Source organism: Monodelphis domestica, chromosome X, assembly GCF_027887165.1.
Source record: "Monodelphis domestica isolate mMonDom1 chromosome X, mMonDom1.pri, whole genome shotgun sequence".
NCBI lineage: Eukaryota > Metazoa > Chordata > Mammalia > Didelphimorphia > Didelphidae > Monodelphis > Monodelphis domestica.
Window position 1 is genome coordinate 9,488,558 of NC_077235.1, and position 71,380 is coordinate 9,559,937.

The window sequence follows — 71,380 nt, forward strand, 5'->3', positions numbered from 1 at the left end:
TTAGCATAGAAAGGAGGGATATGAGAGGTGGGTGGAATAAGGACAAAGGAAGGTTGAACATATACCCATGCAAACATACATGAAGTAGTAAATAAATATATAAAATCCAACAGGGAAGTAAATTATTTCAGAAATGTAGAGGTTAAGAGGGGGATGATACAAAAGAGGAAATAGTCACAAGAAAAATAAACTTCCTGATCTGAAAGTGGGATTAAAATGGGGTGGAAGATAAAGAAAAGCAGGAGACTAGAATCTGAGGGAACACCTCAGACTGTCTCTTAGACAACTGGGGAATGGCTGAACAAACTGGTGTATTTGGATGTAATGGCATAGTATTGTGCTGTTAAGAAATGAAAGATTTCAGAGAATGCTAGGTAGTTTGGACTGATACAGAGTGAAATAAGCAGAGCAAGGGGAACATTTTATATAGGGAGAATATTGTAAAGAAAAATAATTTTAAGACTTAAGAACTCTGATCAATGTAGAGACATCAATGACAAAACGTGGTGCCCACCTCTTGACAGAGAGATGATAGATACAAGGTACAGAAGACATGACAATGCTTGATGATTCCACGAGATTTCCCCCCCTATCTTTCTCTTAGTTTTTAATGAAAATTAGGGATTGTCAGTGATTGGAGGGTTTATGATACCCTCAAAAAATAGTGAAAACAGGAGGGAGCACAGATAAGCAGGAGAGTTTCAGAAGAAACATGGAGATCTTAAACCCTCTCTTCACTTCTTATAGAATCATAGTATTCTATTGCATACATATGTCATAAATTATTCATCCATCCCTCAATTAATGGACTCTCCTTTTGTCTACTATTGTTCGCTACTACAAAAAGAGCTCCTATAAATATTTTTTGTACATATAGGACCTTTTCATATTTTTAAATTTTCTTCTGCATACTTGGCTACTAATGGGATCATTAGGTCAAAATTTAGTAGCTTTGGGAGCAGAGTTCCAAGTTACTTTGCAGAATGACTGAACCAATTCACAATGCACCAACAGCGCATCAAACATGTCTATTTTTCCACATCTCTTCCAGCATTTGTCATTATCTTTTTCTGTTGCCTTTGTCAATCTGATAGAAGTGAGGTAGAAACTCAGAGTTCCTTTCATTTGCATTTCTTGAATTACTAGTGACTTGGAGTATTTTTTCTTATGGCTATAGATTCTTATAGCTTGGGTTTCTTCCCTTGAGAATTAGCCACTTATATTCTTTGATCCTTCAGCAGTTGGAGAACACTTCATAGTTTAGGAACTCTGAGACTGGTAAGAAGTTGGGGAAAGATTAATCTCTTGTGTGAGGATTTCCTCTTTAGGTAAGTAGCACAGCATAGTAGAAAGAGTAAAGGATCTGGAATCAAAAGACCTGGGTCCAAATCTCCACAATCTCCCAGAGGTTTGATTTTCCTCATGCATAACAAAGAGAGAATAACAACTATCTCCCAGGGGTGACATGTGGCTCCAAATATATAGGAGCAGTAAAGGACTTTGTGAACCTTCTGTTCTTTTGCCCACCCAGATGTAAGGGAACCACTGACTATGCTGCTCTCTAGCTGGCCATGGGAAACAGTGCTACCTTGTGCTTGGCAGAGTGATTCACCCATCTCCATTGGGTAGTCAGGAGATGAATTATGATCTTCATCTTACGTGTGAGGAAACTGAGCTTCTGGGAGACTGATTTTCCCAAGCTCACACAGCTTCTAGTGTGTGGTAAAGGAAGTTGGAACTAGAATCCAGGCATTTATGCTGTCCCCCATTGCTTCCTCACCTTGTATGTGACAGGAGAAAGCCTCCCCAAACCCAAAGGAAATTGAGTGAGACAACTGAGAGCTGACGGGGGCAAGTTCTCTGAACTCCTCCCAGTCAGTCTCAGGCTGTGTTAGAGGGCTGGCCGCCAGACTTCTATATCCTTGAGAGAGTCTGCATGCTGGTAGCAGGACATAGTACTTGTCAACATAACAATAATCCCTCATCATAGGCACAATCATCCAGTTTCCATCTGGAGAGAATAAACTCCTCCTAAGACAATGCTCCCCCAATAGCCCAAGACACTGTCTATGCACCTCATTTTCCTCTCTATGTGAAGCAAGTGTCTGCCCTTATGGGGTAGCTCAGTGGATAGAGATCTGGACCTAAAGACAGGAAGACTTGCATTCAAATGTGGTCTCAATCACTTATTAGCTATGTGACTCTGGGCAAGTCAGCTAACCTTGTTTTCCTCAATTTCCTTATCTGTAAGAACTGAACTGGAGAAGGAAATGGTAAACCACTCCAGTATATTTGCCAAGAAAACCCCAAATGGGGTGACAAAGAGTAGGACAGAAATGAATAACAAGGTGCGGTCTGGTGCAGTAGATAGAGAACCAGCCTTAAAGTTGAGAAGACCTGAGGTCAGGTCCTGTCCATTGGAGAGTTTCCATGCCTGGAGCACGGATACAATCACAGATTTGAACAATGACAACAAAACAACTAGAAGGCAAATAGAACATTTAGTAAAGGTGAGTCAGCAAGAAAAATAATGGGTTGGAAAATAATACACATGAAAAAATTTACAGGATTATTTAGTCCGAAGAAGAGACTTGAGTGAAGTTTAATAACGGTTGGGTTTTTCCCCGAAAAAAAAGAATTATTACTCATAGTACCACCCCTCTGTTCTCTACCCGGACGGAGGACAGAAGTGGGAAAATGAAAAGAAATCAACTACAGTACCAGGGATTCCATTTGAATGAGTAAGAACTTCCTGGCAGAGAAGATGGGAACATCTTTAGCCATCATTTGGAGATGCTCCCAATAGGGTTTGATCAGGTGGGAAGATGGAGTGGAAAAGCAGATCATTTACTGCTGACTCTCCTCTGCTTGATTCCAGGAAAATGTCAGTTTTAAGGTGGTTGAGGCTAAGGAATGGGAGACTGGAAGTAGTTGGAAAGGGCAACAGGAAAAGGAGGTCGGAGACACCAGAGACACTGTGGAGAAGTGAAATTCTGAGCAGTGATGTGCCCCAGGGAATCTGGATGGCCGCTGGAATGGCAGCAGGGCTGGAGCCTCAGCCATATGTGAGTCCTAGCTCGGAAATTGTCAGTCGAGGACTGTGGAGGGAGGGCCAGTCATTGACCTTACTCTTTCTCCTTGGAATGCATGAGGGGCTGATTGTTTGGGTCATGTTCTCTCCAGGTAGAAGTGGACATAGCGAGGATACAGGTGGGGTGCAGGCTCTGCAGAGAAGGCTGGAGGCCAGGATCCTGCTGCTGGCCACATTCTAGACTGGGAGTGATACATGACCTAGGTATATAATCATCAGTACAAAACGATTTTCACTTTGTTTCTCTGTAAAGTGGGCTGGCTGCCATTCTCCCATCCTTCCCGGCTCTGGTATCCAACGTTCCTAAGTCCCTGCCCTTAAGTAGGCCTCAGTTTCCCCATCTGTAGGAGGAGAGGGATGGAGGAGACAGTCTCCACTGGTTTTGGTGTGTGGTTCTCAAATCGACCCAGGGATGCTCAGGCAGGGTGTGGGGGCCTCCAGAGCTCTAGCTGCTTTTAGAAGGTTTAGGGCCTGACAGTAGGAGGGGGGTGGGGTGGGGGAGCAAGAAGCCGAGGGGCACGCATGCGCATTCGGGGGTCCCTGGGGAGCCCGGGCTCAAGGAAGGGCGGCACAGCCCCGCCTCTGTCCCCGGCACCCCCTTTCCTCCCCCCTCCCCCTCCCCATCTCTCGGGCGCAAGCGCGGGCTCGAGACCGCGAGCGGCAGCTGTCAAGCAAACGAGGTGCGGAGAAGGAGGCGGAGGTGACGGCAGCGGTGAGGCAGCGGTGAGGCAGCAGCGGTGAAGTGACTGCGGTGACTGAGCAGACAGCACCAAGCCTGCGGGGCCATCAGCCTCCTAGGCGCCTCGGGCCCCTGCCCCCACCTCGGTAAGGTGTCTACTTGGGTGTGGGAAGGGCGAGCCTCCTAGGAGCCAGCGGTGAAGTAGGGGCTAAGGGGAAAGGGAGATGGGGGGGGGGGGGGAGGAGAAGGGGGGGGGTGGAATGCGTTGTGGGGGCAGGCAGCAAGAGGGACGCATGCGCGTTGCCAGGGATGGCAGGGGAGGGGGGTCGGGGGAACGTCTACCCCCACTGTCCCTCCCTCCCAGGGGCCTCTGGGCTGGTTGCCTGTACCCCATGCCCGGCCAGCAGCTCCCAGCTCTGCCCATTTTTCCTTGCGCTGCTGCTGCTCCTGCAGCCAGCATAATGCCACCTAGCCTTGCCCACGCACCGGAGGCCTTGGGGGCAGTGCCCAGTCACAGGCCGCTGTGCCTTTAGTCTCCGAGGCCTTAGCTGGCGAACAAGGGGGCCAGAGACTGTAGAAGCTAAAAGAGATGGATGCTGGGCATTGTGGGAGGCGCAGCCTGCTCTCTCAATCCAGGTGATGACTTCTGTTGGGCCACAACCGCGGGGCCATGTCATCCCTCAGCATGGGCACGGCAGACAACCTGGCAAGCCTGCAAGATGAGTTTGGGGGAACAGAGAGGGCTGTTTTCCTCCGAGCATCAGTTGATGCTGGACGCTGTTGCGGCTGCTGGCGCTGCCTAAGTGGGGGTGGGGGCTGGGGGCTGGACTTCTAGAACAAGTGGCTCTGCTTTTTGCCTAAGGGATCTCTACATTGTGGCTAGAGATAAAAGAAGCGCAGGGATAGATAGGAACCGAGAGCTAAGTGCTGTGTCACAGCCAGCTGGGCTTTTCCTACCTCGGGCTCCTCCTTGGCGCATACTGCCTGCCACCGGAGCCACTCTCTTCCACATATTCCGAGGCCAGCCTGGCTTTCTTTGCCCTTCATTCCCTCCTTGTAGCTAGATGGGAGAACCCCCGCGGATTCCGAGTTGGAAAGGCATTCTCCTGGGTCTGTATGCTTCTCTGCTCCCTCTCCAGGATGAGAATAACACTTTTCCAAGGGCTAATTCTTTTCTCCCTCTTAGCCCCCCCCCCCAATTTAAATCAAGGAATATATAAATGTGCTGCAGTGTAGAAATTGCTGAGAAACACCACTCTAGTGAATACTTCATTCTGGGTACGGCATGAGTCAGAGCAGCACACTGAATGAAACGGCTAAATGATTCCTAGATGATGTTTCTAAGTCTGCATCTCAAAAGAAATTAAGGGGGGAATCAAATTTTAGGGCTTTTAATTTGAATCTGTTGAATCCGATTTTCCCTAGGACAGGCTATTCTCAGAATTATCATTCTGATTACCGGGCCTGGACAGAAGAGGTTGGACTTAATGTTGACATTCTCATAGACTACCTTGGACAACCTGTTGATAAACTTGGGCTGTTACATTTACATTTTTGCAGCAAATGCATTTTGGGAGAGAAAAATAGCTTTATTTGCCCCTGTACTTTGCTACTTCTTCTCATGGTATTCCTAAAAGACGCCCTCTCTCCTCTCCCAACAATGAGAATTACATGAGAATAGAGATACTGCTATTTCTGGAAGAATTATGATGTCTTTTGTTTTCATTTGGGGAAAGGAACAATGTTCTTATCAGCTCAACATTTTTCTTTGTTTCAGAATTAGAGAAAGAACATTGGAGTAGGAGTCAGAAGACCTGAATTCTTGGTCAGAATCTGCCACTAACATCTTGGGCAAGTCACTTCTGCTTTCTGGACCTCAGTTTCCTTTTATGAAAAATGAGGGAGTTGAATTAGACAATCTAAGGTTCCCTCTAGCTCTGATTGTCTATGATTCTATGACTTCCACAAATGGAACTACTTATTTTTATCTGAAAAGTGCCACAAATGATAATGTTTTTGTTATACTTTTAAAGTAATGACAATACAAGAAAGAGTCAAGAACTAAGGCGATATGTTAACCTGACTAGAATTCAAGCTCAAATCACATGATTGCAGGAGACTGACTTGTACATAGTTAGGTGAGATTTTATTGCAAGTATACATAGGGACAGAACCTCAGTTAGGTGAGTACAGTCACTACAGTCAGATACAGACAACCATACTAGACACATAGATCATCTCAGTTCTGGGGTACATAGCAGACTATGGTGGGCCATAAAGTTGAGGCACCAGTTGGGATAGGCACCAGCCTAAGCCTATGATCCTGTCAGGATCTTATCACTATTTTAAGATGAAATTTTCCTTAGCTTTGCCTTATACAATTCATGTGCAAAAACAGTGGAGGCAGAAGCTAGGGAATCTGATTTCTGAGAAGCAGAAAAAGCAACAATGAAGACATAGTATACCAGTACATTTTTACAATATAAGATCTGGACCATTTGAGCTGATTCACAGGCCAATAACACAACTGCTTTCCTTTATATCCTATCCCTTTGAAGGAATATATTCACGTCTTGATGACATACTGGCTAATTGGTTGAGGGTAGGGATGGATAAACTTGTGGATTTTGTTGGCATGATGACTGCCACTGATGTTTACCAGGCAATACAAGTCATTACAACTTCATTTATTGGGGCAAGGAGGCTTGTCATCACATTTCTGGCTTTGGGGACTAATCCTGATGGTGCAAAAAATGAGATTCCACAGGCAAAACCAAGAAATTTTCAAACTAAGTGCAGGCCACCCCCCCCCCAAGAAAAAATGACCTACCCCCCGGGGTTATGAAAACAACTTCTATAAGCAAATAAGATACAAAGGTAAGAAGAAAATATATAAAACTATGGAAATTTAAAAATTACTATTGCAGTTTACTTTTTTCCCACATGCCATCTGTTTCCACTGTGGATTCCCATAGTAGGGATATCTTAAAATTGTCCTTTTGTTACAATATGTCTCTTCTCATTTCAGTCAATTCTTATGAACATTTGTTTCTTCTACATATACACAAGTAGATAGCTATACAAAAGAGTTGGGTGTATTTTTAAGGACTAGAGGAACTTACTGTAAGAGAGGGAGAAAGACATTTTTGTAGTGATATTGATGGCATTTTATAGTTTTGGTCTAGGAGTTACAGACTGATATTGCTTAGTTTTGTTGGGTTTAGTTTCTTTCATTCTGTCTTTATGATGAGCAAAGTCTGGTTCCTGAATCACCAGTTCATAGTATATGATGTCATACTATCCAAAAGGTATATACTAGTCAGGCCTGTGGTCCACCAGGTTGGGGGCTGCCCCTTTCAAGGGAAGAAAACAGTGGGGTCATCAGAAAAGTCCTGCCTTCACCTTCGTGAGGCTGCTTCTCCAATCCTTACTGCTTCTATGTAACCACCTGGGGCTCATTCAATATTCAGTTGTGTTCTTCCGAACCATGATTATGGCTTCAGTGCTTCTTCATGAGCACTTTAGGAAGTGGCCTATCGACAGTCTCCCTTTGGTAGCTGGTTACAGATTCATCAGCAAGCTCATCACTTTCAATAATCATTTCTAGCACAAATTTGGCCTTCTAATTTAGTAAGTCCATTTCTCAGATTTCTAAGTGTCATGTAACGATAAGGTCAAAATAGAATCACAATCAAATAGTAAGAAGTGATTGTGTTCTCTGTTGTTTCTACCCCACACAGTAAGTTCCACTATTATGGTCATCACAACAAACAGAGAGCACAACCAACAACTGGTCAACTATCATGCCTCTATATCAAAATTGGCAAGAAACTATATGTGATTAGTTTGCAGCAATAACATTGCATGGAAAAGTCAGGGGATAATACATTCTTCATACCAAATGAGTTCCTGCTAAGTCTTTCCAAAGCTTCCAAATATGGCATATTGGTCATCGTAATGCAATCAAAACCAAACTTGATATCAATACAGGAGAACATAATTACATCAAAGATAAGAATATGGAATATACCAATACTGAATAAACAGAAGAGCTTAAAATTAATTGAAACTATTAAAACAATAAGTAAGATCTTCCAACCACACACCCCCATGATTCCATGTTGTAGAAGTTACAAAATGGTCTGTGCATTATCCACTCAACATTCAAGTTTCTAGGAAACAAAGTACAGAGATGATCATTGTTCGCATTTGAGTACACGGTGTAGGCAGCTTCTTCTTGATAAGAAAATGATTCCAGATGACAGTTCGTATTGCAGTTCAGTTTTAGTGTTGGTGCTGATACTTTCTTAAACACACATAACTGCCCCAATTGTATATTCTCATTGTAGTCAAGATAGATCCAGTAACTGGAGTCATTTAGAAGAGGTCCTTTGTGTTCTTTGCTTTTTATCAAGATATCTTCAAAGGTGGCTGAGCATACTTTATCTCTGGTTATGATCTTTCATACAGGGCAACAGACCTCCTTGACTTAAGAATGCTTGTTATGTTTGCGATAATAATTACAGAACTATTGTTCTTCAATCAGTGGAAAGAAAAAACAGCAGCAGTAGTTGATGTTGATCATCTAGGGCTACGAAGTTTATAAACAATCCCATATTCAGTACTGTGAGATTAATGATGAGTAAATACTCAAATTATTTATTATATAGGATTTAATGATAATAGTAAAGTGAGTAAGAAAGGGGTTAATTCAGCCAAGTGAGCAGAGCTCAGAGCCAGAGAGACCCACACCTGCCACGCTTTACCAAAAACACCCAAGCTCCAGAAAAGAGCTCCACAGCATGGGTCTCAGCCAAATTTATCTTCCAAGCCTCCGTACTCAAAATGAATACATAACTTAAAAGTTACTGGGTAAATGTAGTTCAGGTGTAGCAAATTTCTATTTTCAGGGGCAGCTGGGTGGCTCAGTGGATTGAGAGCCAGGCCTAGAGATGGGAGGTCCTAGGTTCACATCTGACCTCAGACACTTCCCAGCTGTGTGACCCTGGGCAAGTCACTTCACCCCCATTGCCTAGCCCTTACTGCTCTTCTGCCTTGGAGCCAATACACAGTATTGACTCCAAGATGAAAGGTAAGGGTTTAAATTTTTTTTCTATTTGCACAATACAAAAACACTCTAGCTACTATATCATCACATGAGAATTGGATTTTCAAGAGTCTTTTTTTTCTTTTCTTTTTTTAATTTCACTTTTCTCAGTATCAGAGTGCACTTGCTTAGCATGGTCTTAACCTTTTCTCAGCTAAATGCTATTCTAACTAGATGCTGTTTCAATGCCATTTTTAATACCAATTTTTGTTCAGCATTCCAATAGCCTTTACTGGCCAAATGTGTATTTCAAAACTAAACATAGATACACAGAAATCAAGGGAAAAATTACTTCTGTAAGACTTAGGCTCTCTCTTGTAATTAGTTATTTCTAAGCTATCTAGGCTTAAACTGCTATTTAAAGACTAAAGTTGTTGCAGCTTGTAGCTTCAAAGGTTTTTGTCTTCTTCTTTTGAACTTCTTTCTATATTCCAAAAAAAATCATATTAAAAAAGGTCTCTTGCAGCTACCCCATAAGAGAGAAAAAAGGGGGGCTACTGTTTAAGAGCTGACAAAGTTATGGAAAGGTCATAAAAGCTTGTGGATTAGAAGACTAGGAGTTAAGGAAGGACTAGAGAGAACAAAGAAAGTGAGAGAATAATTTGTTTTATTACACCTTTTTCAAAAGGGAAAATTATCCCCCTTCAGAATTCCTAGGGTCTTACATACAGGTTTCTCTCAGAACATTCCAGGATTGAGGGGAATAGTAGCTCCTTGAAGTGTGCTCTGGACTACTGGACCATATGGGAAGGAGGAAAGAGTTTTATTTTGGTGGATGCTAGGTGAAACTGTTTCATGTTTAGGAAGACAGGTGTGAGCTATAGATTACTGTCAGGGAAGTCAGCATGGTGGGGCAGAAGTGTTGAAGCTTGGAGCCAGTGAAGGAGATAGAGTAAAAGGAACACTGAATTTATGTTCAAAGGAGCTAGATTTGAACCCTGACTTGGCCAACTACCACCTAAAGATCTTCGGCAAGTCACTTAACATCATATGTAAGATGAAATGTAACACCAACTATTATTGTATGCTCCCAAGGCCCCATCACAGAGATAACTTCTGAGGTCCCTTCTAGCCCTTAACTATGATCTTAGGAACTTTGGGGATCAGCAACTGCCACAAAAGAGAGACAAGCTGTAATGGCCAATGAGGAAAAAGGGGTCTTCTGCTGTTTGGAGGCAAGACCCAAGTCTACAATTATAAAATCAATGGCTACCTTGGATTGCTTCCCAAGGGAAGGTAGTGGAGATATAAAATGGTTTAAGATAAACCTTGCTACAACTAGAGGGAAGGGTAGACATGATAACATAAAAGCCAAAACTTTAAATTCTCCTGGTCCACTATTCACAGGGACTAGATATAAAAATTTTCCATTTTAGGACTGCTGGTTTAAATTTACATTTAACCAGGAGGTACTTGCTTGCTTTCCAGATTATAACTTAAATATCCCAAACCCAGCATTCATAATTCTTTCCCACTTTACACAAATAAATAATGCGTTAGTGCACATTCAGAAAAAATCTATTTAAAACTATAATCATGCTATGGCCATAGATATTCAAAGATCACATGATTTGTGTCTATATTCTCTTTTATTGTCTACACTGCTTATAGAAATGCATAGACATACTTCTATACATAGTCCAAGTCTTATAAACTTGGAGTCTCTTAGCTTTAGCCATAAGTATGTCTTAACAGATTATACCTGACCACTCACATTCTCATAGATCTTTCTTTGAAAACAGGAACGTACATTTATTACACTGAAAGAATTAAAATAGATATTGATCATTTGGGGGGGGGGAATTTAAGCCTGAAGACAAGTATGCAAGTCATTGTTGATCAGAATAGGCATTAGCCTCATCAGGTAAGTTTTTTGTTTGGGGAACTTGGTTTTAATAACTTCCAATAGTAAATCACACATACTTGAGGAAAGAGAAAATAATGGCCTAGAAGGGAGCTGCATAGGCATAAAGTTCATGAAAGGGAATAGGCAGCTTTGGATAGGATATTGGGAACAGAAACAGAGGCAGTAAAAGTTCATCAAAGAACTAGAAAGAGCAGTAAAAACATACCTTTCCCAGGACTGTTCTTGTTGAGGTACTTTGGAAGTCTTGAATGGAAAGAAAAAGCCAGAGACTGAGTCTTCCAGCCCTCAGAAAGAAAGAAAGATCTCAGAGAAGAAAAGGGGGTAGGGTAGATAGCAAATGACGGCTTAAGTACCCCCTTCAAACCAGGGTAAGAGAGCACAAAACAGCACAAAAAATGCCCTCTCAGAGAGAGGGGGAAAAAGAGAAGTGTCCATCCTCAGTCATCCTCAGCCATCCCTGGTTTCAGGAATCAGCAGGAAAGGGGTGGGATAGCTCAGGAATGAACTAGGGTGCAAAAGTCCAAATTATTCAACGTCTGCACCCCCACAATTTAATATTCCATGAGGTAGGTCATCTCAGCCCACTACTACACAGAAAAAAAACATGAAATTTAGTGGACATGCAATGTTATTGATATCAATTTATATTCTAAAAGTTGATGAAATGCCCCCAATTAGAATCATTAAAAAGCCTGATTTCCTCCCCATTATAATTTGCATCAGATTCATAATTAACAAAATCGTAAATGTAATGATTTCTTACAAATTATTCTTTTCTTTTACCTTCTGTCTTAGAATTGATTCTTTGAGGGGAGGCAGCTCGGTGGCTCAGAGAATTGACAACCAGGCCTAGATATGGGAGGTCCTAGGTTCAAATCTAGCTTCAGACACTTCCCAGCTGTGTGACCCTGGGCAAGTCACTTAGCCCCCATTGCCTAGCCCTTACCACTCTTCTGCCTTGGACCCAATACACAGTATTGACTCCAAGATGAAAGGTAGGGGTTAAAAAAAAAGAATTGTTTCTGGGAATCAGTTCCAAGGCAGAGGAATGCTAAGGTCTAGGCAATGGGGGTTAAGTGACTTGCACAGGGTCACACAGTTAGGAAGTATCTGAGGCCACATTTGAACCCAAGACCTCATGTCTCAGACTTGACACTTTATCCACTGAGTTACCTAGCTGCCCCAAATTACTTTTATTAGCAGAATTCAAATTCTTTACCCAAATTCACAAGCATCTGCATAATCCTTCACAATTAATCTTACAATGAATTTATCCCCCAATGCTGGTCAGATATGATGAGATAAGGCAGCTATTAATTTAGAATCCAAAATTTTATAAACTTTAAATGACTAATTCAAAGGACCTGACTCCAAACTCCAGTTGTTTGAATTTTCTTTTCACTGATAATTGTTGTCCTCTCTATCATTAGACACACACACAGAGTCGGGTAGATGCCCAATTATTTTTCCAAAGTCTTTTTCATTGGGTAGCTTATTAAAGAACAGAACAGTAAATTGTAAACTAAATTAACTCCTACCACACTGGTGAACGTAATTAAACAACGTACTCATTCATGTATCTAGGTACACACCTACACATCACATCAGATTTAACACAGGACCATAAATCCAGACTTCAAAGTCATAAATGCTTAAAGGAAATTAGACTTTGACTAATACTTCCAAATATGTTATTTCAAGTGTACTAAATTTGATTTTTCAAATTCCTGTGTCTTCCCCAACTCACAAGCCCTTCTCTGGGCTGGGGAGGAGAGAGGAGAGGGATGACTACTACTATTTTTTTTTTTACTTCACCTACTCTTCTTGGAAATAATTTTACTTTAGTTGCCTCCTCCGTTCTCCAGATCTTCACAACAGACTGTATACTCAGCCAGGACCTTTTCCTTCTCAGCCATTGCCCTTTTCATTAGGAGGGAAATAAGGCTGTCTACTTGGCCATTTTTATTTTCCTTCAGTTTAGTCATCCAGTCTAGGACTGGAAATTCCATCTCCTTCCCCTTCACTTTCTTCCTCTGACCAGGCTGCCCTGCCATCTCCCTAGCTCAAAAATTCAATTGCTACACCCAACTCTTGTCAGCCTGATCAAACAAGTTGATCAGAGGTAGAGTTCAAATCCCAGGGTATAGGAAATGCTGAAACAAGACTGACTTATACTTACAGAGCGAACTGAATATTTTTGCAAGGATACACAGGAACAGGTGGCAATCAGCTTCCCGAATCTGGCAGAAATGGGAGGACTCTTGGTCTGGGAACGTGAAGTGGCAGCCAAGACACCAACTCTTCCCTGAATGAACCCGAAGCTCTCTCCCTAGGGTAGAGGTTTTATAGCTCCTCAGGGGTGGGGGTGGCAAAGAACTGCTAGAGAATTTGTTACTGATGTTTGCTCCCACAGCGGAGAGGAAGCCAGCCCCAGCCTGTGATCTGTTAGCTTTATCACTGTTCCAGGATATAATCCTCCCTCACTTGGCCTCGGATAGTTGTTACTCAATCATATCTGACTCTTCATTACCCTGTGGACCATACTGTCCGTGGGATTCTCTTGGCAAAGATACTGGAGTGATTTACCATTTCCTTCTCCAGTAGATTAAGACAAACCAAAGTTAAGTGACTTGCTGGGTCACACAGCTAGTAAGGGGCTGAGGCTGCATTTGGACTTGGGCCTTCCTGACTCTAGATCCAGATCCACTGAGTCACCTACCTGCCTCTGACATTGTGTAAGGCATCTTCAAAAACTGAACTAGTGAATCTGATTATTGAAAAATAGAAACTTAATCAGAAAAGCAAAACTTAAGATGTGTATAGTGGCATATACCTAGTGCCTAAAGGATACATAGAATTGATCAGGTCGAACGAAGGGTTTTTGAGCTGTTTTATATGCAAATAATACAACTGTTAATCCTCCAGAGTTGAATTTAAATATATCTTCAAAAAACCCTTCCCCACAGAAAGATGAATAAAAACAATTTCAACTTCATGTAGCAGAAGCCATACATTGCATATATTCAGATATAGTCCTGAGGGACTATAGTAATACATACATATATTGTAAATGATCTCTGAAAAAGAAAAAAAGATCACCTATTTTATAGATGTCTCCTAACAGTAATAATAATCATTACCCCCTCAAAGTCAAATCTCTGATTATATTAATATTTGTCAAATAAACTATTATCTAGCTGCACCTCCCAGCTACACCATTTTGTACTTGTGAAATGAATTTATTTGATCCCAAATTAAAACTTTTCAATTATCTTTCAAGTAATTAGATTTGGCCTAGTGTTGCTTATTGTCAAAATCTTTTTGTAGTCTATGTTAATGAGTGTTTTTGCTAGAGAAAATTTCACAAGCATGTCACTGATACCAATGACAAAAAAATTTTAAATAGCACAGGGTCAAACACTCCATCTAATATCAAACCATTAAGAACTTCTCTTTAGGTTCAGTCATTAAACCAGTTCTGAATGGTTCTAGTTGCAGTATCCTTTAGTCCACATCTCTCCATCTTATGAAATAGCCTGAGAGACTTTATCAAATACTGTGAGCTAAGATTGATAGAAACTTTATCTCGTTTCTCTGATTGACCTTTTGGGAAACTTGTCATAAAAGGAAATAAGGTTAGCCTGGCATGACCTGTCCTTTTTTAAAAAATATTTTATTTATGCTTTTTGTATATAGCTATCACTGAAGATCAGAGCTGCAGAGTCATCTAGGCCAACATTATCATTTTAAAGAGGAACCAGGGAGGCCATGGATGCGATTTTCCCAAGCTCACACAGGCAGTTAGCTTCAGAGGCAGAATTTGAACCTACATCCTCTGATTCCAGAGCTATTGCTTTCTCTGCTCTGCCTCCCCAATGTCAACTTCATTCACATCCCCCTAAAACAAATCCTCCTCTTATAAAAGTGAAGTATAGTTGAATACAACAAACCACTACATTGGCCATGGCAAGACTAACTGCTCTCAGTGAAGTCATGTTGATTCTTTGTGCTCATCACTTCATTTTCTAAATGTTCACTTACCATCCCTTTGATAAGGTGCTCTAGTTAGGGGCCCCTCACTCTGAGGAGGTGCCCCGGATCCTGCATTTTACTAGTAGGATTTGTGGGCCAAGGAACAGAAGTTTTTGGTGCAAGGGAGCTATGAGGCATAAGTTTTAATTGTCTCAGACGATCGGTGAAACTTAGTAAATTTACTGTTGGTGGAAAGGTACAGCTTCAAAATCATTTGTGCGTTTCCCAAAGCAGTCACATGTGGTCTTTCATATTCTTCTACTATACTCCTAGCTAGCTGGTAGTTTGGTTTCCATAGCCACTCCATTGGCCCTTCCTTCTATTGAGCTTATCCACAGCTAGGAAATTGTCACTAATGAGTTGGATAATATGATCACTCAGCTAAGAGTTCATTTCACACATGCCATTGACAGCTAGCATAGCATGTCAAGAGTCTTATTTCCTAAAATCATCTTTCAGATCCACACAATGAAAAAGAAAGTATGCTAACAGCCATTCCATCTCCACTTAAAGAAAAGTTTGTCCAATTGAGCTGGTTTCAAAAGCTTCAAATGGAGAATAGAACAAGGCATGAAGCAGGACTTTTGTAATTATGAGGAAACTTGAGAAATCTAGAGAGTCATTATGAATTTAAGTCCCAGCTCTCATACATATGAACTATGTGACTGTGGGCATGTCACTGAAATTCTCAGTACCGTAGACGCTGACTTCTAGAAAAATTAGTGGAAGGAGTTTCCACTCCAGGGAATTCCTCACCTCAATGACATTATACCTCCCCTATCCCAAAAGGGGCTGTGCTTAGTGACTTAGCAATTAATATCTCTAATGATGAACTGGTCTGTTATTTTAGCTTGTATTCCCTGACATTTATAACATTAGACTTAAACGGCAGGATAAAAAAGTTGCTTGATATTCTAACAGCATGAACTATAAAACCTAAAATTTACTAAATAATTTTCTGCTTATACTTCTATTACCCAAAGCGAATTATTTTTGAGTTTTGGCTTAAGAGTATATTTTGTGAGGTGAAGGTGTCTTAAAATTTCACCAAGTCTTATATTTATTTAATCAATCAATAAAATCAATTTATTATGTACAAAGTAAAAATAAGCTCTTTGTTCAAGATCGACTACCTTAAATAAATGACCAGTCCTGAGAAGAGAAAGATAAGCCATAGTGTGGCTTACAGTTGTTTTATTTTCTTTGTATTACTGTGGACATCATGAGGAGTAGAATGGCATAATGGTTAGAGAGAAGGCTTTGAAACCAGGAAGACCTTGGGTTCTAGTATTACCTCTGACACATGCTGACCGTGTCATCCTGGGTAAGTCACTCAATGTCTGAGGACTGTTAAGACCATAAATTTCATGGAAGGCACTGACCTACACATTAGAGGTGTAGAACTCTCTTCTAGGAGTTACCTATATCAATAAAGTCATAGGTCTAATCCCTTGCCCAATGTGAATATTAGCTGGGGTGACAATTTAGGACACATCCTTTTTACTGAGGCAACTGTCCTATTAACACTCATGAAAATGGGGTTTTTAGTAAAAAGTAACAGAAGAAAGCCTAGTTCTAGTATAGATGCCCTTTTGTGCATTCCCTCTGCTAATTGCCTTCTACTAGCTTTGCTTTGTTCTATTACCAAAGGCTATACTAAGATATGGTTCTTTTAGCTTGATTCTTTCTTAGTGTTAACTGTAAATAGTAAATAGAAGCTATAGATTTTAAGATGATGTTGCTACTTTTTTTCTTTTCCCTGTGTGTTTTGCTATAGGTTTTTTGAAATTCCATTTCCCCAGGTTTTTTTTAGAAAGGGGAGTAGGGAGAAGATTAAAGTCATGAAAAAAGAACCAGGTAGAATACCTTTGTAGAAGCATTTCTATGACTCTCTGTCTCTGTCTCTGTCTCTGTCTCTCTCTCTCTCTCACACACACACACACACACACACACACGACTTGGCCTTTCTACTGTTTAATTACTATACATATATATCAGAGATTTCTGGAGGGAGGGAGAAAACTTCTTAGTGTGTCTTACTAAGTTTGCAATGTATATGCTTCTACAGGCATTGTAGCATGGGTGCTCATTGGTGACTCCATTACCATCCCTCTTTTTGTCTCTCAAAATCCCAACATTCCCTTTAACGTCATCATTCTTGCAGATTTGTTTGGCTCCCACAGTGACCTAATCACTGTGTGTAATTTGTCTGAGATACCTTCTAGATGTTCCATTGGGAGATAAGCTGCCATGAACCTTTGTGAAAATTCATGAGAAATTCCATTTTTTCCCCTGAATGATACTCATCACCTCTGTAATGTCATCAGTTTCAGTAAAGTCAAGATCATAGTAGATCCCTCACTGATAGGCAAGCCTCTCAAGACTAGAAACTCTTTAGCAAGCTTTGTATTTCTAGAACCTAGACCAGGTTTTGCAGGATTAGAGGTTGACTTCAGTACAGGCCCCTTCTCCTCAGCTACCTGGGAACCACTCAACAGCAGATCTCCAACCCCAAACCAGTCACAGTTACCCTGTGAAATTCTTGTCCATATCCTCTGTTTAATCTGTCAGTTAAATTATAGAGCCTTCTACTACAACACAGAAGAATTCGATATTGAATTGTTTATCGTTTTCTTGGGTTAAACAATTTTCCTTCTTATTTTTCTCTTATTTTTAGATTGTCTTGGTCACAAGCCCAGCCCTACCTGCTGCAGCTACAATGAGTGGGAAGTCCCTGCTCTTAAAGGTCATTCTCCTGGGGGATGGTGGAGTTGGGAAAAGCTCCCTCATGAACCGTTATGTAACCAACAAATTCGACTCTCAGGCTTTCCACACCATAGGTGTGGAATTCCTAAACCGAGATTTAGAAGTGGATGGTCGCTTTGTGACGCTCCAGATCTGGGACACTGCAGGTCAGGAGCGTTTCAAGAGCCTACGAACACCATTCTACAGAGGAGCAGACTGCTGCCTCTTGACCTTTAGTGTAGATGACCGGCAGAGCTTTGAAAATCTTAGCAATTGGCAGAAAGAGTTCATCTATTATGCAGACGTGAAAGACCCTGACCACTTCCCCTTTGTAGTCCTAGGAAACAAGGTAGACAAAGTTGAAAGGCAAGTGACCACCGAAGAGGCCCAAGCCTGGTGTGTAGAGCATGGGGATTACCCATACCTGGAAACAAGTGCCAAAGATGACACCAATGTCACCGTGGCTTTTGAAGAAGCAGTGAGGCAGGTTCTGGCCGTGGAAGAGCAGCTAGAGCACTGCTTGCTGGGCCACACTGTTGACCTAAACAGCAGCTCTAAAGCTGGATCTTCATGTTGTTAAGGCAAGAGCTTCTTGAAAAGTATACTCAACATTGATTTGTCAATAGTACAAGGAGAGATGATTTCCAGGTGCATCCAAGAGTGTCCAGAAAAAGGGTTGTTAGATGTTATTGGTGACTATCAATCAGAACCTTTCAAATTGAAGTTGGGAGATGAGAAGAAAAAGCTTTATGGGGAGCAAGCCAAATGTATTTGTGTGTGATTTCTGCTATTTCCCCTTCCTGCATATATCAACCAGGGCCTTCAAGGAAGATTTAGGTCTTGAGTGAATTAAATAGTTTCACATTTGCAGTATTAATCCAGAACTCGCTGTGAAAATGAGGCTTTCAGCAACATGGAGTTGGAGAGCTACAGGTATCACTGAACGTGTTTCCACTAATGAACCAAAAAGGGTTTCCATCAGACTTTTTGAAAAACAGTTCCTTACATTTCGGCCAAAGGAAAGACATGAATCTTGACCTGTATTTTGACAAAAGCAGTCGTGCATCATGAGGCTGGAATAACTAGGAATGCAGATTTGTAACAATGTATGTTGCCTTGTTGAAACCCTTCTATATATTTTTCTCCTGCTCTGAACCTTTCAAAGAATACCACCTCAATGCAAGACAGACTCATGCCACTGAGAACAATAGTCTCCTTCTGTTTGAAATGAAAAGACTCTTCAAGTATTCCAGCCTTCTTTGGAGAGAAATGGTTGATCTGCCTTCACTTTGGACCCTTGCCACATAGAGATGCCGCTTCTGTGTCACCTTTTCATCAACAGAAGACTTCTGCCTGATCTTCCTAATGATAATGACAACATCGAGTGTCTTTGGTCATGATTCAGTGCATTTGGCCACCAGAACGAGCTCATAAGGAAGACCATTAGAAAGATGCTGGGGGATAATGAAGCTCCCTCACAAAGTTCTTTAAGTACAAGTATTTCAAGATATTTCTATGAAGAAAAGGAAGCTGGCTTGGTCTGCTGTTTCATGAGGCAAAACTATGACCTTTTGAAGGGTAAAAGTTACAAGAAGCAGAAAAACTTTTTCAATATGGGAGCCATCTACCAGTGGCCTGGAGTGCCTCATCACGAAGAGGCATTCAAGCAGAGGCTGAGTACCAACCTATCAGAGAAGCTATAGAAGGGATTCCTTACTGAATGATCTTTCTTCCAACTCAACGTCCTAGGAGTCTATAATGTATGTTTCAGTGCCATGTAATTTTTACAGATTGGTCATGGGCTGGCAGCCCAGGCCTAAGAGAGCAATGTGCTAATGTCTTAAGAGTCTGCTTTGGTCTTAAAATGCTGTTTTCAAGTGGCTTGTCTTTAACAGCAACTAGTCAGTTAATTCTTTTTGCTTTAGGACAATAGCAGGAGATAGTCTTGAATTCTTAAGTTATCTTAACGTGTCCTAGTGTAAGCATTATGAAGAGAAAACACATAAATTCAACAGGGGTTGGCCAACTTTTGGCCACAGTGGCTGCTGGATCTAGACCATGTTATTGAAATTTCTAGTCCAGAACAGAGTTTTATTGATTGATCTATTTGCCCTATACTCTCTTTGATAAATATCTAACCCAATGGTGAATTACTGATAGAAATCGCCAGTAAAGGGATTTTTTCTTGAGGGCAATTTTCACAACTTTTACAACATAGTATAATTCACAGAATTCACAATTTCACAAGCCTATCATCTATAAAAGTCACATAAAAAGGTCACTGTACACAGAGTGGCTTCCCTGGCCAAAAAGTCCAGGCCTTCCAAAATCATTAAAGTGGAATAAACTGTCATCAAATAACCATACCCAAATTTCCAATTAAGAGCATAGAGCTGGCCCTCTCCCTTTCCCCCCTCAGCTCTTAAATCTAGGTTCCCAAGCCGAGTTCACCTACAGCCACCAACACTGATTTCCGAGTCATAAGATCCAAATGCAGTAGTCACACTGGTGAAAATTTTCAAGTTACTGTAGTCATAACTAGTTATTGCGAATGCTCATTTTTTAAAAGTGCATGAGATACGGGACCCCTCTTTCTATTTGCATTCTGCTTCTGACAGCTTCTGCTTGTAGATCTTAGGCCTTTATAAAGACCAACATGGACTAAATCTCCAAAGGACTTGCATATGGTTTGTTCATTAAAAATCACATAGATCTAATGTTCTTGGGCCTGCTTCCTTCCCAAGACAAATGTTAATCATCTTGAAGGATCAACTGAAGCCCTATTTCTCTTCCATACCAATTTCCCTGCCAAGTCACTTCATGATCTCTTAATAAAGGTACTTAACTGGGATTCAAGTGGTGGTATTTTGATGTGCAACACCCAGAAGGGTGCCTATGTATATAGTCTGGCTAATGTAGAGAAGGGCCAATTTAAGCCCCAGAAACTGTGCAGAAAGGGTTAGTGATTAATGACATACCCTGGAATATTTAATGTCAATGATGTGGGGTGGTTGTTGTTTTGGCTTTTTTTTTAAGGAACACAGATTTTTTTAAATGAGAAGTTCTTCATTAGAACGATGTGTAGTTTTTTAATGGTCCATTGAAATGTCATATCAAATTTTAATTTAGTTCATTTTTCTGTAATAGAAGAAAATTCCAGGGGCCTCAAAATTCAATTTGTGCCTGCCTTGGCCATCTCAATTTTGCCCTTTGGCAATCCACACTCCTTGTTGCTGGTGCTGCTAAAAGTCTCAAGAATTGTGTTTCAGGTGTTTTGATTCAGCTATTAAAATTCATCTGTGTTAAAGTGAATTTGTGTAATCATGTGTTTTTGTTACACTTTGAATAACCAAGACTGTGGTAAACTTGTCCAAGCCCTGAACTCAAAAACTCTTCAGTTCATTCTGATCTAATCCAGGGTCCTCATTTTACAGGGATGGGAACTGAAATTCAAGTGGTTACCCTAATTTGGAGCCCAAGGTCCCACAACTGGGATTTGAACTCAGGTCCACTGACTCCAAATCCACCCTTTCCACTGCACCACAAGGGACAAATTGCTACTTATTGTTCGGCTCACAGGAAATAAAAACAAAGAGGGGTTGAGGCAGGAGGATTCGAGGTTCATTTTTTGCTCTCTCCTAATGAATCAGTAGGTGGGGACTGACAGGTGTGGGCGAAAGAATGCTGTATTTGGCTCTACAACTCACTAGCTATGTTGTCTTGGTCAAGTTGCCTAACTTCTCTGGGCCTCAGTTTCCTCAACTGTAAAATGAAATGACTCATACAGCTCTACATCTATAATCTATGAACTGAAGATTCACTTCTCCTATTCTTTAGTATAATTTAAAATCAAATATTAAAACATTATGAAACAGGCTACTAAATTTAAACATACTACCTACTTTCTTAATGCCTAATAACTAAATTTCAGAGTGCTTTTCTCACAGCATCCCTGTGAAACAGGGAGTACAAATATTCTCTTTACAGATGGCAAAGGCCTCCAAGAGTTTCAGTGATTTTCCCAAGGTCATACAGCCAGGGCCTGAATGCGAGTTTTCTGAAACCAGGTTCTATACACTTGCTACTGTCACCAAACCAATATACACTGTTAGTATTTTAGCTCATATCTCTATCTTCTGATCAATTAGAAAAAGAAAATGACAAAACAAAGAACCATTCTGGTTGCCTTTGAATACTGGATTTGGAATCAGAGGTTGCTGATGTTCAGTCACGTCTGACTCTTCGTGATTTGACTTAAACATGCTCGCCTTTGCCTCTTGGAATCCCTAGTGCTCTTGATTCATTTGGGTACTACTAACACAAGAGTTAGCCCTTACTCTCAATTGTATGGTTGATTCCATTGGAAACTGTTCTTGTGGCAGAATCACATCTTTGATGAGATGTCAGTTGGCCAACATTTTGATATAGAGGAGAGAGGGAGGAAGAAGATAAGAGACTTTGACAGAAAGAACACAGTGTGGCTAAATTATCTATTCTGCTGGGATCTCTGTCCTAAAGGGAGATGGGATAGGCTTTCTTGGCAAAGATACAGGAGTGGTTTGCCATTTCCTTCTCCAGTTCATTTCACAGATGAGGTAACCAAGATAAATAGGACTATGTGACTTGCCCAGGGTCTCATAGCTAGTATCTGAAGCCAGACTTTAACTCAGACTTGAACCTGACCTTTGGTCCAGAGCACTATCCACTGGGCCACCTGACTTTAAATCTCAGCACTGTCACTTACTAGCTATGAGACCTTGGGCAAATCATGTCCTCTTCTTGAGGCCACTATGTTCTCTATAAAATGAGGGGGCTAGACCAGATAACCTCTCCAATGTTCATTCCAGCTCTAAATTTTGATTCTGCAATTTTGTGTCTCTAAAGATATCTACATAAGAACATATCGTGCTTGCTAGTGACTTTAAAAATGCTCTCCCATCTCTCTTCAGGACAGCAATCCTTGCCCAATAGATAATTTAGCCACACTGTGTTCTTTCTGTCAAAGTCTCTTATCTTCTTCCTCCCTCTCTCCTCTATATCAAAATGTTGGCCAACTGACATCTCATCAAAGATGTGATTCTGCCACAAGAACAGTTTCCAATGGAATCAACCATACAATTCTAACTCTTGTGTTAGTAGTACCCAAATGAATCAAGAGCACTAGGGATTCCAAGAGGCAAAGGAATGTTTAGACCTAAATTTCTTAAAAAGGCCAAAATAAATGTTAACAAGATGTAAAAATATCTGCTAGTTCCTCCTAATTGGGTCCTAAATTTGGGTGTCCACCGTGAGAATGTCTGTGGATAGTACAACTCCAGAGAATTTGGTGTCCATTCCTTATGCAACTCTGAAGCTGAGAGTGACCTTGGTCTAGACCAGTGATGGTGAACCTCTTAGAGACCGAGTGTCCAAAACATAGCCATGAGGGGCTTACAAAAGTCACCTGATATTCCTCGAAGTTATTCCTGGCCACCACTGACTGGGGAATCTGGGTCTCTAATAATAATACTTCAGCATTTCCTTTCTCTTTCCTTTCCAAAAAGATCAGGAGTGAAGCAAGGATGTCCATTATCAGTACTAGTGTACTAGAAATGCTAACCAGAGCAATAAGAGAAGAAAAAGACATTGAAGGAATTAGAATAGGCAATGAGGAAATAAAGCTGTCATTCTTTGCAGATGACAGGATGGTATACTTAAAGAATCAACCAAAAATTAATGAAAACAATAACTTTAGCAAAGTTGTAGATATAAAATAAATCATCAACATTTCTTTATACTACCAGTAAAGAACAACAGCAAGAAACAGAAAGAGAAAACCCATTGAGAATAACTGTAGACAATATAAAATACCTAGGATTAAGACAAACTCAGGAATTATATGAACACACCTACAAGACCCTTTTCACACAAATAAAGCAAAATCTAAACAATTGGAAAAACATGAACTGTTCAAGGGTAGACCAAGCTAGTATTGTAAAAATGACAATCCTACCTGAATTAATGAATTAACCTATTCAGTGCCATACTAATCAAACAACTAAAAAGTATTTCACTGAGCTAGAAAAAATAACAAAATTTATGTGGAAAAACAACAGGACAAGAATTTCAAGCGAATTAATGAAAAAAACATGAAGGAAAGTGGCCTGGATCGCAAACTGTGTTATACAGTAGAAACCATCAAAATGATCTGGCGCTGGCTAAGAAAGAAAGTAGTGGATCAGTGGAATAGATTAGGCATTCAACACAAAGTAGTAAATGATCTCAGCAACCTAGTGTTTGACAAACCCAAAGAGCCCAGCTTTTCGAAGAAGAATTCACTATTTGACCCAAACTGCTGGGAAAACTGGAAAAGAGTATGGCAGAAACTAGGTACAGACTAACATGTTGCACTATATACCAAGGTAAATTCAAAATGGATGCATGATTTAGTATTTCCTTTTTCCTTTCCATTCACTAGTACTATTGATCTGGCCTTCAAGGCTGTTGCTAGCTACATCTATCTTGATTTATTTGAAGGAAGCTGGTTTAGGGAAGCCCTAACTTTCTTTGTCAGTTCAGAGATTTCCTCCTATCTTCTCCATAGGATCTCATATAGACAAGGACAAATAAGGATAAAGCCTTAAGAAAGAGATTTTACCTTGAAAGAAACAGTATTCCAGTATTTAGCCTGGGACATCACAATGACACCCTTGCTCTGTTTGAGGGCAGAAGAAAGGGCATGGGATTTGGAGTCAGGAAGAACCTAGGATTGAATAGCAACTTACATCTATGAGACTCTGACAAAGTTATTCCATCTCTTGGGAAATCTGTTTCCTCCTCTGCAAGACCAAAAAATTGTTCTAGATGGTCACTAAGACCACTTCCAGGTAGAAATCTTTGGGCACTAAGGCAGAGAAAAATCTTCTTGTACAATTTACTCCTTGCCTATAGAAAATTCTTTGTTTATTTATTTATGTTGATGAGGACAAATCATAAGAAACCAAGGGATACAGTGGGGCCTTTTATTGAAACAGCAAAAACCCAAAACGCACATTTCACTTGGCAGCTGCCCTTTCTGAAATCTTTCTTTGCAGTTTTTTAGAAAGAGGCCTTCTCATAAATACACTCAAACCAGTTGAGGCCAAGTTGTGTCTGAAGGTGGGCCATATGAAATAAATCATCTTTCCTCACTTCTGGATCTCTTTTTCTACAGCTGAGTGGAAAACTAAGGCCCTGCCCTAGAGACCTGGGGAGGAGGGAACAGGGGAAGGAAGGCCTCTGGCTTTTATTAGGAGTGGGATAGGGAACAAACCTGTGATTTCACTGGAACAGACAAATTCCAGGTGTGAAAACTCCCTCTTCCATTACAAGCTGCCACCTTCTTTGCAACAAAGTCTTAATTGCCTAGAGCCAGTAGAGATTCACTGATTTGACCAGGCTAAGCCTCAGAAGCCGGATTTGAACCCAGGGCCTCCCGGCCCTCATTATACCTCATTATCTCTCTTTATTAAAATCATCAGGGTAATTCAAGCAGAATTGCTAATTTATCAAAATAATGAAGGAAAACTCCTTTTTTGTTTGTTTTCCCCTCCATCAAGGAGAGCTAGTGTGATATAGTGGAAAATGCACTGGAGAGGAGCTTTGAGAAACCTATGATCTAACCATGGTTCTGTCACTAACTTGCTGTGTGACTCTGAATAAGTGCCTTGCTTTCTCTGGGTTTCTGTTTTCTCCTCTGTAAAAAGATGGATGGGACCAGCGTTCTCCCAGGTTCCTTCCAGTTCTGAGTCTCTGTCAATGTGCTGTATACTCCAGAGTAGGAAATATGTTTGTGACATACAAAAGTCCCAACCTTTCCCTTCCCCTTTGTTAAAAGGTGACCTGTTCTCACTGCAGAAGAACATTTCTAATAATAATAACAATAATAAGAGATAACATTAGTGTGACACTTTAAGATCTGCAAAGAGCTTTACATATGTTGTCTCATTTGAGCCTAACAATAACCTTGTGGGGTTGGTGCTATTATTATCTCTATTTTACGTACGAGGAAACTGAGGCTGCGAGAGGTTAAATGATTAGCCCAGAGTCACATAGCTTAGTAAGTGTCTGTCAGGCTTTGAACTCAGGTGCTCCTGACTCCTATTCCAATATGCTATCCATTACATCAGAGGTGTCAGACACATGGGCCACTGGCCAACACTCCCAAATGAGGCAGGAACAAAATAAAAGCACCAAAATAGAGAATATTATGTTTTATAAGGAAATTAAGATGTGAGCCAAAGATGCTGGGTTTAGAGGCCTCTTTTCCTATCTGAGACTGGTCCCTGTACTCAGCTGCCTCTCTGCCTCGCCTGCCTCCAACAAAAAAAGGAGCTGTATTTTGTGCGAGACAAAAATGGTCACATTTCATAGTATTACAAGGTTTGTTTGAGAAATTGTTAGATTGTGTCGTATCTGCCAAAAGAAAGGTGCTCAGGATGTCTCCTTTGACCAAGCTGAAGGCTTAGCTCCTCATATTCTGTTCTCACTGCCTCCTTCTCCTCCAGGGTACAGAGGTGATAAGGATAGAGGCTGGCAACATTTGCAGAAAGATATATTACAAAATTTCTTCTTCTGGAGGCCCTTGCAGAAATCAGAAAGGAGAAAATGTCGCATTTTCCCAGGAAGAACATGCTTTTCCCTGGCTCAAGACATGGAGGATTTATAGACCTCAGACACATAGTAACCGCCACAGTTGTCTCTGTGTGTTTGCTAAAATGGCAGGTACTTGCATAATGAGCCTTGATGCAGAGCTTCTGATTTTTAACCAGACTCCCAGCTTTTTATAGTCTTTTCTTAATTGACAAAAAGCATTAGGTAGTGCTCCTCTAGTGAAAGGAAATAGCTCTTAACTCAACATTGACTGTATTGATTATAATTTTTAAAACCGGAATCTTGGCTACAGGGTACATCAGTGGGGAGACAAGAAGCAGGTTTTGTCTTTTGTCATTGCTACAAGCTACCTCTATCTTAGAAACAGCTTATTGAACCCCTGATCCAAAGAATGGCTTAACAGAGATTCTTCTATTTGACTGAAAAGCATTAATGGTTTTTGAAAATTGTCCCCTCCTTTTCTGGCTAGAAGCCCCATAGTGGCTCCTTCTTGGAAAAGCCAGGAAGAAATTCAGAGTCAAAACAGGAACAAAGAAGACTTGGGATGGAACTGAACCGAGGACAGATGGGATACTCTCCACTGTCATCTTTCACCTTGGGCACCATTTGGTCTGCTTTTCTGGGCTTCTGTGGGGTCGCTTAGAGGCTTGGTGTCTCCATGATGACAGGCAAGATAATGGTAGGAGAGAAACAAAACAATCCTTCAGTTGTTTTGTGGGCAGGCTGTCATAGAACCAGTTTGATTTGGGGGACTTCAACTGAAGTTTCTAGAGTGATGCTGACATAGCCAGAGCCCTAAAGCTCTCACCCACAAGGGGGAAATGAGAGACCACAGAGTGACTCAAGTGGAGCTGCTCTCCTCACACTTGACAAGGAATCCCAAACAGAAAACTGAGCCTTTCAGTCTCTTGCTTCCCGAGAAGCTTTCCTGAGATACTCCCGATCTATATCCAATCACTTTCATTGATTGGGGGTACAACACTTAATACAGGTCAGCCTAGTTTTGTTTGTTTGCTTATTTCTCCATTATAGAGAACTGGTGTGATATAGTGGAAAAGGCACTGGAGAGGAGCTTTGAGAGACCTATGATCTAACCCTGGTTCTGTCACTGACTTGCTGTGAGGCTGAATAAGTGCCTTGCTTTCTCTGGGTTTTGTAAAAAGATGGGTGGGCCCAGGAGTTATCTGAGGTTCCTTCCTGTTCTGAGTCTCTTTCAGCTCCATTTGTTTACAAATGTGCTCTGAGTTTCAGAGCAGGAAGCATGGTGGTGATGTGTAAGTGCCCTGAAGAACAGTGGGCCTTCATAGCACAGGTGCTTGTGTGTGATGGGGAAAAGGCGGTGTACAATAGAGTACAAGTGGGCTTCTGAGAAAAATATGAGGTTCTCAGTGGCAAGTGACAGAAGGAGAGGCCATATCTAAGCACGAGAGCAGTGAGAGCCAGCAGCTGCAAGAGAAAAGAGATGGAAGAAATGAAAAGAGGTCAAGAACCAGTAGCAATCGTGTATGATCGCCTGCTTCCTTTGCTTTATGCTCCTTTGGTCTTTCACTTGATGAACCTCAGGACCACGCTTTCATGTAGTTTATAGAACAGATATATGTGAAGAATATGAAAAAGAGGAGGAGAAGCCTGGTCCAAGCATCCAACCTGGTGCTGAGGGGATCTGATCCCCTCCGCCTCCTGAGTAGCCGAACTGATCTGTCAACATTCCTCAAATACCAGGAACTCACAGGGCCTTTTTTGCCTGGACACCTGGCTGGAGAGAGAGGTGAGGGAGAGAGAGAAAGATGCCTATAGAATAGAACACATGGCCTGAACTTAGAGTAAAGAAGAGATTTAACTCTATGCTCGTCTACCTTTTCTATTAATAAACTTTATGAAATATAATAACTGATAGATATATTAATTTTAATTATAACAACCTTCAATGCCCCTACTTTGAGCCTTTGCCTGGAAAGTACTCCTCCTTATATCTATCTACCTTTTAGAATCAAATGCCATCTCCTACAAAAGGCTTTTCCTGATTACCTCCCTATAAGAATGATTACACTTTGTATTTTTTCTGTGTTTATGTCAGATGTTGGACATCTAAGCCGGGCCTAGAGTCAGAAAGAGCCTAGTTCAAATCTGACCTCAGATACTTACTAGTTGTGGGATCATGAACAATTAACTGTGTTTGCCTCAGTTTCTCCCTCTGTAAACTGAAGTAGACAAGAGAAGCAAATGGAAACCCTTCCATTATCTTTGCCAAGAAAACTTTCAAATGGAGTCACAGAACAATCAGACATGACTGAGAAATGACTAAACTACAACAAAAATGGTGACATCAAAATGGCAGCTCCTTGAGAGTAGGAATTGTTTCCTTTCTTTGGGTCCTCAAAGACTAACAGAGTATCTGGCACACTCAGCATTTAACCTGATAACAATGAGGTCTTCATTAAGGATGTGTCCCTATAAAAGGCAGAAATGTCCTCATTAACAGAGGTAAATGATCAGAGATAAATGAGTACCCTTGCAACTATTGGCCTGTTGCTAACACATTAAAGATGACGGAGTCATGGCTAATATAACATTTAAGGAGAGAAGACAAATCTAGAAAAAAACTGGAGCCCAGATGGATAGAGCCGATGGTTAGATGCATACAGAGAGCCATTACCTGGAGGGAAGTCTGTGAGGCCCGAGGATCCCTTAGAACCATGCAGTTCCCAAGGGCAGTCTTGAAGGTCTGAGTTCCTGGGCCCAGAGGGAGGAGTTCTGGGATGAGGCAGCTGCTGAAGCTGAACTACTGCAAAAAAAGAGAGCCCTGTATTAGGACTGTGAGTGAAATCCCAGGGCCAAGCCCTTTGTCCTAAGTACCTATAGTACTCAACTCACCAGGTGGTGGTTTGGGGGGAGCTGCTGCGAGAGGATCTGTAAAATACTTGATACAAATGAAAGCAGCACATAAAGGCCAAATTTTAATCCTCTCTATCTTGTAGAGGAGGACGATGTGCCCTGGGAAGGTCTCACAGCTAACCTCCTTCATCAGGAAATATCTTTTTGCCTGTTTTTTTCTCTCTGACCCTAGCCATGGCCAGAATAAGTCTCAGGACTCAGTTGGTACAGTTAGCAGGGATCCCAGAGGATACCAAATTCAAACCAGATGAGAACAAGAATAACCCCCACACACACACACACACAGCATTCTCAACTAGTGATTATCCAGCCTTTGCTTAAAGACTTCCAGTGAGAAAACCCTTTCTATTTGGAGAGAACGCCCATTGAGAAAAGCTAATTCTGCATTTCTTGCCTGACCAAACCTCACAGACTTTTCAGTTTTCCTACGGCACAGTGAGTGGATAAAGCCCTGGGCCTGTAGTCAGGAAAAGTTAAATTCAAATCTATTCCCAGGCACTTACAAGCTGCGTGACCCAGGGCAAGTCGTTTAATTTCTGTTTGCCTCAGTTTCCTCCTCTCTAAAATGGGGATAATAATAGCACTCACCTCCCAGGGATGAAAGGATCAAATAAGTTAATGACTGTAAAGTGCTTAAAACAGTGCTTCATTCATGGTAAGGACTGAATACATGCTACTGTCCCTATCAAAGAAAGAGGTAACCCTAGAAACTCTTGAGCAAAGTAACCTTATAACCACTAAAGGCAAAAGCTAGTAAGCCTCCTATTGGATTTTCCCCCTAAAACCCTTACCATCCATCTTAGAATCAATTCTAATTCAGGGCAGAGGAATGTTGGGACTAGGAAACTGGAGTTAAGTGGCTTGCCCAGGGTCACACAGCTAGGAAGTGTCTGAATGCAAATCTGAACTTAGGCTCTCTATCTACTGAGCCACCCCCTCCTACTAGACTGAGAGCTCTACCCCCACCCCCCAGTCAATCATTTAAGAATGAGCATCTGAAAAGTCTGGCTAAAACTTAAAAGTTCATTATATAAGTAGCTGTACTAGATGAAGAGTTCAGTTACTGCAAGGAATAACTTTTTTCTCTGACATACATTGTTCTGTACTTCTTTGGCTCAGAGATACTTGGCAATTGATTATGGGAACTGCCAAGTTAATGGATGCTTAGGTTCCTTGCCTTGTTCATTAGCTTTAGCTCACTGGCGTAAAGCCAAGGCTGCCAAAAGTTGTTCTCTCGATTGAGATGGATGTTTTACAGGCGATGGACTAGCTGAGTTTAGAAAAGGCCCTGCCATCTCTACAGAGGGTGTATTTTCTTGTCTTCCTGGAGCATTCTCAAACTGTGGTGAAATCTGGAGGTCCCATCAGTCAGAGCTTCCTATTGTCACCTCCACCCTCACAGCAATTGTTATTTATGGGGATGATCCTGTGCACTTACTGCAAACTCAAAACCTACTTTCTGAATCACCAAAGACAGGTGATGCTAAATTCAGTGTGCTGCTTAGTGTTGGGTGTATTTCATGAGACTGCTAATTGATAATTCACATATGGCCCATAGGATTGGAGATCTTTGAAAATATCTATTTATTTCTTTTTAAATATTGTTCTGCGGTTACATGATTCGTGTTCTTTCCCTCCCCTTTTCCCTCCCCCTCCCAGAGCCAACACGCAATCCCACTGGGTTATACATGGATTATCACTCAATACCTATTTCCATATTATTCATATTTGTAATAGAGTGATCTTTTAAAAACCGAAACCCCACATCCTATATCCATATAAACAAGTGATGTCATATATTTTTCTTCTCGGTTTCTACTCCCACAGTTCTTCCTCTGAAAGTGCATAGCGTTCTTTCTCCTAAGTCCCTCAGGATTGTCCTGGATCTTTGCTTTGCTATCAGCAACAAAGTTGATACATTTGATTGTCCCACAATGTTTCAGTCTCTGTGTACAATGTTCTCCTGGTTCAGCTTTTTTCACCCCACATCAGTTCCTGGAGGTCTTCCCAGTTCATACAGAAATCAAGCACTTCATCATTCCTTACAGCACAATAGTATTCCATCACTATCATATTCAACAACTTGTTCAGCCATTCCCCAGGATCGGAGATATTTAAAATGTTTTTTTTTACCAATTACACATAATAACAAATTTCCACATAAGTTTTCCAAAGTTATATGATCCATATTTCTCCCTTCTTCCCTTCCCTCCCACCTCTTGAAGAGGATTAAAGATTTTTAACTGGAAGGGACTTTAGAGGTCAAGTCTAATTCCTTCATTTGACATATGTGAAAACTGAGGCTCTATGAAAGGAAATGATTTGTCCAAGGTCACCCAAATTGTAAGTACTTGGCAGATCTGGGATTTGAACCTGGTTCCTCTGACTACACATTTAGTGGTCTTTCCATTATTCTATCATATGTAGTGATCATTAACCAAAACAGACTAGTCCCCAGATAGCAATAGTTTGTATTCTTTTTCCTTTCTTCACATTGTTTTGTCTTGTGCACTCTTTGGTAGTGGAGATTAATAAAACACCTCTAGGATCAAATAATTTCACTTTTGTAAAGTGATTTGCAAACCTTAAGGTGCTACATAAATACTCACTTTTATTAGTAGTAAAAATAATTTAAAAATTAATGTAAGCCTATACTTAAGGGTTTAGATCATATCCATATCCTTTCATATATGTGAGCTTTTATGGGTGGAGAAGGTCAGGAACCTCAGACCTAATCTCCTTATTTTACAAATTAAGAAACTGAGACTGGAAAAGTTATACAACTAAGGCCTAAGTGGCCACATAGGCTAGTAACCCTTGACTGATAAGTGGAAAGAAGACAGTAGTTCCTTTTCCCTCATTTTTCTCTTATCTGAACTTTATCATTTAACCTAAGCCATATTTTCCCCTCCCCGTGTGAAAATCATTCATCTAAATTAGCTCTAAGAATATTAAAACATTGGTTGGATTTATTGATTATTAAAATGCAATTCACCTATTCCAAAGACTCAGGGTTAAAATTTGTGTGTGTGTGTGTGTGTGTGTGTGTGTGTGTGTGTGTGGACTGTTTCATTTCAATTCAGGCCCTCAACTAGCATTTATTTACTAAGCACCTAGTGCATGCAGGAGGCTGCTAAATTCTGGAGATTCAATTACAGACAAAAAAATCCCTGTTTTCCAGGAGCTCACAGTTTAAGGGGAAAGATAATAGGAAAATAACTATGTAGAAAAAAAACTGGGAATAATCAATGGACAGAAGGCATCAGCATTCAGGGGGATCAGAAAAGTCTTCTCATAGAAAATGAGATTTTGGCTGGGACTTGAAAAAAGCTAGGGGGGTCAGAAGGGGAGATGGGAGGGGATAGTATTCCAGGAATGAGGGACAGCAAGTATAAAGGCCCAGAATTGAGAGATGGAGCATTTTGTCTGAGGATCAGCAAAGAGGCCAAGGTCACTGGATTACAGATTATCTAGAAAGAAGTAAGACATACCTATATATACTATATATTATTGTGGACCCTGAACTAGTAGATGGATGGCAGGGGAGAGGAAACATGAAGGTAAGTAAATAAGATACAACTCTACTGAGAGGAGATAAGACATGCACATAAATTTGTATTAACAATGAAAGGTGACACAAAATGTACCAGGTACCATGTGAGAATGTAGAAGGAGAGATCACTTCCAACAGGGGAAATAAGGGAAAGTTTCATGTAGAAGGTAGCATTTGATCTGGGCCTCTGCTCAGTACTTAGGAATCTGGCAGAGCACACAGAGACAGGCCATTCTAGATTGTCTCTAGTTTTTTACTTTTGCAAAAAATAGCTGCTATAAATATTTTGTCATAAATAAGACCTTTCTGTCATATATATGTATATCTATGAGCCACCTAGCTACCCCTCTTCCCATGTTATTTTTTAATTAACCTGTTTGGGACAGCTAGGTGGGTCAGTGGATTAAAATCCTTGCCTAGAGATGAAAGGTCCTGGGTTCAAGTCCAGCCTCAGACATTTCCTAGTTGGGCAAGTCACTTAACCCCCATTGCCTAGTCCTTACTGCTCTTCAGCCTTGGAACCATATTGATTCCAAGATGGAAGGTAAGGGTTTAAAAAAAATTAACCTGTTCATCATTTCTCACTGCACAGCAGTATTCCATCACAATTATATACCAGGACTTACTCAGCCATTCTGCTTTGATGGGCACCTCCTCAATTTCCCATTCTTTGCCACCATGATGAGAGTTGCTATAAAAATTTTAGAACATATAGATTCTTGTCCTTTTTCCCTGACTACCTTGGGAAACAGACTTGATAGTGTTATTGACATGGGCACGGTACCTCCAGAAACTCAGGCAAACTATTACGGACAGAGAGATGCACCTCCAGGCCACACCAGATCCTATCAGGCTACATCTCAAGATATCTGTTTATTAAGGAATCTTTATGCCTCCAGGCAGACCCCAGTCAGATGAGCACCTCACCCCACCAAATGCCTGGATGAGGGGCACTCTAGGTCACATCCACACCATGACATCTGTTGTAAAGAGTATAAAATCCCCAGAACTGATGTCCTCTGGGGAACAGCCTTTCCATCCATGCTGTCCTCCCAAGGAACTGCTCCCCATCTTGCGGTCCCACCTTGCTATCCTCCTGGCCATCCTCAACATTACTCCCCAAATTAATAAATTTCTCTTTTTGTTTTTAAGCTAAGTTTTGTTTTGGAGTTTTGCATTCTTGCAAAAGGTATCCTTCCTGAACCCCAGGGGTACACACATCTGTACCCCCATAACATTATTGCTGAGTTTTTATAGCTCTTTGGGTTTAATTCCAGATCACTCTCCAAAATGGTAGGATCAGTTCATAGTACCAACATTAGCATCCCTGTTTTTCCATATTCTCTCCAGTATTGCTCCTTTCCCTTTTTATCATTTTAAGTCAATCTGATTGTGTGAGATATCTCAGAATTGTTTTAGTTTGCATTTGTCTAATCGATAATGATTTAGAAGCATTTTATATGACTATAGATACCTCTGATTTCTTCACTACTCAAAAACTGCCTGTTCATATTCTTTGACCTTTTATCACGTAGGGGAATGAATGATTGTTCTTCTAAATGGCATATTCTTATAATAATATATATGAAAATAATTCTTTGCATTTGTCCAAGTTCTCAAAATAGTTGAGATATGAGACTTTTATTCAAGAAACTGTAAAATTTCCCAATTTTATGCTCTCTTTTTAATTTTGGTTGCATTGGTTTTATTTGTACAATCAAAATGATCCATTGCTCTCTATATTTTGTTTATTCACAAATCTGACAGGTAATATGTCCCATACTCTTCGAATAAGAACTCCCTTTATGGCTATATCAGGTTGAATTTAACCCTTCTAAGAGTCCTTCCCTTAGCCTATCCCCTCCTTCCTAGTTCTCTTTGCTTAAAAAGGCTTTTAGATTCTTCTAGGTATATATGTTACTCAATCTTTGATCCAGGTCTGATGAGAATAAGGTTCTAGCCCTACCAGCCCTCCAGCCTTTCATCCCTTGCACTGTAACCCTTCTTTGGGGGGAGATAACTGCCCCATTTCCCCTCTCCCTGGCCAATTTTGTTGTGTTTGTTTTGCAGATCAGCATTCTATTCTGGACCCCAGCCAGCCTTCTATCTGTGTCTATGCTCTTTCAAACAATTCTTCTTCCCACGTGAAGTAGACAGTTCGACCTTATTAAATCCCTTATAAATGGTCTTTCACGTTCTTGGGGTTCTCCTGATTGCTGTTCAGTTTTGGACTTTCCCCCAAGAACACCTGCAAAGCCTTTAATTTATTCACTATCGACTTTTATCCTGGGCCTCGGTGGGTTCCGTACCTTTTGCTTCCTAAGGATGTTCCAGGCCTATTTCTTGGCCAGGTACTTTTTGTTGGATTCCGAGGCGTGGAGGATGGAGGCCTTTGACCTCTTGGGTCTTCAAATGGGCCATGCTCCAAGGCCGGGTATGGGCAGCCTCAGGTGCTCCTCCCCGCCCGACCAAGACCAGGGCCCCCAGCAGGAGGTCACCACAAACTCCCGGAGTGCCCGAGTCCGCAGCAAGTGTCAAGGAAAGGCCCCGCCCTTGTCCAGAAACTACGAACTCCTCCTGCTCGTGGGAAGGCCTCACTGCTCCTGCGCAGTCCGTGTCTAGTCGGCACGCTTGCGCACAGAGATCAGCTTCCGGCAGAGGCCCTGCCCTTTCCTGATCAGCTGTCCAAACCCACACAGTGGGGTGGGAGTGTGGTATAAATAGACTCCCTAATTCGCTCTTTGATTCCTCAGGGTTTTCTCTTTGTTCATTCTGATAAATCTGCCCCGAGGCTTCCTACTGCTGGGAGGGCCGAGTTTTCCCAAGTTGTTCTAGGCCGGATGACGGCTTTATCCCAACTTTTGGTTCTTTCTGCTACTCTTTTCGAATCATTATTTTAAGCGACTTGTGGGGGGATTTGAGAGAGGTTTGTAATCGTATGCCTCCCGCACTCCCATCCTCCCACAATCCTCTCGCCAATCCCTTCCATGTTGCCAATTGACATCTCGCATCATCTGAGGGTTTGTTGGGTGCGAGGGAAAACTCCGGAGCTGTGCTAGTTTATATTTTCTTCTTATTAGTGACTTGGACGATTTTGTACATGTGGGCGTAACCTAGATTTCCAACCAGGCCTGGGACATTTTGCACACTGCCCCTTGAGCTTGTCTCTGGACTGGTGGAGAGAATGGCGGAGCTGCAGGGCAGAATTAGCCAGAGGGCTTTGTGGGAAAAGACATGCCCGAGAGCACAAGAAAGAGAATTTGGAAGCTAAGGGCATATGGAGGAAGCCCGTCCTTCAACGTGACCTTCATTTTCAGCTTGCCTCCCTGCAGACTTCCGGGGATTTCTGTGTGGGTGAGAGCGGGCCTCTTTGGCTTTGACTTAAGCCATCTCGCTGGAGTTTTCATTCACTCGCGTGTTTTATGGTACATTCCCAATCCAATCTCACATTTGGATATTCACAGACATTCTTTTGGGATCAAACTCCAAACAGTGCCTTGGAGTGGAGTGGACGGGATTCCACAGATCTCTATCCATGCCTCTTATGAGCAGCATTTAGACAACTCAGGCATCTGCGCATGCCTGAAGCACACAAATAAACTGGGGATTTCTAGATTTCCACGTTGACACTTACCAAGTTGTTAACAGTTTGTCTTTCTTTGGGGAATTGTTCCCACCTCTAGAGCACGTCTGTCTCTATTGGAAAATGGATTTTAGTGTGTAGACTGGGAAAAAACACAGAACTATTAAATAGTCAAAAACACTCTTTAATCAAGGGCAAAAAGGGGTTTAGTGCTAGGAGGCCTCGACACAGAGCTGCACAGGTACGAGGATTGAACTCTGGTCGCCCTGGTCACTGACCCCTGGGAGAGCCACCAGGCTAGATGACAACTCCAAGGAACAAAAGAATTTGGGGAACCTCTCCACCACTTGTGGGAAATCCAGGAGCAGGGATGAGTGACATTGCTATAGCTACAAAGGAAATCCCTGACAGGATACAATCAAGCTTGGGAAAGGAATCCTAGCCAAAGGCTAGGGTCTAAGAGAGGGGGGCTACTTACAATGGCTCCTGAAGAATGGTCCCTGCCAGGTGTGGATCTTCTTGGGAAAGGGTCTCGATACAATAGGGGAGACTACCTAACTAGGATTGTCATTCACCTGAGGGTCCCCCTCTCAGTCTGAAACTGCTGGCCTGGGATTCCCTTCAGGGTGGATTTCCATGGGAACAGGGAACAAGTACAAACTTTGGGGTCTCCAACCTATAAGCTAGTCCTGAAACCAGGGGTTCACCAGATCCCACTAGGCCACAAGTTTGGGATGCCTAGATTCCATGTTGACAAGTGTAACATGTTGCTGCCAATTCTCTATGCATCTTGGGACATCAAACTTGAGAGAGAATTGATAGGAAGCTCAGGCCTTCATGCTTGTAGGGTAGGCATATCACTTTTGTTTGTTAAAAGTCTTTTGAATTTTGTATATTCAAAATTATTTATTTGATCTTTTATGATAACTCACCTGTGTCAGTTTGTGGACTTTCCTCGATTGTTGTAAAGGGAACTCCCTTTCATAACTGGATCTTTTGAGCTGTTGTAACTTGGAATGTTTAGTTAGATATCTATTTGTAGCTAATTGTGCTGCCTAGTATAAGTTGCTTTTTCTAGATAGTTCTTATCAAATAAAAGTTCTTCTCAAAAAAGGTTTTGTTCTTGGGTTTATCTAACCGTAGGCCCCTGTGTTTGATTATTTCTGTATCTTGTTTATCAGTGTTGTTCCCTTGAGCTCTTTTTCTATTTTGTAACTAGTATCAAATATTTGTGATGACAATTGCTTTTGAATACAGGTTGAGATCTAGTAATATACTATGTTGCCTCAGTTCCTACTTTTTCTTTTATCACTGTCCTGGGGATTCTCAAATGTTTGTTCTCAAAAATGATTTTTGAAAATTCAAGTTCTATGAAGTAGATCTTTGATAGTTTGATTTATCAGTACATCTCTAGAGGCCATGGTATTCTTTATCTTGCTGCCATACAGAAAAAAACAACCATTCTTTATAGAAATATAGATGAAATTCATTACCTAGAGGGCAATGGAGAAGCACAGGCTGCCCACTGGTAGGCTAATGTTGAGGGTCTCTATTTTGGTCCCCAGTTTCTTGGTTTTCTATTTCTGTCTGCCTAGCTTGTGTACAGGGGAAAGGTTTGCAGGGGATAAAGTCAAAAGCCCTGGATTCACATTCTGTCTCTTCCACTTACTGCCCATGTGACCTTGAGAAAATCAGTTAACATGTATGGACCTCAATTTCCTCAGCTGTGAAATGGAGAGAGAGAACTAGATGGCTTGTACATTCCCAGCTCTAGATCTGGAATATGAAGTTAATCTCCTATTATTGCTTAACAATTTTCCAGAATTATTTCCTTAAGTAGGATATATAGACTTTTATTTCACCATGTTTCTATAATTCTTGGGTTTTTTCCTTGGGTTTCGTCCTATTTTTGTTCTGTTTTCCAGCTTTGATGTGTTTTCATATGTTTGGCCAATCTTATCATTTGCTTTTGTTCAATTAATTTTCATCCTTCATTTCTTAGTTTTGTAAATCCAAATCTGTCATTCTCTTTTTGCATTCTATCTTTTGAAATTTTGTTTCTCTTTTGGACTTTTTTGGCCATCTCCTTCTTTATATAATACCCTCAGCTCTACCTTCAGGAATCAAGTCTGACCTAATTTCCTAATTACCCATCTGGACCTTCTTTCAGGTACTCTATTGTTATTTCTTGAAGAAATGGGGTCTGGAAGAATCCATTGTTGGGTTGTACCAGTCAAAGTAGAATCTAGAAGTCCCCAGTTTATTTAGTTGGGAGGCAGAAACCCCAGGTTTTGACCTTGTCACAGGAGTTTTCTCCCTGAGGGAAGGTCCTTCTTCACTGGTCTCAGGCTAACAATAGACATCGGGGTAGTTTGGGTGAAGTACCTCTTTTGTCCAATGGTTTCTCACCCTAGGCTAAAGTCCTTTACCAAGGTGGCCCAGCCCTGGGCTGGGTCTTTCCCTTTTGTGCCCCTCACAGTTATTCCTGTCTGGAACTCCTCCTTTTCCTTTTTTACCATTGTAAAGTCAATCAACTGTCCCTCTCCTCCTCAGCCCCCAAGTTTTACCTAGAAAGTTATTTAAGCTCCCCAACTTTAATGGCTCTTTGGAGTTGTCCTTCTCTTACCTTGGGCACTCCCAGGGGTTAGTGACCAGAGTGTCCAGAGTTCAATCCTTAGACTCTGCAGTCGTGTGTAGTGTGCAGCTCTGTGTTGAGGCCTCCAAGTGCTGAACCCCTTTTGCCCTTGATTAAAAAGTGATTTTCACTCTTTAATAGTTATGTATTTTTCCCAGTCAACATCCCCTTGCAGATTTCTGAAACCCTTCTTAATGTTTGTTCACTACATTGGTTCTGGCAGTATGATACTCTGGAAAAGGATGCTGAATTTGGGTACAAAAAGAGGCAAAAGACAGTCAAGGAGCTAGTAATCTCATGGGAGAGACAACAAGCAAATGAACATGTACAAAGCAAGCTGTATACAGGATAAATAGGAATTAAGTAAGAAAAGGAAGGGGTTAAATTCAGGAGGGGGTGGGAAAGACTTCCTGGAGAAGATGAGATTTTAGTTGGGATTTGAAGGAAGCCAGTTCTCAAAGATTGGGGGGGGGACATTCTAGACCTGGAACATGCCCATAGCTTTCAGACAGACAGAGTGTGATTTGTGGAACAGCAAGGAGGCCAGTGTCACTGGACACTGGACTATGGGTTGGGGAATAAGGTGGAAAAGACTGGAAAAATCACAGGGTGCTAAGCAGATCATTTTGTATGTGATCGTGGAGGCATTTACTGGTTGGGTGGCCTGGAGTAAATCATCTAATCTATCCAGACCTCAGATTCTTAAATTCTTAAAATGGGGCAGCTAGAAGACTTCTGATGCCCTCTACAGTTTTAAATCTGTGAGCCTGGGACTTTTCACCCTTGTATGTTTTTCCCAGAAACGCTTGTTGACTGCAGGGCTTCCTATATGAAGCCTTCTCATTATAATCCTCTTCCTTTTTATCCTAGATGTGGCTGATACAGACTTTAAACTCAGTTTGCTCCCTTCTTCCTTTTCTAGCAGCCTTCACTTTTGTACAGGGCAGACAGAAGGATATTTCCACTCAGCCCTGGGGTCCAGGCTAGAGCTGAGGAAGCATACATGGAGAGGAATGATTTTGCTTCTGCTAAGAGGTCATTAGCTAAATCTTGGAATAGGGGAATGTACAGAGCCAGAGCAGTGAAGGGGAGGGGCCTCACTTCTAGAACATGAGGTACCCATACTGGAGAATGGTGGAGAATAAAGGCCACAGAGTCACTTCTGAGGCCCAAAGAGGAATGAGGGAGTTAACATGGCTGGCCTGGGCATGTTCCTTCAAATGGAGGCTCTAGGAGGAACTGTTGAACCAGAGGAAGGATCTCCGGGGAGAGAGTTCTGTGTTTTTTCCAGTTTAATACCCGTGTGTGTTCCTATTGGGCTGCTGGGTAGAGGGATGAGGGATGTGAAACAATGTCCTCAGGCATGGTGGAGAGGGGGAGAATAACTCTGCTGAGTCCCTCTGCCTTTCTAGTAATCAACTCCAGGAGGGGGGATTGGAAGGGAGGGTGGCCTGCGTTCCCACAGAGAGTGCTCTGGATGCCATCTTTGGCACCATAGGTTTGCCATCACTGCACAAGGTCATGGTAGTGAAAAGTCTCAAAAGTCAGGAAGTAGAAGCTTGAGAACCACCAGAATAAACCCAATGTAACATCAACAACAAAGAGTTCTTAAGGTCAGGCCATAACTCTAGATGCCCCAAATGAAGCTGAAAAGTAAACCAAGAACCCAGCAAATCTTCCTCAGCCAGAAGTTACTGACTAGCACTCTTTCCCTTCAGACGAGAGGAGGAGAAGGCTCCACAGTAGTGTTCCTACTGTCATGATTATTCTCCAGTATTTAGGGGAGCTTAATGCCTTTAGATGGGAATGGGGAAAGATAAAGTCATAACTAGCAGAGGGCCAGCAAGACTTGTCTCAAGACCTTGGCAGATCCCCAGGGTGGGGACAGGGGGAAGAGTTTGAGTTTCTTCCTTGGAAGGTATCATCCCTGAACCTTACTTTGTAGTCCTCTTCTGGCTCACACCAATGTTACCCCCATTTAGCCCTTTAGCATGGCACCCCTTTAACTAGGTCATTTTCCCTCCCTCACAACCTCAGCAAGGACTAAGGTTGGGACACTCCTTTCCCAAGTGTACTCTCCATTGGACTTTCTCTGCTACTTATTCCTCTACTCTCATCTTCATCTTCTTCTCACCCCCAACCCCACTAGGTTTCTTTTTCTTACCTTTCAAAATCTCCATCCTGTTTCTCTGCTCAAGTTATCCTTTGATATCTCTTGTTGGTGAGTGGATCTGAAAAAGACCTCAGGGGCCATCATCTAATGCACATATGCCAAAATTAGCATCCCCTTTGTGATATTCCCATAAAAAAATCCACTAGCCTTGAACTGAAGACCCTTGAGGCAGCCCATTTTTCTCTGGGATCACTTGGATTGCTAGGAGGCTTTCCTGCAGACTGAAGTCAGCCCCTCTGCTGTTCTGCCTGTCACTCCTCTGGGGGAGAACAGCTGGCCCTCTTCACTGTGACATCCTTATAAATACTTACAGCCAGCTATCATTCTGCTTCTGCCAATTACTAGCTGGGTGAGCAATCATACCCACACCTACAGAAAACCAGAGGTATGTATGGCCCAGTGCTGGATTTGGAGTTAAGGGTTTGGGTTGCAATGCCACCTGCTAGCCTCTCTGTCCCACAGGAGCTCTGGGATCTTGAGCAAGCCTCTGCTCCCTACCTTCACTTCTCTCCCAACTCTTGTCCCTCACAAAGAGAAGAGCCCTAGCTATGGGGGGTGGGCTCTTGTGTGCTATTAGTGACATGGGCACTGTACCCCAGAAACCCAGGTGAACTATTACCAGGGAAACTCCCTTGCCCTTGTATCCTTGTGACTCTTAACCTAGAAATACCCAATGGGTCCTGAGATGTTTATCCTCTTTGATTGTCCTCTAGATTTAAGGTGGACAGAGAAATGAATCGTTATGCATCCAGGCAGGCCCCAGTCAGATGACCACCTCACCCCCCCAAATGCCTGAGGGACTAATACTCTAGGTCATGTCCACACCAGGACATAGCATCTAAAGAGTATATAATCCCCAGAATTGATGTCCTCTGGGGGACAGCCTTTCCACCCATGCTGTCCCCATGGAGGAACAGCCTTTCCATTCATGCTGTCCTCCCAGGAACTGCTCCCCATCTTGCTGTTCCACCTTGTTATCCTCCCGGCCACTCTCAACATTACTCCCTAAATTAATAAATCTCTCTTTTGTTTTAAAGCCAAGTTTTGGAGTCTTGCATTCTTGCAAAAGGTATCCTTCCCGAACCCCAAAGGGATCCTTCCTGCCCATAACATTAGCACCATAAGGATTTCTCCCCACTGTTTCCGAAAATGGACTTCTTTTTTCAGGGCATCATTTAGTACTGGGTGCCTCAGTTGTTGGCGCCAAAGAAGTGCAGTCTGTGATGCCTGACAGTAGGGACATTCCAGAGGGGAAATCTGGGGCTGGGGGCGGTATATGAGGGTGGGCTTTGCCACCCAGATTGTCTCCTTGAAGGCAGCCCAGTTAAGCAACTTTTACTTCTTTGAATCCTGGACCACGTGCATGCTGTGGGCTCCAGCATATAGTTTAATGTGTGTTTATGTGCATGAATGCTGCTGTCACATGTAAGGCAGGATGACAGGGTAGCAAGTCACAAGTTGTCAGGGCTAAAATACAGTTTTGTTTTCCCATGGCTTTGGCGTGGGATGACACCCCCATTCCCACCCTCCACCCTAACCTCCTTGGTGCACCCTCATAATTCATCCGCCTACAGCACGCAGTCGGTCCATCAGGTTGTTTCTCAAATATGGTCTGCTCAGTGTGTGTTGGCTGCAGCCAGGCCTTCTCCATGCTATTCCTGCATGACTGTGACCACTGCTGTGTCCTGCCCCTGAGAACTGTAAGCAAATGTTTCTGGTTTCCCCCCTGCATCTTGATCTCTGGCTGCTCCGAACACAAAGGGGGCTCTTTCAGAACAGACAAAGGAGGTTTATGATATGTGGGAGGCCAGGGAACAAAGGGTTCTCTCTATTACCAGAAACCAGCTCTAGCTCAGACTCCAAGTACAAGGCCAAATGGGGGGGGGTCAATTGGGGAACACGACTTCCTTGGGAACTGGAGCTCTGCTCGGCTCCACTGAGGCAAAGATCCTCCCTCCGTTTTAGTACCCTAAATCAAGGGTCTCCCACACAGGGCCAAGTACCTGGAAATAGTCTCTTCTCCTGACTTTCAGCAGCTTAGCCTGGAACATTTTTAACTGCCATGAAGCAGAATTGTGCGGGTTAAATAAAAATAACTTCAAAGGAGAGTCCTCAACTCTGGCCTTTCCTGCCTTGGCCTTGAATGACGGATTCTTGCCCCATCACATTTCTGCCCAGCTAGACCTCTGAGCCTTAGGCAAAGGTGCTTGGGAGCAGTGCAAGTGTCTGTTTGGTCTGGTCTGGTTTGGCCTGCTGCTGCTGTTGAATCATCTGTCCTGTCATCCCTCTACTTGCCACCCCCAAAAGCATTCCACAGTCTGATTCCAAGTTCACCAGCTACCCTGCGGATGAGGGCATTCAACAGAACCACTTGCTCAGACGGACTTGGTTTGATCAAGAATAATTTTAATTTATTTTCTTTAATTTTATAAAATTCGTCTTGTAAGAAGGCTCTAAACATTTTATCCTTTATGCATGTTAAAGTTGAAATTCTAAATCAGCAATGAAGAAGATACTCTCAGTTGATTAAATACTGTGTGTGGGCATATAAATGTGGGGGGGTATTTATCTTTCTATCTATCTAGATCTAGATATATATATATATATATATATATAATAGGAGGGAAGTTGAGGAAAGGTTGGTTATTAAGTTAAATCAAAAGAAAACGCAAGGCCTAGACTAACTACTTTTACTTTTCTTGATCTTGATTGGTTTCTTACTAAATCTCTCCCCTCCCCTTCCCTCCCCCACACAGTTTATCTAATCTTGTTTGAAGAAATATTTTGTCCTTTTCAAAAGACCTCACATGTGCCTGAATGCTGCTGAAGGGACTTTGAAAGGAAAAGAAAGAAAGAAAGAAATCTTGCACCCCCAGATGGGTCCTTTACCAAGTAAACACAAAGAAGAGAAGATGCAAATGAAGGAGCCAGCTGCCCAGCTTCCAGATGCCTTCCTCTCTGTCCTTTTTCTCCTTGGGGAGAGTACGCCCTTAGGTTCTGCTGGACTCTGCTCCCTGTCTCCCCCTCCCCTTCCTTCCTCCCTCCCTCCCTCTCTCTCTCTCTCTCTCTCTCTCTCTCTCTCTCTCTCTCTCAAATACCAAAGGACAGTACTAAATCACATCTTCCCTCCCTGGCTAGAAAGAATGGCCAAGTCGGTTCTTTAAATAGAGGTTTGTTTTGCATGGAGCAAAAGGGCAGTTTAGCAATGTTCTCGACCCAAGACCCCGCCTGTGGCCTTGCATTCTGCACGGAGATGGCCATATTTCAATAGAACCCATGACAGTTTCAGGCCCTTTTCCCGCAAAAGAAAAATAACCTGAATGGTCAAGCAATTATCCTGCAGCTCCTTTGGGCTCGAGACCAAAGTTGCAAAGAACGAGAGAAAAATCGGGAAATGTGACATTTACTCTGGTCAGAAACAAATCAAGATCTTCATGTTACTGACTAGTTACTACAACAAACTGCACCCTGGGAAAAGAGCACCATTGTGAAGGCATGACCAAATAGAGGGCATCAGACACAGCTAGTTAATGGGGGGAAGGGCCTGCAGAGGCATGGAATCCAGAGTCAGCCTGCATCCATCAGAGGGATGTCTTCGGTTCTATGGTCAGTCCAATGCTATCTTTGGATCGTTCTCTCTCACACAAACTCGTGTTCGTGTTCGTCTCTACTTCTTAGAAACTACTGGGCTGTCATGGTAGCTGTTCTGTCGTCACGGTTATTTAGTGATAAGATGCTAAGAGCTTAATGTTTCCATTCCCTATCAGTGTGTAAGGCCAGGGGTCTCCTCACCAGCACAGAAACCATGTTCCCTTATGCTATAAGTAGGGTTAGATGAGTTAAGGCTTAAAGATTCCATCAGATCAGGGTCAGTGCTCTCCTTCCATGGCTGAAAGATCCTTGCTCTGACCCTCTTCTCCCAGTTACAGTAGGCAGGCTTGGGCAAATTTTCACGTTTACAGGGGCAATCCTCCCTAGTCCCCACCCCCCATCTTCTCAAATAGTAGTAAGAAGAGAGAAGAGAGTGTTCCACTGTCTATTATAAGATCACTGGCCCCTAAGTAGGGTAATGAAAAAGTGATCGATCTCTCTCTCTCTCTCTCTCTCTCTCTCTCTCTCTCTCTCTCTCTCTCCTTCCTTTCCTCCCTCCGTCCCCCTCTCCCCCTCCCTCTCCTTTCTTCCCCATCAATGGACGGACCTTGGTGAAGAAGGTACCACCTGGTCCTTGGGAGATGCTTAAAAATTGCACACTTCTTTAAGAAAGGAAGTCCCTTTCTTTGCCATTTCCCATTTCTAGCAGGAAGAGTTGAAAAGCCCAATGCTTAAAAAGAGGTACAGAAGGGAGATGATAGAGAACGGCCTCCAGCATTGAGTCTCTCCTTTCTTGTTATACATTATGATTACACAAGGAGGGCCAGTCAGCACTGAAGGCAGAGAGTTAAGATGGGAGATGCAGCATTGCCTGGCTGTCTGGTTAGAGCCTGGCTGTTAGATAAAGAAAGGGAATTCTAGGGAAGTGCTGCCCTGGAGATTAGAACTTGGTGCCTCGGCCCATGAGTTTCAGGACAGCAAAGTTGTATGTGGCCGCGATCATGAAAGTGAGCTGAGAGAAAAAAAAGAGAGTGTGGATCATCAGGAAAGCTCTCCACTTTACCCAGAACAATATGCCTTACTTAGTCCTTCCTCCCGCAGATTTGGCTGGAAGCCTTTGGAGTTACTTCCTTTAAGTGGCCTGGTCCCATACATTCAAAGCAGAGTGGAACAAGCACTAGACTTGAACCTAGCTCTTCTGACTAGGAGGTACAGTCCTCTGCTGCGAGTATGAACAAGTTAATTAACCTTACTGGGCCTCTTCTGAAAAATGGGAATGATACCTGTACGACTCCTCTCTCCTGGTTATAATGAGATAGAGATGTTGATAGTTCCCCTGGCCTGCTTGCCTAGAGGAGTACTTTGAAGGCCTCATTGGATGGCTCAATTTCTGGCACAATTCTTTGGTATGACTCCTGGCCACAGTATCAAAGCTAGTGCTCAGTGGAGGCCCATGCCCAGCCACGGCCACATTCCACTCTTCCTCAGGACTGTGAACCTGAGAGCTTCTTCCCTTCCTGCACATCCTCTTTCTTCTTGCCATCTATTTTTCCTGACTTGATAGCAATTATCAGATTAAAGCAAGTAAGCCCCATTTTGTTCTAGCAGTGGCTTCCTGCAACAGTTGTCTCCGAAGGCAGAGAGGCCCTTTCTTCCTGCCCACAAATAGAACCCTCACCTAAGCTCCTCAGGTACATTTCTCAAGATAATGCAAAGACTATACTTACCAGGGAAACCAGGGTGGCTGCAGCCCCGATGAAGGCCGCAATAAACAGGTGGAAGGTCATTTGGAACTGCAAGGAAACAGCCAGTAATGAATGCCAGGAAAGCAGCACACGTTGGCCAGCTGTTGGCTCACATGTGCATTCTGTATCCCCAACTACATGGGAACCTTTGTGGGGATATGCACTGAGCCTTCTTTGCTCTCCCCTGCAGAACATCCTACGGTGCCCAACACTCTCCTAAAATCCCACCATGCCCATGGCCATCGCCATGAGCCCGCTTCCTTCTTCCCTGGGAATTACTCCCCTCCTGCATCCCCAGGGCATAGCACCTCTCTGTCTCTCAGCAGGGATTAAGAAGAAATTCCGAATTTCTTCTTAAAATCAAATTAAAATTTCTCAAAGAAAGTTTGGATTGGCTTTGCAAAACCTGTGAACAAAACTGCAGAGAGCTATTTGTGGTCTTTTCCCCAGAACAGCAGCAAGTTCCTTCTCCCCCAGGACAGAAAGCAGCATTTCACCTCCTCTCCCTTGAGCCATTTTGGCCAGTGGGCCCCAGCCTCCTTCCTCCAAGATGTGGATTGCTCTGCGGCAAGGGGGTGGGGGAGGGACGGAGAATCAACTTAGCCCAAGCCTTGAGTGACTCAGATGAGCCCATGGTGCCACTGCTGAGAGTGCCCTGTGCTGACGGCCACAGGCAGGAGCCCTCGCTGCCAGTAACCTCCATGGCCACTCACCTCGGCCGTTTTACAGATGGACAGAAGGTTGGAGCCGCACACCTTTCCAGGGAAAGCATTCCAGGGGAGGACACCTGAGCAAGACAAAAATGAGCTATGGTCTGTGCAGGGGAGGCCCAGAGCCCGAAGAAGGCCTGCTCTTTCTAGGAAGAGGAAGGCCTTGGGTGCCCTGCGCACAAAAGGGAATGCTCCACTGGGAATCTGTGGGCCTGAAGGGCCTACTTTGCTGTGGAGGTAACAGCCAACTGGAACATATCCTTCAGCAGTAAGAGCGGGCTAGAAAATTCCCGGCTATGCTATCTTCAAGGAAGCCCTACCCTAGGGAAAAAATTACTCAGGCTTTAACTTATTTGGTCAGGATGAGAAAAGCTGAAAAGAAAGCTTGCAGAGAGCTGAATCTACCTTCTGGGGGAGTTTTAATGAGCCTTAAACCCAGGCAACCAAATTCCCCTGATCTCTGGCTTAGCTGTGTGTATGTTGTGTAAGCTTCCTAAGAGAAGGGGCTCTCTACCTCTTGGTGCTAAATACATGCTTGCAGAATTGGATTTTCTCTGGTTTAATGGTGCCAGTTGGCCCCACAGCCACAAGGGCATCGGCCCATCCACCTGCCCTGGGGTTTCATGTCTTGGCATGTCATCTAAGAGGTTCTACATACCATACATCCTGGCATCAGCACAGAGACTGCCTATGCTGGCTGAGGTCTTGCTGGGGAAGGCAATGGATTGGCAGGTGGTCCAGGTGTTGAAGTATATGTAGACAGGCACAGCAGAGCAAGCAAACACCAGCAGCCAGACAACTGTCAGGGCATAGGTGATGCCCACGAACTACAAAAACAACCCAGATGACCAAGAAAAGGAGGTTACCAAGCAGAGACATCTGAAAGCTGGCTCACAAGCCAGGAGACCCCTGAGCAGTGTGTTCCACACACCAGAGATTCCCAACGATTGAGATGAGAGAGGGGCACCTCTGCCAGGTGGCATGGGACAGTTATCACCCTGGGTTAGAGAGGTTTGCAAGTTAGTTCCTGGGCAGAAAAGGTGCAAAAAACCGGAAGCAGGTCTTGAAAGAAAGCCGTGCCCCATCTTTTCTCCTGCTTTAGGCTGAGCCTGGAAAACGTTCCCGGCTGGGGACCCTTCTGGCCTCCAAACAGAACCCAAAGCCAATTGCAGATCGAACCTGGGGCTCCCAAACAACTTTTCTGAGCCAAGTGCTGGCAGCAGGGGGGGAGTGGCTCCTTAGAGCACTGACAGAAAACATGGGGACCACTCTGGCCTTAGCAAGAGACTGTTGCAGACTCCCAGCCTAATCTAGTCCAAACCCTTCAAGGTCATTTGAGAAGCGGGCCCAGAGACCAGAACTTTCTGGCTTCTACCGCTCCTGCTAATCATCACTTCATTGCCACAACTGTTTCTCCACTTATATCACAGGCACTTCACAACTCTTAGCAGATGTAAAACTGAGCCACTCTGAGGCCCATGTTTCATTGAGCCTCTGATAAAACAGCTTCTTAGCCTAGGAGGAAAAAGGGCATGCCAGCAGAGGTCTTAGAAATGTCTTACTTGAGCAATCACTTCCCAAGACTACCTTGTCCTTTTGGAAACTGATTTGGCCAGGGACCTATGGGAAGAGGAGGCTGAGCCAGCTGAGCACCGCGTTCTTCCAGACCCTCTTGCTCCGGAGTGGCCACCCTTCCAGCCTTGGACAGCTGGGCCCCTGTAGAGGGCCCAGCATTAGGCTGGAACAGGGCCACAGGCTCACCCCAGACTGCCTCCCACCCCTTGTTATTCCCACAAAATCCGGAGGATGATCACCTTGTCGGGATGTCCTAGCCATTTTCCCAAACAATGACACACCCTCTCCAAAGAGTGAGCTTGATGTTGGCCTCTGGAACCCCTCCCCTTCGGGCCCCCTGTTACCGTAGCGCTCAGGCCCTTGCCGCAGATGGTGGTCTTGTAGTCGCCAAAAATCTGTCGGACAGCACCAGTGGTGTAAAAGCCCTCAGCCAAAAGGAGGGCCCCATAAAGGAAGAAGAAAGAAGCGGTGCCATAAATAACATACTGGAAGGCATGGATCCTGGGTGAACAGACAGAAAGAGAAGGGGGGACAGAAGCCTTATTAATTCAGGGCCCAGCTCCTCTTTTGCAAAGTGAGCTCCGTGGTGATGCTGAGAGATGCTCCTTAGAAGGACCTATGTTTGCTCCCCCCTGCTTCCCCAGCAAAAAAAAGGGAGAGAAAGACAGGATAGGATGTCCACAGTGGCACAAGCATGACCCAGCTCTGCCCACAGACCATCCTCACTTACCCTGCATTCTCAAGTATCTAGGTGCTACTCCTTTTATTCCTTTGTCCTAACCCTTCCGGGGTGCTACCTCAAAAAGAGCTAGGACAGGAAATGGGCTAGAGATGAAGAAAGGATGAAAGGAGTGGGTGTCTAACTTGCTACAACATCGCACTGAAAAGACCCAAGCTTGGGAGAAAAGAGATACTTTGGCCCTGGGCCTGAGCACAGCCAGGTGCTAAATAGGACAGCAGCCCCTGTTCTGTCCAGCAGACATGCATCCCCTGAGTCTACCATACCTACCCTGATGGAAGGTCCAACTCAATCAATATTCACCACACCGAGCAGAAGTTAGCAGAAAATAGGTGAGCAAACAGAAGATAGGTGGGCAGCTTGCTCTTTTACCTGTTGGTATGTTAGGGGCTAATTCTAACAGCCAGTTCTGGCCACAGTTTGGGATGGGGGTATGGGGGGAGGGACACAGAGCAGATCTCCAGGAAAGAGAAAGGGAAATACTTACACATTCATGAGATATTCATAGTCTTGGTAGTTTTTGGAAAAGTAGGTCTCAATCAACTTCTCTGTGCCAGTGAGTGCCTCATGTCCACAGCCACAGAACAGTGCTACCCCAAAGAAACACAGCCCAGTGGCCACCAGGGAAGCAAAGGGTGCCCCGACCATACATCTTGCACAGCACTCTAACAAGCCTAGGAGAGAGAGGAGATCAGAAGTCAAGGGTTTAGGGCAGTAATGGTGAACCTTTTGGAGATGGCATGCCCAAACTGTACCTTCAAGCTGCCTGTGAGCCATCCCACCCCTGCATTACCCCAGACAGGGGAAGGAGGAAGTGCTCACATTGCACTGCTGAGAAGAGGAGTGGAGCATGTGAAAAATGTCCTCAGGCACTGTGGAGAGGCGGAACAGAGCAGCCCCCTCTGGCACATGGAGGCACACGTGCCATGGATTTGCCAACACTGGTTTAGGGCAATCCTGATGGCACTATTACACCTCTCCATTCTCTGACTGACAAGCTCTATTTGAATAGCAACATCAAGTCTCCAGGTTAGATCCCCCAAAACCCAGACTCAGCGCTCTAGAACTGGCAAGAAATTCAGCCTTGAAGGAAAGATTACACCTGCTTCTTGAGTACAGACTGAACAAACTACAGCTTATGAAGAATTCAGAGAAGTGTGGGAAGATTTACATGAACTGATATAAAAGAAACCAAAAAACAATCTGCAAATCATCAAGGGGGTAAAGCAAAGCACTATAGAAGCCCTCCAAGATTCTAAACACACTAACTCACCCTCTTCTTAGTGGAGACTTGGTCTAGGGACAGAATGAGACAAGGGAAATGGCAGCTTTCCTCCAAAGTCCAAAAAAATGCATTAATCAAATGCATAACTCAAAAAGGAAAATAAACCCTAGAAAGACCCACAAGAAATCAAGGTGAACCTGGGAGAGATTCAATCTGCTCACTCTCTCCTTTTGGTCCCCTTGGTTTATTTTTACACTCAACCAACAAGTACTTAGTGCACAATTCAGGTATATCCTACCCTCGAGAAGCTTATGGTCTAATTGGCAAGTTCAACTAGATCCCCAGTGATATAAGATGCAAGATGAACAGTACAGACAAAGGCTCCAGGAGTTCTGAGAGTGTGACTGGGTCCCTTGGGGCTAAATGGAGTAACTGCAATGTAAGCTATGCTTAGAGGGACAGGTGATAAAAAAGAATCACTCACATTCTTGAGTCCTTCTCTTGACTGTGGCAGAGAGGTAAAGATGAGATTGAAGCTGAACAGTCAGTAAATTGTCAGAGCAAGGCTTTCCTTTAATTCAAACAGCTATTATATACCCATTATGTGTCAGACACTGTGCTAGGCACCCAGGCCCAAGCAGCCTTGGACCTTCAGAAGCTCCCATGAGGAGGGGCTCAGAGCTCTTCACACCCAGCACTCTCTCTTTTCCTCCTTCTCACCAGGAGGCATGGTGGGCCTTCCCTGGATTAGGGAGCTGCATCAATCTGGAAGGAGTTCACTCACGACAATGTTTATGTTTTCTTAGCTTAGGGAGATGGGAGAGAGTCCAAGAAGGCAGAAATGACTGCCAGGGGAGGAGATGGCACTGACAAATGCAAACAGGGTACTTACTGCTCTCTCCAGACCTAATGATTTCTTTAAAATTTTGCTTTGTTCTTTGTATCCTGGCTTGGCCAATATCAGCAGCCAATGGACCACATTGTGGTCCTATCCAAGCAAGAAAGCAGTAAAGCATGAAATTCCTTTCTGTGGTGAGAAAAATTTCCCAAAGGAAGAGAATCAGGTGTCTTTGAAAGGCCAACAGTCTCTGATGAGGCTAAAATTCCAAACCCAGTCTCTTGGCCCAACCAGAGTTAGCTAATATATGTATGTGACTCAATGCAGAAGAGAGCTTGCCCCCAGCCATTGCCCTCTTCATCCAGGGGGCTGTGAAAGAGAAGAGACCAAGCAAAGGACAAACAGAAACAAAATGCACTGCCTGCAGAGAAGGAACTTATTGCCTGATTTCCTATAGACCCACAGCACTTTCTTTTCAGCCTTGTCCATAGGAACATGATAATTGGCACAGTCTAGTTACATTACAGAAACGTCAGTGAAAATCTAAATCCTGGTGGGATTGCCTTCCCTCACAGAGCAAACACACAGTCATTGGAATCTTTGGAATGCCAATAGACCCAGGAGGGGCTAAGAAGCAGAGACTGGCAGAAATGGAAGGGGCCTTTGAGATCCCTAATGCTGATGGCTTCAATAGAGAGGGGAAGCAGAGATTTGAGAAATTATTCATCAGCCCTACAGCCCTGGCTTGGCCTTCCAAACATACCAAAGAGTAGACTGTGCGTGGCTAACAGGGAACTGTGTTTTACATGACTTCATACATATAATGAGTATCGTATTTCTTGCCTTCTTGATTGGTAGGGCAGGTGGGTAGTGGAAGGGAGAGAATTTGGAACTGAAAAGAAAAATTAAATTTAAATTTAAAAATCCCACATCCTAATACCCAAGACTAGGCTTCAAAACCCAACTCAAACCAAAAAAAGTGGTCATATTAGCAACAAACTAAGCTCCCTTGGCCTCTTCCTTTGAACCACGGTGAGTGTGTCAGGCCTGTTTTAAGGATCAAATAAGAGCATATATATGTAAAGTCCTTTATGGGCCTTAAAGGGCTAAATATATATATGAGCTATTATTATTAGTGGTGGTAGGAGTAGAATGAAAGGATTCAGCCTCTGGTTAAAGTGACTATTTCATCCAGCCATATTCTTCATATCTGTCACCACAGTGATATCTGCCCAGATCAGGAATCCTCTTGGTCTATGCCATCCCTGACAATTTTATCCCGCCTCTACATAAAGGTGTTCAGTGACCAAGAGTTCAGTAGCTCTTGAAGCAGCCTCTTGTACTCAGGGTTGGAAATCTGACCTTTATATTGAGATTAAACCTTGCCTTCCCATCCCTTGTGCCGCTCTCCAAGATAAAGCAGCCCAAGACTCATTCTATTTGAAGTGCTTTGGAGTAAGCAGGACCAAGAGGCCCGCATATAGAATGTCCACAAGAACATAAAGGAAAAACCAGCAGGACCCCGGAACTCGGCTCAAGCACTGACCCGAATAGGGCCATCAGCCAGTCATCTGAAGCGGAGAGGTGTCACTGGTAGACTACAGAGGCATTTACTATTCTGTACAATCCATGTGTCTGCTTTGCCTAACCATATGCTTCTTTGTTCTTTGTTATGAGCGCAGAAAGAGGCAAAGCCCTTTTTAGAGCAACATAAAAATAAAATCAAGCCCTTCGTGCTCTAGTCCTCACCCCTCTGGCTTCCAGCCTTTGGACATAGTCTAGGCTGTCAATGTCCCTTCTAAGATGTGGTGCCCACGGGTGACCACAGCACTCCAGCTGGGGCCCAGTGTTGTGTCACTGCTGAGAATGAAGTACAAGTTTAGTCAGCAAGAACTTTTCAAAAGAGAGCTTGGGTAGGCCTGGGCTTCTGTTTGCCCACACAATGTGTGAGAGTGCCAGAGAGATGGTGCCTTGTAGTACAAGCCTGGAATTGAGTCTTCTGCCTCTGGGAAGTAAAGGAAAAGTATATTTCTTGTTCCCAAGCTGTCACACCTTTTTTTTTGTTCTGAGCTAAGAGAAAAGGAGACTCAGGTGGACAGTGGTGAGCTTTTCCTTCTGTGTCTCCAACTCTCTGTTCCTTGTTGTTCTCTCATCCTAATCTCTTCTTTTTTTTAATCCTCACCTTCCATCTTGGAATCGATACTGTGTATCACTTCCAAGGCAGAAGAGTGGTAAGGGCTAGGCAATGGGGGTCAAGTGACTTGCCCAGGGTCACACAGCTGGGAAGTGTCTGAGGCCAGATTTGAAGCCAGGAACTCCCGTCTCTAGGCCTGGCTCTCAATCCACTGAGCTACCCAACTGCCCCCCCTAATCTCTTCTTCTAAAGAAGGGTCCTTCAATTCCAGGAGGCATCAGGGATCCCACTGCTTCCTTCTCACCCTGGCACAAGGTCAGGACTTAGACAGAGCCCTCAACAATTTCCAGGACAAAGGGGCTTTTTGTACCAGGGCCACCTCTCTCCAGCCTCCTTAGGATTCTGTTATAGGGGCTGGGGGTGGATGGGGGGAGGAATAGACAACAATGGAAATGCTCTGGGTAAGTAGAGGGTTAAGGGTGCCACCCACAGCAACTGCCAACCACTGTCCAGAATGCCCAAAACTGGGCAGGCCCATGCAGTAACAATCAGTGGGACCAAAGCTGCACTTGAAAAGGCTCCCCACTCCCCAGCTCAGTACATTTGCTCTGCATGTGTATGCTGCTCTGAATAGCCAGAAGATCTTCCTTTGGGATGCTCCCAGCTCCAGCAAAGGCTGAACTGGGAAGGCGGTATTTGACTTGCCAACACCAGTTATGATGTCCTTTCATTCTCCTTTTCCCTAGACCTCAAACACCCTAGCATAGCTCTCTTGGTGCCTCATTTGCAGCTAAAAACAAAGGAAGAGAAAAAGCAGAAGTTTCAGCCCCAAATCCAAAGGCACCACTGAAATCAACAGCACTGGAGAAATCTATTGCTTGTTAGCTAGAAGCAGCTCCTCCATAATGTGGAAACCCACGTCTGCCCATTAGCACTGGGATCAGCACCAGGACTAGGGACAGCAGCAAGACCAAGCCCAAGACCAAAGTCAGTCAGCATCAGGATAGTTGGATTTCAGAGCCACCACTGGCACCTTTGGCTCCTGGGGCAAGCAGCCTGAAAGGCACCAGCAAAATCACCTTTGAAATTCACAATGTGACCATAAAAAAGGAATGAAGACAAATGCAGGCGGCATCTAGGAATCTCTATGAGAGCCTGGGCCCAGAAACTCTGAGCATGCAAAGAACCCCAGTAGCCCTGCCATAGTTACATCTCCAAATGGGAAAAGCCAGGAATATGGGCCCCCAGAATGCTCATGTCAATCCTCAGTCTTATGACCGAGGCTTACTTGGGCTGGTTAGATGAGGTCCAATGGAAGTATCTAGTATTTACAGTGCAAAAGGCCAAATGGTTTGCTTGAATCTAGGAGAGTGTTTTCCGAGTGTGTCTTGTCAGAACACATTGGTCTTAGGAACCTGCAGGAGAAACTATGTGATAGTTATCAGATGGCAGCATATCCTCAAACTCCTCAGGATAATACAAGAAAATCTGACTCCTGATGGTCACAGCACGCATCTCTATACTGGATGGAGCCTCTCTACCACTCTGTGACACAGGCACTCCAGGTATTATTCTTCCCATTGTATGGATGAGGAAACTGAGGCTGAGATGAATAAAGTGACTTCCTTCAGGTCATTCAGCTAGGAAGGCTCAGAGATGGGATTTCCATCTAAGTCCTTCCTGAAACACAGTCCCCTATACTTTCCATTTCATGAGGAGCAGCTTGGCATAGAGTGAGGTACTCTGGCCTTGAAGAAGGAGACAATAATTATTGCGTTACCTACATCCTAACATCATTTGAGAAAATGCTTCGCAAATTTTAAAGCAAGACAAAAATGTGAAGAACAGTAACAGTTGAGAAGACTCTGCCAAGAAATGGCGAAGATAAGAATTGATACCTCCTGGTGCCTGTCTTCAAGCGCATTTGGCTTACAGTCAGAAGAGCTGGCTTCAATCCCAGCTCTGTCACCTACTATCTTGTAAGTCCTTAGACAAGTTACTTCATGGGGCTGGGCCTCAGTTTCCTCATCTGAAAAATGAGAGGGTTGGACTTGGTGACCTCTGAGGTCCCCTCCAGCTCTAAGATTCTGTTTTCTTGGGATCCTTTCTCTCCAGCTAGACTAAAACCTGTGAAAACATTAAAAGACAGTGTAAGACCGTGGCCAATCCAAAAGGCTCTGGGAAGCCAGGAAGAGGAGTTCGACTCAGTGCTGGCTACAGGCCATTCACTGCCAATTCTCTATCCTGGTTGGCCAACCTTGTCTCATTCAGAGTAAGCCATCATTGGACCCGAAGACCTTTCACCTCGATGTTCTGCATGATGACCTAGGGGTCACAAAGTATATTTCCAGCTGGAGATTTAGGGACTATCACTCAGACCAATGCCAACCTGAAAAGACTGGACTCCCCCCCAAAGCCATCACCTTGACCAGAAGCTAGATCCTCAAGCCTTCATTCCCTTCCCCATCTTCCCTTTGGTGAGGGATTCAATGGTGAAAGGTCAGCAGCAATGAAGGAACTCATCAAAGGAAGGGGAAGACAGGGCCAGCAGAAAGCAGCCCTGCAGAATCCCTAGTCTATCTCTTTCATCTATTGGACAGACAGGGAACCTAGGGGTACACTCCAGTAAGAGGGAAGCGTGCCTCGTCTCAGCCGTGGAAGCACCCAGGACCTGCCCCTATCAGTAGAGCCTTTCTTCATAGGGGCTTATGGCAGGCCCAAGATGCTGGAACAGCTGTGACTGATGCTGGGAATGGATGAGGTTTGGTGGGTGGGTTCTAGGCCTGAAAGAACAAACAGCAGGCAGAGGCAGAGAAAAACAATAAGCCCTCTGCCAAGAAGAGCACAGTCAGACAAAAAGCCTTATCTGGGAGCTGGCTTCCTTCCCCGTTGCATGCCTTTGTTCTTTCCTCATTTGCTGCCTTTGCAGTGTATCTGGCTTCTGGGGACCAATCAAAGCCTGCCTGGGGTATGGGAGAGGAGAGACCAAAATGGGTGAACCCAGAGGCAATCTGCTGCAAGACATCCTCGCCATTAGTTTGCTGAGGAAGCTTAGCCAAGTCCCTTCCTTTTTCTCAGTCTAAGGTTTTCTCATCACTAAATAAGAGAGCTGGATGAGGTGGTGATCAGTATTCCATTGAGGATCTGTCTGTCCATTTGGGGACAGACTTCCCGGCAGCATTAGCATCTAGCCCATTCTGCCCATCCTTGAGTACCGTGGGTGGAAGGCAGAAGTGAGAACGTGGTCCAGAGAAAGCCTGGGCAGACCCATGTGCTCAGGCACTCCTGACCTGCAAGAAAGTGGCCAAATCCCTTCAGGTCCCTGAGCCCGTTTCCTCCTCTTCAGGGAAGGGAGGCTACGTACGATTATGGGAACAGGTTCCAGCCCCAATAGGCTTGGAAACAGGTTTTGTCCCTGTCCTTCCCTTTCCTCTCCCCACAAAAAATCCAGAAACTCTGGGTGTAGCTGCCAATCCCTTCAGAAAAGCAGGCCCGTTTCTTCTTTTCTTGCCTCATGGGACCATAGAATCCAGCCCTCTCATTCAGATGGGGAACCTAAAGCCCCAAATGCCCCAAGTAGTAGATAGCCAAGCAGGGAACTGAACCTAGGTCCTCTGCCTATAAATCCAAGCCTTTCCTCCCTTCCAGGAGGAGAATCTCTCTCCCAGCTGTTCTGTCTGCCTCTCCCAGAGCTCACTGGTCACCAGCCTTGGTAGGGAGGAGGGACAAAAGCATACTAGCTCAGGAATGGACTGGCTAAATGAGAACTTGTTGGTTTGGTCCCTTTGCAGTTCTCAGCTCCCTGACATCTCCCAGGTAACTTTGAGTCTGCTGTGATGGGGCTCAGTTTATCCTCTGGTGCTCTGGGGTATTGGGCTGAGTCGTGACCCTTGGCCTTCAGACTCTTCTCCTGAGCTCACCCCACTCACACACTCTTCCTTCTGGGTAAACAGCAGCCCTTGGAGCAGAGCACAGGATATCTGGTTACCTGGGCAACAGCCACAATTCCCAGACAACAGACTAAAGAACGACTCTGGGAGCCAAAGTTTTATTGCTCTAAAAGGGGCGATTAATGACCACAAATTGTTGTTATCGTTGTCCCCCACCAAAGCCACATTGTACCGTGCTGTCATTGGCATCATCCCTGTAGCAGCCTTCACAGGGGCCAGGACTGACACTCCAGCACTCTGCCGGGCCGTTCCAAGAATACATGGCTATAAGTTGGCTGGGGCCACAACCCTGTGCATCACCTGCAAGGTGGCCTTATTTCCATGGTCCAGAGCGGGGTTCCAGTACCTTAAGGCCTCTCCGTCTAGCAGTCCCCTCTAACTGAGGTCATCTTGTCCTGCTAAAATCCAGAGCCTGCTCCTGGCCCGTGGAAAGGCATTGAGCTTCTTCTCCCCCTTCCCTTCCTATCTAGAACCTGTCCTCTTTTCCCTAGCCCATACGGCAAGTCCCTGGGGTCTCCGAGGACCAGAGTCCAGCATCCCACTTGTCCCCCAAGTCACTGCTGTGGTTTCTGACACCAACACCTAGAATGCTCCAAGAGGTCATTCTGGAAAGGCGTCAGAGCCAGCCTAGAAGTCAGGCTGTCACGGGCTGACAGGAATCTTCCCGTTCACTGCACTGTTTAATACTATTGACAACCCTATTGGGGGAGGGAGGGCCAGAGCAATTATTATCATCCCCATGTTCTAAGTGAGGAAATGGATGCCCACATTTCTCTAGCACTTTTCTGCAGATTATCTATCTCTCTTAAATCTCACAACAACCCTGGGAGGGAGATGCCATTATTAGCCCCATTTTACACAGGAGAAAACTAAGGCTCAGGGAAGTTGAGGGACTTTCTCCACTAGATGTGTCAGAGGTAGGATGCAAACCCAGATCCTCCCCAACTCTTGCCTGATTTCTCTACACCACCCCATAAAGGCTGAAAGGACTGTTAGAGGCCATCTAAACCAATTACTTAATTTTACAGATAGGGAAAGTGAAGGCTGAGGTCCAAGGCAATAAAGGACCTTAGAAATGAGGGCATCCAAATATTTCCTTTTACAGGAGGCCACTGAGGCCCAAAGAGTGACTTGACCAAGGTGGCACAATTAGTGAGCGACAGAACTGGGAACTCTCGATTCCTCTGCCAGATCTCTTTCCATGACATTCTTCTACTTGAACAAGGTCTGCAAAGACACAACTCTGTACACTGAGGCAACTAGATGGCACAGTGGATAGAGGGCTGGGCCTAGAATCAGAAAGACCCGAGTTCAAATGTGGACTCAGACACTTAGTAACTATGTGACCACGGGCAAGTCACTTTTCTTCTGTCTCTCAGTTTTCTCATCTGTAAAATGAGGTTAACGATAGCACTCGCCTCCCAGGGGTGTTGTTTTTTAAATAAGCTAAACCTAGCACAGTGCTTGGCACATAGTAAGGACTGGATACATGCTCCTTTCCTCTCTTTATTGCTGCCCATCCTACTGAGACCTTACTAAGCCCTTTAACACAAAAGTCTGGGGAACTGGAGCTGCGTGTGATTGGGGCATCCTGCCTATAGGAAGCCTGCATTTCTAGAGCAGTAAAGCCCACTCGCTTTACTGCAGGACACTTGGGTTGCCAGATGGGCTGGCATAGCTCGACCCCCAAAGCCCCTGCTGAGAGAGAAGGTGCCAGAGGGCACAACCACAGGCTCGGCTGTGAGCCAAGCCTCCCTTCCTTTAATCTCCCAACCCAGGAAGAGATTACAGAGCCCAGCAGCAGAGGGGCCATGCTCTGTGGGCCAGGAGCCAGCTGAAGGGGAGGCTCAGACACTGCTCAGGCTCTTTGAGTTATGAAGGAGGAAGACAGAAAAATGGAGCTAGGCAGAAGGAGAAGGGCAAATGCGGCTGAAATGGAGAGAAAGGAAGCAGTAGGCACACGGCACCCTCAGGAAAGGAGGCACTAAGGTTCCAAAAGCAAGTGCTCTGGTCCGAGGACCAACAGAAACCCAGGACCTGGAATTAGGAAGTAGGAAAGCTTAGCCTGCTGCCCTGAAGCCCTGGCCAGTGCAGCCTGCCTTCCGAGCATCACTGCCCAAAGTTCTTGGGAAACTCACCCATGTCTTTGGGACTCCGGACTCCAACTGGGCTTGGCTGTTTATCCCGCTGTGGGTTAGCTGGCTTGTTTCAGTGAGGAGAATCCTGGCTGCTCTCTCCTTTCCTCTCCCTCCTCGTCCTTTACTTTTTCACTCTGAATATCTTTGTCCTCTTCTCCAGCAAAGAAAAGGGCTTGCTGATTGACAGCCAACCCCCTTAAAGGGACAGGCCTCCTTTCCTCCTCCTCTTCCTCCTCCCTCCTGCCCCCCTCTCCTCCCCTTCCCCCCCACTCCAGGATACTCCCTTCTAAGTCTTAGGACTTGTTGTGTCTTCGCCTCTCCCCCGGAGCTGCCAGCTTTCAGCTTATTTGCCCTTCTCTGCTGCCAGTGTGCTTTTCCACGCTTCTTCAGTAGCACCAAAAACTGTAGCTTAGCGGGTAGCCAGAAAGAAAGTTATTCGGGCATCCCGATGGCACTGGGAGGGTGGGGTGGAGTAACCTTCCAAAGAGGAGAAGCTCCCAGAACCCCAAACACAGGTCAGCCTGGAAAATGGCTAGTTGCCTGGCCCAAAGTGAACTATCACTCAGCAAACACTGGGCACTGCGCCAGGTGCTGGGGCACGAAATGGACCCTACCCTCTAGGAGCTCACGTTCTCATGAAAGCCCTGACCCTGGGGAAAGGCAGAGGCTGAGACACCCAGCCCCAAAGCAAAGCAAGAGGCCGAAAGCCCTAGGGTGCCCTTCTTAAGTGCCTGCTGTGTATAAGGGCTGGGTGTGCTAGGCCCTGGGGATCCAGAGGTGAAAGGAAACAAGCCTACGTGGGGAGGGGGCCGTGCTTGGACACAACTAGGTCAACCACACTCTATTCCAAGCGACCCTCCTCGGCCCAGGAGGTGGGGAGCACTGTCCGAACAGGGGTCCAGGAGGCGAGGGGTGGCCGGCCCTTGAGCTGAGGCCTGAAGAGGAGGCCTAGATGAGAAGAGAGGATTCTAAAGATGGGGTACAGCCTGAGCAGAGGCACAGGAAGAGGAGCTGATGGAACCCTGGCTAGCAGGACCAGCAAGTAAGGCAGTTTGGCTGCTGCACACTTGAGGTGGGAGAGGGAGGGAAGGGATGAGAGAGTGGACGGAAGAGACCATTCATGTGAAGTTAGTCTGCAAAGAAAGGCTGAAGCTAAGCCAAAGAACTTGAAATGTCAAACAAACCGGCCATTAGCGTCTCATCCTACAGGGAACAGGGAGTCACTGAAGCATCTTGAGCCAGGGGTTTGGGGTTCAGCAGCTAAGTGGAAGGAGACCTATTAGGAGGCTTCTGCAATGGTTTGGGCAAGGAGAGGAGCAAGCCTGATGCCGACTAGTGGACTGCAAAATGGAGAGAGGGGGATGGATATGAGACACTACTGGAGGGAGAAGGATTCTCTGTTCCCCAAGTGCTAGGGGAGCTCCTGGACTGCTTAGTGGCCAGTGTTGGGTAAGGCTAACCTCAGGAGGCTTTCTGGAAGGGGTGATTCTTAACATATTCTGGCCTTTGGGAGCCTTTGGAAAAACCACGTCCCTAGTCCTTTCCCAGAGATAGCCAGGTACATGCAGAGGGGCCCACTATGATGAGAGGGAGTCCCTTAGCCCGGCTCCTTCTCAAATGGCCTACCTCTGTGGAGGGGAAGGGGGAAAAGAGGACATTCTCTGGCTCCTTTCCTTTGTGCTCACTGTGACTGCTGCTCTAATCTCATGGCCACTTTGGGAAGTTTGTGGTGTTCCTCTTGCATTCCTGTGGGGTACCGAATGAGGTCTCTCAGGGCTGAGGTTAGGAATGGGCTAGCCTGGGTCCAGACAGGTTATGTGCCTGACAATGGAAGGGCTTTGAGGACTACAGAGCTAGAAGGGACTTTGGAGAATATCAAATCAACCCTCGTATTTTACAGAGGGGGAAACTAAGGCCCAGTGGGGGGAAATCACTTGCCCAAGCTTACATACTCTATAGCAAGACCCACATCCTCTAGTTCCAAGCTCAGGGTCCTAATTCTGTTCCCACTCTCCCATGTGGAGATCATAGCCATCTAATCTATATGCAGACACCTAACAACTTCCTGCAGCTCACACAGTCACTCCCAAAGGACACTGGGCCTTGCTGGGCCTCAGCCTGGCACTCTAGCCACCAAGCAGACTCTACTACTTAGGGAGGGATTTGGAGAAAAGAGTCTAGGATCCTGGGGCTCTTCGGCTTTTGCCTTTGGATCCCTGGCACCTGCCCTCAAGGAGCTTACAATCTCTCCTGGGGAGGGGGTGGGATGTGGCCTGCACTTACTGTAGAGACTGAGTGCTGGCTAGAAGGCCTCATTTCAAACCAACTCTACCTATCTGTGGCATCCTGGGCACATATTTAGTAAACCTGGCCAGGCTGCCATCGGAAGGGAGAGGGCTCTCCAGTAACTGAAACACTGTGGGACAATCAAATGTAATGGACTTTGCCATTAACGACAATGCAATGACCCCAGAACAATTCTCCATGGCTAGAGGAAGAACCATAGCAACCGAAACGCAGAAGAAAACATATGATGTATCACTTGGTTATATGGGTATAGGACTGGGGGTTTGGGTCACTCCATTACAAAAATGAACAACACAGAAATAGATATTGAGTGATAATCCACTATAACCCAGGGGAATTGCTTGTCAGCTCCGGGAGGGGGAGGGAAGAGGGGAGGAAGACAACATGAATCACATAGCCGTGGGAAAATATTTAAATAAAATTAGAAAAAATAAATAAAAAGTAAAATTGGGTCTAGACACAAAGGATTCCTGGTAGTCACTCTTATTCTGGAAGCTTGTAAACAGGGCAAAGATCAGCAAGTGGCGCTAGGCCTGGGCCTGCTTAGAAGACGACAAGAGAAATGCCAATGAAATCCTGTACACCAATTTACCAACTACATTCCGCCATTACGTATCATCTGTAAGGGCCCAGTGGATACCAAAGGATGGCCTCCTGCCTGTGCTCTAGATTTGGGGCCCAGCAGGGCTGCATAAGGGGCCTCTCTCAGGCCCTAAGAGACAGCACCTTCATAGAAATGCCAGGCAAATAAAACATGGTCACATGGGCTGGCAAGTGAGGGGCTTTTTCCAGCTTCCACACAAGGCTTCTCTCTGCTCCAACCACCTGAGATCCCCTTGGCAACGCTCTCCAGAGCCCAGCTGGGCTCCCCGGCATTCCCCAGGTATCCCTCCAGAGGGCAGTGCCAGCCTTCTTCGCAGCTGCCTGATGCCTGGAGCAGTGGGTGCCTCTGGAACAATGGAGGCTTGTGTCATTAGTGGTAAACAGTTTGCTTCATGCAATGCTGAGGCCAACTGATAAGATCTGGGGACCTAGAATAGCAGCTTGTGTTGGGGTGCCACCACTCAGGGCTTCCCACGTGCCTGATCTCCCAGCAAGATCACAGGAAGCAGGCTCTCACAGAAGCCAAAGGCCTGGCATGTCCAAGTGGCTGCTTCCACAAGGGCCCAAGAGAGGTATTCAACCATTGTGGAGGCCAAGGAGACAAATAGGAGATCACCAACTCCAAGATCTAGAGCTTGAAGGGACCTGAGAGACCATCAAGATAAGGAAACTTAGACCCATAGTGGTTAAGTGACTTCCTCAAGGTTACACAAGTTGTAAGTGGCAGAGGCAAGGTTTGAGGATCTTGTGACTCTAGAGTCAGGAGAGAAGCATAATCTCAGCTGAGAGGAAATTCGAATCCACAGTCTACATCCTGTCCTGGGCTTCCTGCCCTTTATGCCTCCCCATATCAGCTGGCTTGGCCCTGCCTGGCTCCAGGATCAAGTCCAGTCAGGTTGCTAGGGGTAGGGAGAGGAAGAGGAGGAGTGGGGGTGCCCATGAAGGTGGAACCCTCTAGTTATGGTGCTGGCCTTACGAGCAAGGTGGGATGAGGAAAGCCAAGGGTGCAGGTGCTGCGGATAGGATTCAAAGTCACTTGGCAACCCAAAGTCAGATGAATCTTTTAGAAGAGGGTTAGGAGACCACCAAAGTGACCCAATAAGCCTAGCTGGGGGGCCAGGAGGGTTTTTCCTGGGTCCAACAGCTTCATATGTGCCAAGAGGCCAAGGCATCTGAATGAGAGCCAAGGTGAAGGCTCACATTTGGGCTGGGAAACAACCCATGAGTGGTGGGCGCTGTACGTCTGCTCCTAGACATGGCATCTCAACCACCAGCAGACAACTGGGGCTTCCCTTCAAACCTTGACCTCTGAGATTCAGGCTGTTCCCAGGCATAAAAGAGGTCCAGGAAATTCCCTACAAAGATAATAGAGTGTTTTCTCATACTTGAGTAAGTCAGTTCCCAGGAAAGAATTCTCCAATCTCTTTCCTCTATTTATCTGTTGTCATGTATCAGACGCAACTCTTTGGGTTTTTGTCCCCACTATCTTTGCTTTTTAACTAAAGACTTCTTTTTGACCTTAAATATTCATTTTTTTACTACATGTAGAAACAATTTGAATAATTGCTTTCTGACCTTTTGCAACCCCAATTCTCTTTAAACTTTAAGCCATTGTGGCCAATGGGGAGTCGGGCCATAAGGGCCTAGGCGAGATAAGTTCCAAGGGTCTCAGCCTCCCTGCCTTCCTTCAGCACTGACCTCCTGGCCCCAGGCCTGAGTGGCAACCTCATGTAGAAGCTATGCCTCACCAATCCCAGTCGGGGGATGAGAGCGAATAGGAACATTTGAGTCACCAGACAGTGCCTGCGACTACCTTCTCTTTGTCCTCCGGAAAAGGATCACTAAGCAGGTCTGCCAAGCACACCCTCCGACTGCAGGAGGGACCCTCGTAGGCCTCCCCAGCCAAGATGCCTCCCCAATGCCCTGGCATGTAGTTCTGGCCCTTCCATTTCTTCCCTGGGGAGGGAAACCACAGAGAAGAAAGCCAAGACCCTCAAAGCTATCCTTCCCAAATGATATCCTGCTCAGGTGGGCATAACTTGATTCAATGAGCTGGTGAGTAGCACGAAGCAGCCATGGCTTGAGGTCAGTTGCAGCCAGGGGAGCACAGTCCTAGCCTCCTGGCAGGGATATGAGTATCTCCCTAATTCCTTCTTGCACTAAGAAGTTGCTCCTCTATCTCCACCAAGCCTCGAACCAGAGCAGATTTTGCAGGCTCCTTGGATTTGCCTGGGAAACCACCCCGTCCCTCTCAAGTGCGGCAGTTATTCTGAAGGCAGCAGCTCTGGAGAAGATTTCAAAGGGCAGGGTGGCAGCAGCTGCCTCTTTTGTTCCTGCTCCCCATGCCCCCTTCTGCCCCATCTGGTACTGCTCCCTCCTCCACTCTGACTGCTGTTAAGTAGGCTCTCCTGCCACCCACCCTCTTTTTCACCCCATGGACACGCAACAAGGTGGCCCCTAGTCTGTGAGGGAGGCTGATACATTCTCCCTGATATCTGGAAGAGTGAGGCCCCAAGGCCTGAGCCACTGCTCTACTAGGTAAGGAAGGTCACTATCTGCCTGCCCGCTTCCTGGACTACCTTAAGAAAGGGGTTCAGGAGGCATCGAGGTGGCTCAGTAGACTGAGACACAGGCCCAGAGATGAGAGGTGCTGGGTTCAAATTTGACCTCAGACACTTCCTAGCTGAGTGACCCTGGGCTAATCACTAAAATCCCATTGCTTAGCCCTCCCCACTCTTCTACCTTGGAACCAATACACGGTATTGATTCTAAATTAGAAGGTGAGGGTACTAGTCTGATAAAGGCATTCATCACTTGGAGAGTATTTGGAGAAGAGCCAGGAGAGGGACTGTTTCCTGAGCCCATGTCAAATACGAATAGGTTGAAAGGCCCAGGGATGTTTGCTCTGGAGAACTCAGGGCAGACAAGATGGGTGCCTTCTGGTATCTGAAGGGCTGTCGGGTGGAAGAAGGATTAACATCATTCTGCCTGGCCCCAGAAGGCAGATATATGAGCAATGATGGGGGGAAATGATGAGCACGAAGAGACAGCTTTAAACTTGGAGCTGGGAAAAACTTCTTCCCAGTGAGATCTAGCCCAGAGTAGAGGAGGCTTCAAGAGCTCGATGGTTCTCCCTTCCTGGAGGCTCTTCAAGCAGAGGCTGGATACCTACTTATGGGGTCCATACTGGGGGGCACTAGAGAGTCTGAGTGTCACTGGATGGCCACTGACAGCTCTTCTAACTCCAAGACCTGGTGATTCAGTGATCCTAGGTCAGGGAGAAGAAGTCAAGGCCAGTTGCATGGGTGCGATCCCAATCTGCTCCCATTGCATGGAGGAGAATCAAGGCCAGGGGGCTTCAGGGTTATCTAAATGATTGTCCTCTGCAGAGAGCAGGGAAAATAGGGGGCCAGAGAGCCCCCCTCCCACCTCAGGGCAGCCACATGATTCTTGTCACCACTCCACCAGATTCCTGACAGCTGGAAGTGGGCCTCCTCTGAAACTGCCATCGTGGGACAAAGTGCTACTCCCAAGCCCCTGGCCCAGAGGGACTCTGAGGACCTTCTACCTGGATTAGCCTAAAGTGATCAGGTGACAGTCATTGGTTGTGTCTTTATTTTTATTCCTGTGAAGGGAAATGAGCAGTGGGAGAGGATTAGGTGGGGTAGGATGAACCTCCAGAGCTCCAGAGCTCTAGGCTAGCTGCTTCTCTTCCCCTCCCTTACTTAGGTAACCAAAGAGGCCTTATTACCTACAAAGAGGTCCTCTCTGCCAGGAACAACCTCCTGAACACCAGCGGCGGCTACACTTCATTCCTTTGGCAGCCTAGTCCAGGGGCCGAAGTTTGAGCCCATCAGAGCTCAGAACGGGGACCCTGAGGGCCCAGGGCCCCACCAACCAAGTGAGGGGGAGCCCAGGGCACCATGAAAGAAGTCAGTGCTTGATTAGTGGACTGTATGGATGTTCTGGGAAGTGATCCAGGAAGTCGAAGTTACAAACACCCACCTCTCCCCAAAAGCAGTCAGAACAAATGATTCTTTCGTCCTGGCCATCTCTACCACTTTCTTTAATCCCCCGCACAACCTTCTCCCGTCCCCCCTCCACCTGCAAAAAGAAAAAAAAGAAGACAAAAAGAACTCATAGCTATTTTTAGTCCTGAGCTTCCTAAAAGCCAGCCCCATTCTCTCAACCTGGTTTCTTCTTCCTGTGTTTTCACTGATTTGAAATCCTGTCCTTCGTGGACCCCTTGGATCACCCTGGTTGTCCGGCATAGCCTCCTTTCTGTGGTCCACCTGGGGCTCCCTCCTGAAGAGACCACTAGTAACAGTGGGTGAATAGGAGCTCAGCCAAGGAAATCCCTAGGACTAGGGAGAGGAGAGCACCACCACTGGCCTCTACCTTGAATGCTGGAGCACTGGGAGCAGATGCCTGAGTATGGCACTTAGAGAGAGACACTGAGCAGAAGGGCCACTAGGATGGGGAGGGCACATGGGGTTAAGGCTACATGAGAATCAGCTGAAGCAACTGGACTCCCTTAGACTGGAGAAAGAAGGAGGTGAGGGAGAGACAGAGTATGCATGTGTGTGTGGAGTGGGGTGGGAGTAGTGATGAAAGCTAACTTCAGTTGTCTGAAGGACCGTCACATGGAAGGATGATTGGCCTTGTTCTGCTTGGCCCAGGGGGCCAAGTGTTGGGGGATGTTCAGAGAGGCAGATTCCAATTGGATATCAGGAGTCTTTAGTCATTCCTCAGTCATATCTGATTTTCTGTGACCCTTTTTGAGGGTTTTTTTTTTGGACAAAAACACTGAATTGGTTTGTCATTACCTTCTCCAGATCATTTTACAGAGAAGGAAACTGAGACAAATGAGATGAAGTGTCTCGCCCAGAGTCACACAGCTAGTAAGTATCTGAAACTGGCTTTGAATTCAGAAAGAGGAATCTTTCTGACTCCAGGCCTGGCACCCTGTCCGCTGTACTACCTAGCTGCCGAACGTCCTAGCAAAGAGATGCCCTAATGAGGAATAAGAGAGGCTGGAGAGGTGACTTGCTCTTCTTTGAGCAAGGGCTAACGACCACTGTGTATTTAGGATCTGGCCTGAGGGATGGTGAGCAACTGAGACCATAACAAATGGGCAAGTACATCCTGGGCCAAGCTGAAAGAGTACAAGCATGCAGCAGTGGAAGGTACGTGTCCGAGGCCCCAAGATGGTCCCGGACAAAGTCTTAGCTAAGGCTAAGGAACGGCATTTCTGACAGTCATGAGCTGTAAATCAGACACTTTGCCTTTTATTGGGGTTCCATCTGGGAAGGTCTACGAGACTGGAAGATTCTACAGGTCTCTGGAAGATCAGATTTACCAGAGAACAAAGGGCAGTTGTCTCTACCATTAATGGTCTCAAGTGTGAACCCACTGTCTTTGTCAGGTTGAAGAAAAACTGTCTTATATCCAATGTCTTGTTGGTCTGACTGTACTCATGGGGACTGAAAGTCATGTAACCTTTGTTGGGGAGATCTAGGCCCAAGTTAAATTCTGACAAAACTTGGGGAGGAGTTAAACTAAGCCAAGTACCGATGTTCTTAATCAAAAAGCAGGGTGAAATATTGGTGGAACAAGGCCCAGTCACTACATAAAGCAAGAGTCCTCTCTGCCCTCTGACTCCATCATGGCCTCCCAGGCCAAAGACCTGGCCTCCCCCTCCTCTCTCATAGGAGTCACAAAAACAAAGATGAGTCCTCAACTATGTCTCAAGATGGCACAGGAAGAACTCACTGGTTCTCAGGGCATCTGCTCCCCTCCGGAGTGCTTCTCGGAGACTGCTCAGTTTCTAAATGTGGTCTTTGCTGGCTATCCTACTTCCCTTGACACTTCTCAGAGAAGGCACTGTACTGTCCTCTGTCTCATTGGTGTCAATCTCATCTGCCTCCCAAGTGAGGAAACATGGCAGCCCCCAACCCTACCCCCAAGAAAGCTTCCTGATGTCAGAGTTTTTATACTCTCTGGATCCATGATGAACAGGGCTCAAATCCTGCCACTAGGACCAAGAGTAAGTCACTGCTCATCTCTGAGCCTTGGTTTCCTCCTTTATGTAATAGGAATAAGAATACCTGTAATACTTCCCAGGACTACTGAAAAAAATCGCAGGAGATATAACAGATGGGAGGTTCCTGGTAAGCCATCAAGTGCTATGTAAATGTCAGTTCATATTAAATTTCTTCCTGCTTCTCCAGACACTCAGATATTGATTTTTTTTATCTTTAGCATAAGCCTTAGATCCTCTGTTGCTCCCTCACCTCTCTCAATAATGGATTGCTTGTCCGGCAGCACACAGTCAGTCTGTGTAGGGTACAGAAAAACTTCACTCCAGAATGAGGATTTTTCGGGTTATTACCAGAAGCCAGTGTAACTGAGTGCAGTGCAGTGATTGGACATTCAGACTCAGTGCTCCCTGCTTTGTGCCCAGGCTGGCATCCATCCTCTGTCTCTGTCTACATCCATTTTATGGATGAGGGAACTGAGGGTCAAAGGGTCAAATGGCTTGTCCAAAATCACAGAATGGCTAGGTGATAGAGCTAGACCAAGCACCTAGGGAGGTGGCGCTTGCCACAGAGAAGCACAGCCATCTTTCAGTAGTCCACAACTGAGCTTGCTGGCACTTCACATAGGCCAAGCTTGAGTTCAGTCTCTAAATGCTAGAAAGTAAGGCAAAGAGCAGAAAAATGGTTCCCGGGTCAGGCCAACAAGAGCTATTTGGACTGTGGGCATATGGGTCACATCAATTGTCTTTACTTCTAAACCAAGAGGTAGGATTTTTGAACCCAGGCAGAAGCTGGACCCCAGCCACAGAACGTGTCAATGAGTAGCAGGTGGCCTGAGCTGATCCTTCCAACCAAAACGCTCAAGGGCATAAAGTGGTTGCCGGGAAAAGAAATGGCTTTGGTAGGCATATCCACTACTTAGCTGCCCATCCACCCCTAGATAGGTAGTCCATTGGGTCCCAAGGGAATCATAGCAATCACTAATAGCCCGAGGGAAGAGCAGGGAAAGTGGGGCAGGATGAGGGACAGACCTTGAAGCTGGGTTCTTGGCTACCCCCAAACCTTCCCTGCACACTTCTGGACTCCTGAGTAATTGTCCTCCCCTCAATTCCAGGGGTTCCACTTGCCCAGTGACACAATGACCTCCCCACTGGAGGAGTCCTCTGGTCTGACTGCCAGCTGGATACGCAAAGGCTGAGAGGAGGGAGAACCACCCAGGGAGTGGAAAGGAAGGAGGATGCTTGAGGCTCTGCAGAGGCCAATGGATTTCTTCTAATTCATTCCTCCAGCCTATCTCTCAGAGGCTGCTGGGCTATGCCACCGAGATGTCACATCTTTCTTCCCACATTCATCCCTCCAAGGAATCTTCTCTGAAGAATATGTACCAATTATCCCTGAAGGGAAGGCCTGGGCCTCTTGCAACCAGAGAGCTGGAAGCAGCTTTGGCTCCTGGTAATAAATATCTAACTGTGTTTGGAAACCATAGAAGGCTGAGTGGGGGGAGGAGAGAAAAGCCAACAGAACTCATCAAAACCAACAAACAAAAAAGCTGGGAAGAGCAGCTCCCTGATTGGGGGGGGGGTACTGTTCACCATGGCAACCAGCAAGCCTTCCAGCTACCTCAGTCCTCCATCTGATCGTTACTGAGGAGAGCTTCTTTGTCTAGGCTGCTTTCAATAATGGGCAAATTAAACTGGCCCTCAGAAATAAGGAAGCCTCAAAGAGTGGGTAGGAGGCCCAGAGAGGAGAGAAAGGGGGGAGAATAGTATGGTTCTGGAACTGTCTGGGGAGAAAGGATGGAGAGGTCTTCCCATGCTAGTTGTTAGTAACCCTCCAAGCCCAAGTCTTCCTATTCTCTTTCCCATTCCCCATTCCCCTCAGGCAAGATTTCACAGGAATTCTTCTTGCTGTGTGGGCACAACAGTCAGCTCAGCTGCCAAAAGTGGTTTTCTCCTTGTTTATCCATCAAGCAGGAAGAGACATAAAAAACAACCTTCAGCACACACTAAGGCTGAGGGGCTCCCTCATTACCTCTCCTGGGAGCAAAGCCTTTAGTTGAGGGGCAGAGATATTCCCCAGGAAAGGCTCTCTTAAACCCTTTGTATTCCCTTTGCCCAAAGCCACTGCCAGAGCCCAGGCAGAGTCATGTCCTCCTGTGCCCAACCTGAGCCTATAGCCATCTGCCAGGTTGGGCAGTCCTCCAGATTAAATCAGAGGAGGAGGAGGAGGGACCCATCTGGAGCCTCTTGGTCCAGTGGATCATGGACTAGGACTAGGAAAAGACAGAGGGGGCTGGGGGCTGCTGAAGTACCCAGAACACTGGCACACTAAATATCCAGATGCCATTTGTAGCCTCAGATATAGAACTTTCTCTCTGAGATGGGATAAAATCCTGGGCAATGAATGCATAGAGGTACTTTATGGCTAGGCATCAAGACTGATCTCATGTGTAGGCAGAATAGTTGGTGTGCCTGGGAAGGCCATCTATTCTCCCAGCATTCATTCTTGGTATTCTGATCCCTGAAATTCCACCATTAAAGCTTTCATTGCTTTGACCCCCTAAAAAAAGACTGAAGTAGGAGGTTCAAGTTCCAACTGTGAAACTTACTAGCCAAGACCCCATGAGCAAGTTTCAGCCTCAGTTTCCAATCTATAAAACAATGATCCTTGTAGAGCCTTTTACAGGAAAGTTGAGGCACAAAAGTTGAGAAGGTGCTTTGTAAACTTTTGTGTGGCTCTAAAGGGTTACATATAAATATTATTAGTTGTTATCCTTTGATTATGATGAAACCGGAA

At 44.8% G+C, this 71,380-nt stretch overlaps 2 protein-coding genes across 3 annotated transcripts; one reads left to right on the forward strand and one right to left on the reverse strand.

Annotated features, from left to right (window-relative positions):
- Nucleotides 1-3,611: 3,611 nt before the first annotated feature.
- On the forward strand, nt 3,612-20,833 carry RAB9B (RAB9B, member RAS oncogene family). The gene is made up of 3 exons (XM_007507774.2): nt 3,612-3,916; nt 5,548-5,621; nt 17,454-20,833. The coding sequence occupies exon 3, from the start codon at nt 17,496-17,498 to the stop codon at nt 18,099-18,101; it is 606 nt and encodes a 201-aa protein (XP_007507836.1). The 5' UTR covers nt 3,612-3,916; nt 5,548-5,621; nt 17,454-17,495; the 3' UTR covers nt 18,102-20,833.
- Nucleotides 20,834-43,376: 22,543 nt separating this feature from the next.
- Nucleotides 43,377-60,288, reverse strand: PLP1 (proteolipid protein 1). 2 transcript variants are annotated; one of them, XM_007507776.3, is made up of 7 exons: nt 59,637-60,288; nt 49,839-50,025; nt 48,852-49,113; nt 47,696-47,864; nt 47,041-47,114; nt 46,310-46,375; nt 43,377-45,594 (listed from the first exon to the last, which is right to left on the reverse strand). In XM_007507776.3, exons 1-7 carry the CDS (start codon nt 59,638-59,640, stop codon nt 45,523-45,525), a joined length of 834 nt encoding a protein of 277 aa, XP_007507838.1. In that variant the 5' UTR covers nt 59,641-60,288; the 3' UTR covers nt 43,377-45,522. The 2 variants fall into 2 exon arrangements, with proteins under 2 accessions (XP_007507838.1, XP_007507839.1); XM_007507777.3 differs by having other exon boundaries at nt 48,957-49,113; nt 59,637-60,142.
- Between the last annotated feature and the right edge of the window lie 11,092 nt (nt 60,289-71,380).

Coding starts and splice junctions, on each gene's coding strand:
- RAB9B (XM_007507774.2), top strand. CDS start 17,496: ATGAGTGGGAAGTCCCTGCTCTTAAAGGTCATTCTCCTGGGGGATGGT.
- PLP1 (XM_007507776.3), bottom strand. Junction 47,115..47,695: donor TGCTGATGCCAGGATGTATG/GTATGTAGAACC, acceptor TGTCTTGCTCAG/GTGTCCTCCCCTGGAATGCT. Junction 46,376..47,040: donor CCATCTGTAAAACGGCCGAG/GTGAGTGGCCAT, acceptor GTTTCCTTGCAG/TTCCAAATGACCTTCCACCT.